Below are 60,948 nucleotides of genomic sequence, written 5' to 3'. Positions count from 1 at the left end.
TTATATATATAAAGTTGATATATAACAATATATCTTTGACACTATGTATCAGACAAAGGAAATCACAGCAAACCACAAGAACAATAATTACTTCTCAGCAACTACCTGAATTGTAGTTTAACTATATTAAGTGAAGTGTGTAATGTCAATACGAATTACAAAATATAACTAGAGAGTTAAGTGTCAGATAGACTCTCAAAATATAGAGGTCAATGCCTTTGAGTGTGCTGAGGCTTCACAAAGATTCAGTAACCAGTGACCATGTCTGCTCGAGACTTCGAAGCCCTATCATGATCCAATCTCAGTACTACGCATGTCTGAGGCTTCAGAGCTCCGTCATGATGCAATCTTAGTACGCATGTCTGCTCAGTGCTTCTAACCAAGCTTGATGATTCCAGTGTGCATGTCTGCTTGGTACTCCAGTTTGAAGTACATATGGCATCAACAGAGTTCAAAAACTCGACAGAATTCCCATTGAAATGAATGTTTGTGGATGATCCATACATGTTAAATGATTTGTGCCCGATAATACTTTGTGGTAAAAAATAAAATTATAAATTATACATCATACAAATCTGCAGTGGGTTGGCACCCTGTCCAGGATTGGTTCCTGCCTTGTGCCCTGTGTTGGCTGGGATTGGCTCCAGCAGACCCCCGTGACCCTGTGTTCGGATTCAGCGGGTTGGAAAATGGATGGATGGATATCATTGTTTTTGTCTTCATTACATACATACATACATACAAAACATGCATTATATACATCCACTCTGCTGAAAAAAGTGGTGCAGCGGTAGAGTTGCCACTCCATAATAAGGCTTGTGTGGGTTCGGGTCTGACGTCCATCCATTGTGAATTGTGACCCTAAAGAACTTGTTTTTCTTTTTTTTTTCCATTTAACAGCAAATCCCACCGTGGACCGAGAGCGAGTAAGGCGAGAACACTAGTAAAGATCTATAAAATGGAAATGGGCATCTTGTTTTATGTCTATAACAAAAAAAAAATATTTGAGTGATGATTTCAACTGTTATTGTAGTTGTTGATGGCGGGTTTAGCAGTTTAAAATTTTAAATATTAAATTAATAAGGTGGAATGTGTTCTTACTTTGAGTGTTGGGGGGGGGGGGGGGGGGGAGAGCTACACGATAAATGTGTTAGTAACTGGGATTGCGCCTCTATAACTGGAAGATTGCTTAGGAATGATACAGACTGGACAACTATATGTTTTAGGAAATGTTTTATTATTGCACTGTGCTGTGACTAAGACAACTTTTTCCTGATCGCCTGTCCGGACCTTGAAGATGTGTTTACGAAGGAGGGATGCTGTTGTTAAAGCAAATGCTTTTTCGGCAGCAGGTCCAGATGTGTTTATCCCGCTGCTTTTTGTTGTTGCCTCAGCACTCAAGAGGATCTTTAATGCCGACCTTGATCCATGCACTGCTCACCTAGGAGTGTCCCGTGTGTGTCTGTGTGTCGGTGACTGATCTGCGCCGTGTCTCTCAGCCTCTCTGATGAGCTCCGGATTGACACCTTTGAATGTTTGGTGCAGCAGAGCAAATTCAATAGAAGATGAATTAACGTAAATACGTGAGCTGCCTTACGCAATTAGTCATCGCATTTTGATGGCGATTCTAAGTGGGGATGATTCACGAACAGATCTCTTATGCGATCCTTCCACAGTATCTTTCAAAATTATTTAGTTCAAATTGGTTATAAAGACTTCACTCGAGATTATTTTTTTTAATTATGACGAGTCTTTAGTTCGGATCGAGCTCGGGTTAGCACTACGCTCAGAATGTGAAATGCAACCACCTTAGTTAATTGAGCCACTGACGGCGTCTTTTCTCGTAGCGAACTCGTTACTTTTGAGCTCCAAAAAATATTGTAAAGTATTAATAAATGAAATAGTTTAATACTTGATCGAATAATAACATCTGTGATTTAAGGATTTCACATTTTCGTTCTCAAATGTGCTTACCTATATCATGGCAAAGTACAGGGATAAACCTTTATTTTCTGTCTACTCCGTTTTAATTAAGTCAGACCAAAGAAAACATTTAAGGCTATTAAATGTGATCTCAAGAAAAGATCAGGGTTAATTATAATACTAATAACAAGAGCGATTATAATGATACAGTGCAAAAGTAAATACTAATTGAAATCCATGGGAATCCGGGAATCCATGAGGTGAGGCGTCTTTTTTTGTTTATCTCTTGCTATCGTATAGTGCATTCTGCCTGTCGGCGTTAGTTATACAGCATTTATATTTTTTAGACATCAGACACTAGAAGCTGCTGACGATCCCTTCTCTTCGTTGTCAGTCTGTAGCTGCGAAAAAATAAAAACAATAAGAGTTTTAACAGACGTCATTGAAGTGCATCATAAGTTTCTGTAACGTTAATGAAAATGGCCAGGAGGTGTCACTAGAGAGGTGAGTGTCAAATGCTTCGAAGCTTCGATACGATTTCCAGCACAATTGCTTCAAACGTGTTGATGCTTCGTGAGGCTTCACTCCGCCCATCACTACTCACCAGCTCTTCTCCACGCCGGTGTTTCTCTCCCTTTCCCCATCACTTTTCTTCTTTACCCAATAGAGGCTGCGCGGCAGTGAGCGGCTAGGTCGCGCGTTGATGACGTACAGTTGCGTCACGACTTCATTTCCCTTCTCTGAGAGCTTCTCTTCCGCCGCACGTGTTCAGACCTCAGGCCGCAACAACGAGGAAAAGTGCAGAAGGTGAGACAAAGTCGGACTCGGGGGGTTGACTGCGCGGGTGGGAATACCCCGGCAATGAAATACAAGGCGACACGCTAAAAGGGCCTCCCGATTTTAGGAGGTGCCTGACGCCGCACCCTTTATGGCAGTCTCCGCTTGGGTTTTTCCGACTCGGTGTTGTGGTGTTCTGTAGAGGTCGGTGTCTCGTGCTCAGGGTCGCTGCGATTTGCGCAGACATTAATCTGTCATTGGTATTGGTGTCTTGTTGCTCGTGCACCTCCACGCGTATTTCCTCCTGCTGATTTAACGCTGTCATATCTGTCAGCCACAGGCACGCGCAGCTGCTCACGCACCCCGTGTAGTCCACACTCGGGCGTGTTTTTGGCCTTTTAACGGGGTGTTTTGAGACAATTGGTGCTGCGTGGAATTAAGAATTCTTTCTGATTTAGCTGGGGCGCATTACGGTGTGGTTATTCTTCATGCAGTAATAAGGAGTGTATTACATTTATATCTATTTGTTTAGCAGACGCTTCTATCCAAAGCGACTTATAAAAGAGGTAGACAATCGAGTAACATTAGAGCTGGACCTGTTTGTTCAGCAGGTGTAATAACATAAGTGGATTGCCACATGTGAAAATGCAATAACTCAGACATTTGCAATCAAAGATTAAAATCAGTAAAGCAATTAAACTTTACCAAATATCCAAGACTATAAAGTATTGTACACTGTAAACCCGAACAAATTAGCAAACTAAAAAAAAAACGAGACAATAAGTTGCCAAAAAAAAAAAAATAGTTAATTAACTTAAAATGTTCATTTTTTCAAACCTATTTTTTTTTTTTGAGTAAGTGACTTGTAATATTTAACTCAGGTTCAATTAAATTACTGCATATTTATACTCAAATATTTTAGTAATATATAATGATGTTATTCTCAGATCAAATTAAGAAAGTGTAACTTAAAAATTTTAAGTTAAAAGCATTGCCTATTTCGAGTTATCTAAAGATAAAAAATTTATTAGCTGTAATTACACCTTTAATTAAATAAAACTCAGGCGTGTACTGTTGTCATTCAAAAGTTTTATTTGAACATTATTTACTGCAACGTTAATAAAATGCTATAATAAAAATACAAAACATACACAGACATAGTGCATCAGGTTACATAAAATAACATAACCTTCTTTAAATTTGAACCCTTATGGCTACCTCTACATCAGTGTCAGGTCAGATGCTCTGGATTACAGGATTTTAGTGTTCCCAATTGTGCCATCATGCTACAGATTCTAACAATTTTCAGACTGAAGGACAATTTAATACGTGAACATCTTAGACTTCCTCTCATCTCATTAAGAATATTGGGTTTGAAATTGTCTTTTCAAGTTAAGGAACTGTAAAATGACATCCACAAAGGACGAGTCTACAGGCAGCCATGAAGTACTGCATGTTATTTGTAAAGCTTAATAGAAATTGCTACATTACATATTAAATGAACATATTAAATTCTTCCAAGCTGAACAAAAAAGTGAGCTCAGTACACTGGTTCAAACTCGGCATTTGTGTAGAGACCAAGAGAAACAGGCAACATTTAACAAAAACTACTGTGACTCTGTATATTACATATCAAACTAAGTGCCAAAAGTGCAATTTTTCAATATAATTCTCTAAAGGCTAGACATCACTTTCTCAGATCAGTTTCTAGTTATATACCATCAAATCATTCTTGAGAGTCTGCAGACTGGGTGACAATTTGCCATCTTCCAAACTAAGCAAAATCTTTGGGATAACTAAGATGTAGAGCATATAGGAGACTGAACATTACCACAATGCATCCCCAAACCTGGGAAGGGCGATTACAACATCACTTTACAATACAATACAATTTATTTTTGTATAGCCCAAAATCACACAAGAAGTGCTGCAATGGGCTTTAACAGGCTCCGCCTCTTGACAGCCCCCCCAGCCTCGACCCTCTGAGAAGACAAGAAAACCCTTGTAGGTAAAAAATGGAAGAAACCTCAGGAAAGGCAAATCAAAGAGAGAGACCCCTATCCAGGTAGGTTGGGCGTGCAGTGGGTGTCAAAAAGAAGGGGGTCAATACAATACAATACAGAGAACAGAACAAATCCTCAATACAGTATAAAAATAAAAATTTTAGTAGTACAGAGTAGAATTTAACAGTAGATGATATCCCATAATATGATTTGGATTTGTTCAGAGTCCTGGAGACCTCATTCATCAAGCTGCCTCCCTCATTTGGCCATTCCACAGCTGAAATAGCGCTACTCTGACATAAGGTCCCCTCTTTCCCACGATTCCTGCGATCCTCCATCAGGGACGACTTTACCTTAGGCAGGCAAAACAACTTGGCAGGTGGGCCGTGGGCACCAAATGCCACATTTGAGTACCGAGAAGAGAAACAGAATAGGTGAGGGTTAGTAACAAATTATAACTATCGTGTTACTTATGTTTAAGTGCTAATGACTAACAACAGAGATGCAGTCTGTACAGTTAATCAGCAGCTCTAGTCAGGGTGTGCTAAACTGAAGTAGTGAGCCATCAGCCTGAGAGTGAAGGGGCATCTCTTATAGTAGCAGGCAGACCACTCCACAGTTTAGGGGGGTCCTGTAACTCAAAGCTCGACCTCCCACTGTTATTTTATTAATCCTTGGAATCATAAGCAGACCGGCATCTTGAGATCTTAATGCGCGCTCAGTTTTGTAAGTCATGATAAGTTCAGACAAGTAAGCCGGACCTCGGCCATTTAATGCTTTATATGTTAAAAGGAGGATTTTGAAATCTGCTCTAAACTTAACCAGGAGCCAGTGTAAGGATTTAAGAACTGGAGTGATGTGTTCGTACTTTTTTGTTCTTGTAATAATTCTTGCAGCCGCATTTTGGATTAACTGGTGGCTGAACAGTTTGAACATCCAGTGAACACCGCATTGCAGTAGTCAATCCTACTAGAGATAAATGCAGTAATCGATTTCTCAGACTCCTGCTTATTGAGAAAGCACCTTAATTTCCTAACATTTTTGAGATGGAAGAAACCTGATTTGGACAACTTTGTAATGTGCGCTTTAAATGACCTGCTGGAGTCAAAGGTAACTCCTCGATTGCGGGCTGATTCAGTAAAATTAATTGGGATTCCAACTGAGTTAAATGATAACAAAATGTTGTTGTGATCAGCGTCATTCCCTCCAACAATTCACATCTCTGTTTTATCTGTAGTTCTCATCCATCCACTCCTTTAATTCACTAACACAACTAATTAAAGTTGTTACTTTCAATAACGACCAAGAATGTTCCAGATTGGTAGTGAACTGGACGGCTGTTGTTGTCCCTGTTCACTGTAATCAGGGCCCTAGGCGCATTCACAAGCTCTGCCTCATCAATATCCTGAAAGAAATGGAAACACAGCTCTTTCACAATCAATAACTCAAAAGAATACACAATCAGAAGTAGGAAAGTTTTTAAAGTCAAAAATGTGTGATACAAGTTTATAACCAACCTTGCGTGTCCTCAAACATCCAGACCAGTCCTTTTGCAGAAACACAGGAAGGGCATGGAGGACAGTGGTACGTTTTGTGTGTTTATCATGTAATTCCTAAGGAGAACAGAATTGTAGACAGAATTGCATTTTATTGTATAAATTTAGTTCATAAAATAAGCACCAGCGAAGACTGTCTAAAGTGAAAGCATAAACTAAACTGAACTGAACTAAATAAGAATTAGGCTGTCTTCATTTTTCATTCAAACTGTGTCCAACATAATATTGGTGACTAAACCAAACATCAAACTCGGCATTGTGATCCAGACAATGTTACCCCCTTAGCAGCAGCAAATAAAGGTGTGGTCAATGTCCTAACCCCGAAATATCCTAAACATTACGTGGGCCATGAAATACACATGGAGTGACATTCTGTACAAAGACAAGTAGCCAATGACTTAGCACTTTACTCAAAATAAGATCCATCCCAGAACAGTACCTAATAACACACATACAAGTTTGCTCATTAAAAAGCTCATATTTCACTTCTGTAACTTTGAAATGGGCAGCGTAGTACCTGTTCATCATGGACTTTCAAAATGCCAGCTAAAGAATTGGCAATCTTTCCAGTTTTGGATGCCTTCTGCCTAAACAAGGTCATCAAGCGTGGGATGCGACAATCAAGCTGTGCAGAGAATATGTTGTGCAGGTTCTGGTTTGTGATCCGCTGGAATTCTGCACACACCTAAGTGAACAGTCATAGAACATCAGTACATATCAATTCAATAGAAATATTATTTACATAGAATGGGACATGCAAGCACTGGAGCATCATTGAAACAATAGATAAACCACTTTACCTCTGACTCTATGCGCAGAGCAGCTCAGAGGTCCAGGATCTCGTTTTCTCTGGTGGGCTGGATTGGATGATGGTCTGTTATCTCGGGGCAAATGTGGTCGGCATCATCCTTCCAGTCAGAGGAAGATTTCTCTCAGTCTTCTTTAGCTCTTCAACAATCTGTTCCGTCAAGCACTCAAGAGATATGGAATTTTCTCCCTTGGGAAAGTTGGGCAGAAAGTTTGAATTGGGTTCGATCAGTTGGGCTTTGTCTCCATATCAAGTAGACTTGCACTTCCAAATCTGCCGAGATGTTCAATTCTTCTCCTTCTGGCTGCTCCCGTCAGTGGATCATCTTTTTATTGTGGTACGTGTATTGATCTTGCAAAATTTTACACTGGATGCTAGTGCTGGGCGGTATGACCAAAATTCTATATCACGGTATTTTTCAAGATTGTACCGGTTTCACGGTATTCGACGGTATTTTTTTTCCCATGCATGAGTTAATCACATTTTCCACTGCAATTACTGCAGTAGACTGGCTAAGAATAACCTATTCCACTGTAATGAGAATTGTACATTGTACAAAAAAACATTTTAATGTGCACACAAGTATTAATACAGGTTTGCATGGCTCCATAAAGTGATAAAGTGGTAAATGGGGTACTAATAAAGTATCTATCTATCTATCTATCTATCTATCTATCTATCTATCTATCTATCTATCTATCTATCTATCTATCTATCTATCTATCTAATGATGAGAAGGAATCACACTGCATGACAGTTGCTGTCAAAATATAGAACCTTCTTATTGAACAAATTTTGCAAACCGCTTAAACTAAAACTTTGACAATAAATTGTCAACCATCCAAAGAGGCATTTAGTTGTACTGCACTGAACACGTCTTAGAAAAGGAATAAATGGCAAATATTTTTTGTAAACCAACTACACTTTGTTAATGTTAACAATCTCTGTCCACTGACATGTTAAAGTGACTTTTTAAACAACTTTACCATCATTAAACTGCATAATATATAAACTAATAAATAACAGTAAAATAAATAGGTTAGGTTAGGTTAGGTTTCTTTATTTAGTCATGTTTACACAGGAAAACATGAAATTTGCCTTCTCGGTTGCATCTAATAACAGGTAACAGACAGAATGAAATAAAGCAGACAAATAGAAATAAGAAAGGTTAAGGTAAGGCAGTTGGTATAAAACATATTTATACCAACAAAAAAGGTTTCAGGATATATATAAAAACCTTAAACATTATCTCCGATAATTCTTATTGAAAAGTCGTATGGCACTAGGAAGAAAGGAGTTTCTGGAGCGATTTGTGTGGGTTTTCAAAGCAACTATCCTTCCTGATTTACTGAAGTTTAGTTCTACATGTAATGGATGTCTGTCATCAGTTGAGATGATTTCCAGTTTCTTTAGCATTGCCCTCTGACACACACACACAGTAGTCAAATCATCAACATCAGCCCCGATAACTTTAGCTGCATACTTCGTAATCTGCTGGAGCTTTTTTGAGTTTTGGTTTGTTAGACTATTAAACCAGGCAGTGAAACTGAAAGTGATCATGGACTGGATCAGACTGCGATAGAAGGACAACATGAGGTCCTTGTCTACTTTAAATAGTTTGAGTTTATGGAGGAGAAATAAGCGCTGGTTGCATTTAGAAAATATTTTTTTTGTATTTGTATTCCAGTTAAGATTGTTATCTAGGTAAATTCCTAAGTATTTATATTCATTCACTATTTCTACCTCCTCTTCCAGAACTACAACAGGTGAACATACAGATTTCTGTCTCTTAAAATCAAATATCATTTCTTTGGTCTTTTTTACATTCAGAGTGAGAGAGTTTTTATTGCACCAGTTTACCATCCAGTCCACTTGATTTAGATAGTGGCTTTCATCCTCCCCAGATATGCATCCTATGATCATGGTGTCATCCGCATACTTAATAATGGAGCAGTGGTCATTGTTCTGTCTCAGGTCACTTGTCTACACAGTAAACAGTAATGGTGATAAGACACACACCCCTGTGGACTTCCTGTGTTTGAATGAAGAGCTTTTGAAAAAGTGTCCTGAACTTTAACTGTCTGTGAACCATTTAAAAGAAAGTTCTGAATCCATAGTATGATAAATGGGTTTGCATTCATACTGTTTAATTTCCCAATCAGTATATGAGGCTGTATAGTATTGAACGCTGAAGAAAAATAGTGCTCTGACATATAAACCAGGCTGATCAAGAAAGGTATAGATTTGATGTAAGATAACAAGCAGAGCATCTTCCACACTTCTGTTTGCACAATGAGCAAATTGATTGTTGTCTTGAAAAGACGTTGTCATTAAAATGTTTTTCACCAAGTGTTCAAAGCATTTCATTGGAATAGATGTAAGTGCCACTGGTCTGTAATCATTTAAACAGCTTGGCCTAGAAACCTTAGATACAGGGGTGATGATTGATTGTTTCCATAGATTTGGTACAATACCACAGGTCAGAGACCAGTTAAAAAGTAAATGAAAAACTGGGGAGAGCTGCTTAGAGCAAGAGCCGACCTGATATGCCGTCTGGTCCCAATGCACTGTTTGTTTTGGCCTGCCGCAAGCCTTTTTCCACTTCAGTTAAACTGAACCCAATCACAGCAGAATACCTGGTGTTTTTATAAAGCGTTTCCTTTATTTCTGTATTTTGGGTGCTAAAATCACTTGTTTCAAATCTGGCATAAAAGTTATTCAGTTCATCAGCTAAAAGCTTGTGGTCTTTGTCAGCTGGAAAATCCACATTCTTTTTAGGGCCCAGTCCTGTAATTGTTTTTAGTCCCTTCCAGACCTGCTTTGGATTGTTATCATTGAACCACCTCTTGATTTTTTCCCCTTACATCTTTTTATTTTGTTTAATAATATAAAATTTTGTTGCATAATATATAAACTAATAAATAATAACAATAAAATAAATAATAGTGCAACTTCCAGTAATAATACTATTACATCAAAACTTCAAGCCCAGGTACATTACACAGTATTCACCGAACTAAAATAAAACAAGTGCAACTTGGAGATGACATCTTTACCAACTGAACTGTCATTAAGGCAAATTGCATTATATATATATATAGATAATTATATATATAATAAAAATGCAACTTGCATTTAATAAATAAGAAAACTGCAACTTGCATTTATAATACTATTTGTTGTTTAGTGGGTCAAAAAAAACAAAAAAAAAATGGTCCGTTTTTAAGTCCAGTTCGCCGTGTCTGTCTTCGTGGGCGCGGTTGCTCGACCGCAGGGATTTGATGAGGTGTTTGGGGCGAGTCGCATCTGATCATTCTCAATTGCTTCGTCGGCTTAGTGTGGCGTGTGAATAAGGCGCTGAGCCCACGGACGGAGACGTATATTTATGGGCCGGCATGATGGGGGAAGGAAAAAAGAAAAGATAGAACACAAGGAGGTTAAAGAAGGGAAAAGGCAGTCATGGGAGACGATCCAGACACCAGGAAGGAGAAGGCAGCACGAGCTGGGGCTCCGTGAGGGAGTGCAGGCTTAGGTGATCTAGGGGCTGGTTCACCCCACTGAGTAAGCGTGTGGAGCGAAATGTAAGACCTCCAAATGGATCAGAGGAGTGACTGAGTGAGCACGAAGGAAGACGGGAGGTGTGCCGACCTCGGACAGTCTGGCTGCGCAGTGTGGCGGCAGCCAAAACAGGGGTTGGCAGAAAGCTGTTTGTGCTGCAAAGGCTCCGTCAGCAACGCCAGTGAAGGGTGAGCCGTGGAGACAGAAGGTGGTGTGCTGCGATCGGGCGAGGAGAGAGACTGCATTTTAACGGATATATTTATTATGGATTTTATCCCCACATTTCACTGGCTTTATGGATTTGCTATTTATTTGGGTACTGTATTTTTCTGAACACTGTCCAACGGACACTTTTGGTTTTACTTTGACTGTTTTTAACAAAAGCACTTGAGCACTTTCCGACATCCCCTGGCTTCAATGAGATTTCTCAGCTCATCTCGGTCATAACTATCGACGGTGTTGGTTCAACAGACTCCCATGTGGGAAGAGGGAGTCTGTAGGGGACCGGCACCGTCACAGTATTACACAGTAACCAGATACATTATAAAATAAAACAAGTACAACTTGGCTTGCAGTATTATCCAGTAGTATAGAAACAGTATTCATACATTTGAACATAATGCTCCACATCCGACCTTTTAAAACCAAAGTATCTACAGATAACAGACACGGCACCTTTTCTCGTCAAAAGTTCTTCTGTGTTATCATGTTCAACTTTATCGTCTGCTACAGCTTCAGTTTCAGAATGTTCCCTGTCCATTTTCACCGCTCAATACCTCCACTAACACATGTACTCTGTTGGATGCGTATTTTGTGGTGCACCAGTGAAAAAGGTCCCCCTTAAACAGTTTCCCGCTGCGCCACGTTCCGAATGTTGTTTAGGTTATTTAAATCCATTTCATAACAAAAATAAAAAATGGTTTTTGGTATGAACCGGTATACCGCCCAGCACTACTGGATGCCCTTCCTGACGTAACCGTCCCCATTTCAAATCCATTCATCCATCCATTTTCCAACCCGCTATATCCTAACTACAGGGTCATGGGGGTCTGCTGGAGCCAATCCCAGCTAACACAGGGTGCAAGGCAGGAAACAAACCCTGGGCAGGACGCCAGCCCACCAGAGAGCACACAACCACACAATTTAGAATCGCCAATGCACCTCACCTGCATGTCTTTGGACTGTGGGAGGAAACTCACGCAGACACGGGGAGAACATGCAAACTCCACGCAGGGAGGACCTGGGAAGCAAACCCAAGACTCCTAACTGCGAGGCAGCAGTGCCACCCTGCCGCCCTCATTTAAAATCTTACTTAGTAATTATTTTGCATTTGGTAAAACCTGGATGTTAACCCTGAAATGTGTTGAAGTTATTTGAATTCTTACCCGTGTTGTTTTTTATTTCTTTATGTATGTATTTATTTTCACAGATATACAAAAGGACCCTCCTCTCCCCTCGGTGGTGGTCTTCAGGTTCTGGGCTGTCCATGTGAAAAGGGGAATCTTAGAAGAGGCCAAAAGGAGAGAAGAGTTTCACATGGAAAGTGAAACCTCGGCCAAAAGAGGGTGACATGGCTCAGGGAGTGGTGCACATTAAACAAGAGGACTGTGAGTGGGTTGCAGCAGAGGGTTGGTGTGTGAAGGTGGAGGAATGTGAAGGAGGAGTTTCACTTTTTAAAGAGGAGGAGGAGGAGGAAGAGGAGCCCATGGGGGAGGTTATTAACATTAAAGTCGAGGAGTGCGAAGATTTATCAATTGGTCTTGCACTGCAACACGATGACACGGGGAGCCGTTTCAAGCAAGAGATTGGTGACGAGTTTCATTCCAGGTTACAGCCCTGGTTCACTAATATGGGACCACTGGCTACCCAGCAGAACCTCGTAGAGCTGAAATCGGAGCCTGAAGAGGAGATCAATGAAGGAAAGTGGAGGAGAGACGTGGAAGAGCAGCAGTCATCTAGGAGTGTGGCGAGAAGTAAGTAGCGTGATTCAACGCAAAGGCAAGTGAAATGGAGAACATTCTGTGGTTGTCCTGCTGTTTTAGTAGATACAAATGAGACAAAGGTAACGTGTACGATTGATTTGGGATGGGACCAGCTGCGCAGGGGGAATCGTTGACCTCCTATTTTACATTTAAATTTATTTACTTGGCAAGCACTTTCATCCAAAGTGTTACACAGGAGCGTTAACATTCTTGAGCAACATCAGTCTGGGGACTTGCCTTAAACAAGAGGAGCAGGACAGGTTCCGAAAACATCACCTCAAGTAAAAGAGCTATAAAGCTAGCATAACAAAGTATATGATATTCTTAGGTCTGAGTTTGATTATTCTGATTATTTGGGTGGTCACCTACCAGGCAACGCTTGTGGTTGGTCAATAACAGCAAAACATATCCTATTAGGTTACCTAAGGCATTGTCACCAGAGGGGTGCCATTTATGCAACTGAAAAGCAGTGCATGATCTGGACTGCAAGATTTATTTTCTTCCTCTGTGGGCGCACGTCTTCCCCGTGTCCCACAGACAATACACAGTCTCAAGCACAGTACACAAAGTAACACAAAGCAAAACACTCTTTCTCTTCCTCCACCACTCGTCCTCATCCAGCCAACTCTGGCCACTGAGTGGTGGTCACTGGCTCCTTTTATAGTCCACCCAGAAGTGCTCCAGGTGCTTGATCGCCGAGTTCCAGCTGCATTTCCGGGTGTGACGAATACACTGCCCATATGGGCTCAGGAGTCCCAGTTACAGCACCCCCTGGCGGTGCCTGTGGGACCCAACAGAGCTGCACCCAACTCCAATTCACCTGGAACCCTGCGGGAAACCGAGGTACCTCTACAACACAGTGGGGTGGCCATCTAGCGTCTAAGGGGAGGTATTGCACCCTCCAGGGATGCTCCCCCTGAATATACAGTGAAGGGGCGTCCCGGCTGGGCATGGACCCCAGCTGTCCGCTACAATATATATATATATATAATATAATATAATATATATATATATATATATATATATATATATATATATATATAATATAATATAATATAATATATATATATATATATATATATATATATAATATATGTGTATATACAGTAGGTAGAGAAAAGAATCCCCCCCTTTGAAATATCCCCATTTTTTTGCTTTACAGCCTTAAATGTAAACACACACACTAATATTTCTCCAGCTTTACTTACTCAATGCAATACATAATATCCAAGTGACAGATATCACAGCTACAGTTCAGAAGAATTATAACATCAAAAACAAGACCTAATGAGATGAATAAAGGACCACCCCCCAAAGTCAATGTCATTTTGTTGACCCCCCCCTTTAGCTTTAATGCCAGCCTTGAGTCTCTTGTGATTCTTCTCTATCAGCTTTGCACACCTAGATTGAGCCCACTTAATATTTGCCCCCCTCTCTTCTTTACAGTTGAACTGTTCAAGTTCACTCACATTGGATGGTGATGTTGGTGGTCTGCTATCTTCAGATCTCTCCACAGATTTTCACTGTGATTGAGGTCTGGGCTCTGATTGGCCACACCAGGACATTCACTTTTGTCTCCTTCAGCCACTGTGTGGTCCATTTTGCTGTGTGCTTCGGGTCGTTGTCGTGTTGAAAGGTGAACATTCTGCCCGTCTTCAACTTTCTGGCAGAAGGTAGCAGGTTTCCCTCAAGTATTTGATGGTGTTTTGCCCCATCCATTTTTCCTTCTACCCTAACGAGAGCCCCAGGCCCCCTACAACAGGATGCTTCCCCCTCCATGCTTTACTGTAGGTATGGTGTGTTGTGGATGGTGGACCGTTTGGTGTTGAGGCCAAGTAGTTTGATTTTGGTCTCCTAAGACCATAAGACCTTTTTCCACTTGGTATCAGAATCTTCAAGGTGGATTCTGGGAAAGCTCAAATGAGCCTTCATGTGGCCTTTCTTGAGAAGTGTGACCCTCCTGAACAAGCCACAATGGTGGAGCGCTTGTCAAATTGTTGTCACCTGCACACCATTAATGACCACTCTGTGCCATCAAATCCTGTCACTCCTTCACAGTGGCCATTGACCTCTCGGTAGCCTCTCTTACCAGTGTCCTCCTTGCTCTTCCATCCAGTTTGGAGGGTCCTAGTAGTACCAAACACTTGTTTATGATGGACTTTACTGAGCTCCTTGGGATTGATAAAGCCTTTGAGATGTTTTGGTCTCCTTCTCCTGTCTTATGTCTGTCCATAACTCTATCCTGAGATCTTCTGAAAGTGGCTGGCCACTCATAGTCAGGTGTTTGCTGTCAGTTGCTTTACCAAGGAAGGGAATGAATGGACCAGGAACAGCTTCACTAATCACACTCATTACAATTGAGCACAGCCAGTAACTGCAATGGGAATGGGGGGCACTGACACCTGATTGAGTTTGGGGGGGGGGGGGGTCCTTTATTCATCTCAGTAGGTCTTGTTTTTGTTTTTTATAATTCTTCTGAAGTGTAGCTGTGATATCTGTCACTTGGATGTTAGAGGGTGTGTTTAGTAAGTAAAGATGGAAAAAATATTAGTGTGTGTGTGTTTACATTTAAGGCTGTAAAGCAAAGAAAATGGGAATTTTACGAAGGGGGGTTTCTTTTCTATACCCACAGTATATTCACACACACACAAACACAAATAAATTACCAATATGACATATTAGCGATACAAAAACTTTAATTAACAATTTGACAGATTTTCACATAACACTTGGTTTTTCAATCGCTTCTTAACACGTATTAAGGGAGCCAGCAGGTCACTCCACCATCTGCTAGCTGCAAATGGCAAGAGTCTGCATTGAGAGTTTATCCACAACAGAGGTGGCATCACCAGACCTCACAAATTAAGAACTAAAAAAGGTTTAACTGAACGTGAACAGAAGGGCTCAGAATGTTACTTTCTGCCTGTAGGGCTGTGTTTTTTTTATCCATAAAGCATTGTAAGCCAAAATTGTATTAGATTTAACAAAATGAAAGCAGTATACCTCGTCAAAAAAACGAGTATTTCCTCATTGTTGCTGAAGCTATGGAAGAAATTTGCACAAAGAAAAAGACAAGATCTGTGTAGTTGCATCCCCTACAGAGATTTTAGTCAAAATCGCAGACCTATGTCTTGTTCTAATGTTGTGTTAAATTGAATTCAAATGGAGTGATCTAACATTTAGGGGTGTTGTTACAGTGCATCCGGAAAGTATTCCCAGCGTATCACTTTTTCCACATTTTGTTATGTTACAGCCTTATTCCAAAATGGATTCAATTCATTTTTTTCCTCAGAATTCTACACACAACACCCCATAATGACAACGTGAAAAAGGTTTACTTGAGGTTTTTACAAATTTATTAAAAATAAACAAACTGAGAAATCCCATGTCCATAAGTATTCACAGCCTTTGCTCAATACTTTGTCGATGCACCTTTGGCAGCAATTCCAGCCTCAAGTCTTGTTGAATATGATGCCACAAGCTTGGCACACCTATCCTTGGCCAGTTTCGCCCATTCCTCTTTGCAGCACCTCTCAAGCTCCATCAGGTTGGATGGGAAGCGTTGGTGCACAGCCATTTTAAGATCTCTCCAGAGATGTTCAATCGGATTCAAGTCTGGGCTCTGGCTGGGCCACTCAAGGACATTCACAGAGTTGTCCTGAAGCCACTCATTTGATATCTTGGCTGTGTGCTTAGGGTCGTTGTCCTGCTGAAAGATGAACCGTCGCCCCAGTCTGAGGTCAAGAGCGCTCTGGAGCAGGTTTTCATCCAGGATGTCTCTGTACATTGCTGCAGTCATCTTTCCCTTTATCCTGACTAGTCTCCCAGTCCCTGCCGCTGAAAAACATCCCCACAGCATAATGCTGCCACTACCATGCTTCACTGTAGGGATGGTATTGGCCTGGTGATGAGCGGTGCCTGGTTTCCTCCAAACGTGACACCTGGCATTCACACCAAAGAATTCAATCTTTGTCTCATCAGACCAGAGAATTTTCTTTCTCATGGTCTGAGAGTCCTTCAGGTGCCTTTTGGCAAACTCCAGGCGGGCTGCCATGTGCCTTTTACTAAGGAGTGGCTTCCGTCTGGCCACTCTACCATACAGGCCTGATTGGTGGATTGCTGCAGAGATGGTTGTCCTTCTGGAAGGTTCTCCTCTCTCCACAGAGGACCTCTGGAGCTCTGACAGAGTGACCATCGGGTTCTTGGTCACCTCCCTGACTAAGGCCCTTCTCCCCCGATCACTCAGTTTAGATGGCCGGCCAGCTCTAAGAAGAGTCCTGGTGGTTTTGAACTTCTTCCACTTATGGATGATGGAGGCCACTGTGCTCATTGGGACCTTCAAAGCAGCAGAAATTTTTCTGTAACCTTCCCCAGATTTGTGCCTCGAGACAATCCTGTCTCGGAGGTCTCCAGACAATTCCTTTGACTTCATGCTTGGTTTGTGCTCTGACATGAACTGTCAACTGTGGGACCTTCTATAGACAGGTGTGTGCCTTTCCAAATCATGTCCAGTCAACTGAATTTACCACAGGTGGACTCCAATGAAGCTGCAGAAACATCTCAAGGATGATCAGGGGAAACAGGATGGACCTGAGCTCAATTTGAGCTTCATGGCAAAGGTTGTGAATACTTATGTACATGGGATTTCTCAGTTTTTTTTATTTTTAATAAATTTGCAAAAACCTCAAGTAAACCTTTTTCATGTTGTCATTATGGGGTGTTGTGTGTAGAATTCTGAGGAAAAAAATGAATTTAATCCATTTTGGAATAAGGCTGTAACATAACAAAATGTGGAAAAAGTGACGCGCTGTGAATACTTTCTGGATGTACTGTATGTCCATAGTCTTGCGTCTTCACACACAGATGTATTATTATTATTTTTTTAATTTTAAATCTATCTCTCCAAGCGTTTCCCACCTCACAGCACTGTTCTTTCATTGATTATCATGTAATATTCATTTACAGGATTTGTGGGGAAAGTTCAGTGATTCAGTACACACATAGGACTGTGGGATCCATGAAACAGACCATCATTTTATCAAACATTCTTAATCCAATTAAAAGTTAAAGAAGTAATGGGTCAGGGTCTTTCCCTGCAGCATCAGACACCCCTGCAGTGTAGGGGGTTGCCAGTCATTTCACACCCCTTCACCCACACACACCCATTCGGCCAGTTCAGAGTTATCAGCCCACCTAAACTGCAAGTCTACAGAGATCGGAAAGAAAATCTAGCGTCTGCAAAGGAAACTCCACGCAGTTGTGTCAAAATGGATAATGAATGGGTACGCACTTTGACCCCCAGGACTCTGGAATGGTGAGACAGCAGTGCTAATTCCTACACCTTCATTCCGCTCTCATTTAATTGCATGTATTTATATGTTTTATTTTTATAAATATAATCTCAGCTCAAATAATAAACCACTTCACCCAACACACCCATTACTCTTCAGTGCATCGTGGAGGAATGTGACAAAGCTCTAAGGCTGAGTCTACTATTGAAGATGGCACATCCAAGGCAGGGTCCTGTTAAAGATAAGGAGGATTGAAATGAGGATGACTATGGGCAGTGGAAAGAGTGACGGGGCAATAGTGACCACTGGACATGAAGTTGCTTCAATTTGAGTTTGTAGAATCCTTATGCCAGACACACTTTATCGGCTCCAATTCATCCATTTTCTTTACCTGGGACCATGGGGAGCTTTTGAAGTAAGTCAGACCCCAACCTGATAACAGGTGCATGTTCACTGCAGGGCACGCTGGCGCACACGTCCACACCGAGTCACACCGGATGCTGGTTACCACAGCAGACACGTCTCTGGGGTGTAATGGGAAGATGTATGTATTGAACAGACCACAGGAGAACATGAAGGTTTGCCCACACACAGTGGACAGAGCAGGAATGGAAAAGCAGTGCCACAGACATCTTTTGTATAATTATTTACTTAAAATTAACTTTTTTCTATTATTGCAGATTCCCAGGAGAACTGTAGCTTCTCCATGTCTTCACTTGCTCAGCCGTCTTTTCAGTGCAGACTGCAACACCAACAAAACAATGGAAAGAAGAAGAACTCAAAAAGAGGATCGGAGAATTTGACGGCACCCTCTTTGCCATGCAGTTCTATTTCTGCTGACACACACACAGAGAGAGGCTCCATCAGCACCGATCAACAAGCAGTGCATAATACCAATCAGCTGGCTTTGTACTCCAGCCGAGAGTGTGGACAAACGTTTAAAAATGAATCTGAATGCAATGATGGATCAATTTGTACGAATCAGAAACCGTATGCCTGTTCTGAGTGTGGTAAACTATTTTCATACAGAAACAGTCTTCAAACACATAAAATGATTCACATTGGAGATAAGCCCTACAGCTGTGCAGAGTGTGACAAACGATACTCCAGTAACAGTGCTCTTCAGCGGCACACCCGCATTCATACCGGAGAGAAGCCATACAGCTGCGACAAATGTGGCAAAAGATTTTTTCATAACAGCAGTCTTTACAATCATTCAAAAGTTCACATGGAAGAGAAGCCCTACTGCTGTTCCGAATGTGGTAAAAGATTCTCACTTGTAGGTAATTTGTATGACCACTTAAGAATTCACAGTGGAGAGAAGCCTTATTGCTGTAGCGAATGTGGGAAACAGTTCACACGAGTAAGCAGCCTACGGAGTCACATCAGAATTCACACTGGAGAGAAACCTCACTCATGTTCAGAATGTGGCAAGCGATTCTCACGAACAAGCAGTCTTCACTTCCACTCAAGAGTTCACACGGGAGAGAAACCTCACTCTTGTTCAGAATGCGGCAAACGATTCTCGCGAACAAGCAGTCTTCAGACTCACACAAGAATTCACACTGGAGAAAGGCCATATTGGTGTTCAGAATGTGGCAAACGATTCTCTAACAGTAGCCATCTTCAGATGCACATGCGAATTCACACGGGCGAGAAACCGTATTGCTGTTTGGTATGTGGCAAACTCTTTGCACAACTGGGCAATCTTCATAACCACAAAAAGGTTCACATTGGAGAAAAGCCATATTGAATTCACTGATTGTGGTGCTCTTCAGAGCTACACAAGACTGGAGAAAAGAAAGCAAAGGGAAGTCCTATTGGGGACACACAGCTTTATGTACTGGCAGCAAAGCTAAGAGAATAACGACAGCAGAAGTGTACAAATCACTCTGGACCTGAAAGTAAGCAAATTTAACCATTGCTGAGAAATTAACCCCAAGAAAAAAAAAAAAACATATTACTGTTATGAATGTGGCAAACAATTCTCAGACTGTGGTTCTCTTTGGCAGCATACAGTAATCCACACTGGAGAACAATCTCAAAGACTAATACAGTGTACCAAATAACGATAAATCATGGATCATTCGAATTCAATTTCCACGTGATTACTCCATAAGCATGATTAAAATACAAGCAATAACAAAGTACCAATAAATGCAATCTTGTATAAGCCGGATCTGTAATAAATGTGTTACTATTGTAACTGGGATGCTGGGATCAACAGGCCTTATCAGAAAACATGTCCAGGTCCATCTAGATGACCCTACCAATCACCATCACTCCATCAAAATTACAGAAGGGAGCCCTATGAGGGACAATGCCAGCACTATGCTAAGCCCTGGTAAAGCAAATCTAAGGGAATAACAACAGTAAAAGTGCAAAGTCACTCTAAATAAATAAATGACTAACACTTCATGCCTGAAGAGTGACCTTCTCTCCTGCTCTGAAAGCAAGCAAAGCAAACCATTGTTCAGAAAATAAAACCCAAGGGAAGCTGCATTGCTGTTCTGATTGTGGGAAACAATTTTCTCACCGTGTATGTTTTCTGGAAGCACACACCAATTCGTATGGGAGAGAAGCCATATGTCTGTTCTAACGGTGGTAAGCGATTTTCACAAAGAAGCAGCCTTTGCTGCCACTCAGAAATTCACATGGGATAGAGGTTTGAAAATGAGACCAACTGAAACTGTACCGAGGTGCTGAAATCAGCAGGTCTCATCAATTCTTATTTTTGGCCATTTGCCATTTATCAGTACCTTTTTTGGATTTTCCTGGTGGTCGCATATTAGATGTGGCTTGTATCTGTTTCCCACACTCACAGCCCTGATTGTTGGACCTCTCTGAGCTGCAAAAAGAAGAACAGCAGCCCTTAGCTGAACGTTTACAGGAATGACAGTTAATGGCAGTGCAACGGAAATGTCCCGCCTAAAACGTGACGGCTAGCACTCCAAACCCATTTGGAGGAATCCGCATGGGTGTTCCGGATGCAGGGGAAAAGTTTCTTACAAAAAGGTTAACCCCTTAAAATTCAGACTGGACGGACTGTGTGTTCAGAAGATCTGTAGAATTATTTTCTTTTTCTTTTCTCAATAGTTCAACAATTACTTAATGGACAGATATTGTTAGGTTCCATTTAGCTTGGTCAGCTTCAAACTGTGTTATGTTCCTGTCTGTTTAAACAAATCTGTGTTGTCGTAAATAAAAGGTATCAATTACAGGCAAAAACGTGTCTCTATGATGCACCATTTAAACACTTGGATCGGTGAACATTCAAGCCATAACGCGATGACTGGCAACCCCTTTTTGTGACAAACATTTGCAACCGAAAAGGTGAGGTTATGTGAAACCAACAGCATAAACGTCAACTCCCTTCCTTTGTACAACATTGCAAACACCAGGGGGGTATTTTTCATACATGGATTACTTGTTTAGCCAGATGTAATTGTTGACGATTTGGCCTGATCCTGGATCTGTCGGATTTTCGAAATTCTTGCTGGAAGTGTTGTCATAGCAGCACATCCTAATCATCAAACCTGCTGTTCTACGTAAACAAGGATTAGTTTACACACTTAATCAGTGACGGTCCGTGGAAATCATCCAGTCATGGCTTCGCCGTTCATGAATGAGCGACCAATTGATATCAGTGCGCAAATTATACAAAGAGAATTTCATTTGCGCAATCAGCAAGATCCTTTATTGCTCCCGGAGGAAATTCTGTACGAAAGATACCGCTTTAGCCGAGGGGGAATATTGTACCTGAAAGATTTATTAGCTCCTTATATTCGAAGTCAAACTCGGCGAAGTCGGGCTCTCACAACCACACAGACAGTAGGCATTGCTTTGAGGTTTTTTTACAAGCGGCACTTTTTTATATACTGTAGGCGATGCGGAGAATCTAACTAAAAGTGCAGTTTGCCAGGCAATTCGTAAAGTCTGTTTGGCTCTGAAATATTTCCTTCGGGTTTTCATTATGTTTCCTGGACACCTGCGTGTGCAGACAATAAAAGAGGCATTTCATGCCATTGCAGGTAGGTAATACACAGGCTAAAACACCCACAGTTCCACGAAGAATCCCACAATCAGCCTAACATTCTCATTACCAGGATTTCCAAATGTGATTGGGGCACATGGGACTGATCAGAGTGGAGTTTGATCAAACATTATTTGGAAAATGTACATCTCCTCCTGATGAATAATCAGACACAGTGTCTTCATCAGATATTTGACCTTCGTTAATATCTCGTTGGTCAGACACAAGTTCAAAGGAATATGACATTCCCTGCAACTGACCAAACAAAAAAGAGGGCTATATGGAACATACCTGTGGCACACATGGAGGACAAATATATGCAATGACCATCCTTTACCTGAAATGAAGTGACCACTGCATCCTGCCACTGGTCCTGAGGAGGAGCTTCCCCCTGGAATGCCATCAGAAACAGGGCGATGGGCATTTTACTGGAGAGCCAACTCTTCTGCAGGGGTTAGGTCTGGACCGCGTGGACCTCCACCTGTTTTTTGCTTGTCTGCCTTCTTATTAGCTTTAAAATTAATGTTTTTTTATATTATATATGATTATTTATGTCAACAATTCTTTAAATAGTTATATACCAATATTTACCAGTTTGAAGTATATTCTTGTACTTCACTTTAACCTGTTCCCGTGTTCTCTTTGTGCTCACATTTGATCTGGAATTATGACATATTAAATAATAATTAATCTGACACATAGGAAATGAAACGCTAATTTCAGTAAGTACAATGCACACTACTTAGCGTTTAATTTGTCGGACACTTTTTGCCAGCCGTCTTTTCTGGTTTGGGCTGCTTTTGCAGTGTTACCCATTGTGGATATTAAATCTTGAAATTACAATACAATACAGTTTATTTTTGTATAGCCCAAAATCACACAGGAAGTGCCACAATGGGCTTTAACAGACCCTGCCTCTTGACAGCCCCCCAGCCTTGACTCTCTAAGAAGACAAGGAAAAACTCCCAAAAAAACCTTGTAGGGAAAAATAGAAGAAACCTTGGGAAAGGCAGTTCAAAGAGAGACCCCTTTCCAGGTAGGCTGGGCATGCAGTGGATGTCAAAAGAAGGGGGTCAATACAATACAATACAATACACAGAACAGAACAATTTCTCAATATAGTAAGAAATAAAAAATATAAATATTAGAAGTACAGAGCAGAATTTAACAGTAGATGATATATCCCATAATAAGATTTGGATTTGTGTAGAGTCCTGGAGACCTCATCCTTCAAGCTGCCTCCCCCATTTGGCCATTCCACGGCTGAAACAGTGCTGGGCCAGCCAATCCGATGAAAGGACCCCTCTTTCCCACGATTCCTGCGATCCTCCATCAGAGATGACTTTTTCTTAGGCAGGCAAAACAACTTGGCAGGTGGGCCGTGGCAAATTCTTCATGTCCTTCGAATAAAAGGTCTTGCGCCACGTGTGTTAAAAAAAAAAAATGCGCCCGTTCTTTCGTCATTTTGTTCCAGCCTATCAAAGACTTGCTGATCATGTTTTCTAGACTCGATATATATGGGCTTTTCACTCAGCGCGGGCGCACGCATTCATCTCGGATGATTAGATCCAGCTACACTAATCTACTTCACCGCTACGTTTGAAAAACCGACTTATCTGGATGAGTTTCACCGACATTAACTCATCCAAAATGAGGCATCTGATGTCGGATGATTTAAGCGACGTACAGAAAATACCCCCCTGGTCACGTGGCAGCATGTTGTGTGTCTCATTATTGTTTGGCAGCTAATTAAAGAAAAAGAAACAACTAAGGGGCTTGAGTCAAGTTAATTCAAACAAAGGCAAAAGAAGGTAATTAATAGCAAAATCTAATGAAGAAGATGGTTAGAATGAAAACCTGCAGCCATCAAGGACCGGAGTTTGACACCCGTGCTCAAGATAACAGCAATATCAGGAAATTGCTAGAACGTTAAAACTACAAAGTATTTACTCAACTTAAATAAGTAAATTATTCTTAATATACTGTATATACAAATTATTCATGAGAAAATTGTAATACTGTACTGTAATTCTATAACAAACAATAGGAGTGATAGCGTCTGTTCAACTATGCTTTAGCTTCCTCAAAACGTGTATCTTTTAGAAACTGTACTGAAATATTATACATATTGATATTACAAACTTAAACACAAACAATATACTTCAAGAACAAAAACCTAAATTCTATGTATTATATTTATAATTACGCAAACTTTCATATTTAAGAAACAAAGCTCCTGCTCTACTGTTAAGACGCCACCAAACTAATCTATCAGGTTCAAATTGAAGCACTCTGGTTGGCCAAGTTCCAACTCAGCACAGGCCAATCACGCTGACTAATAAATTCATGGTGGACGACAACTTAATTAAAGAGAAACAACACCTAAATACTGTATTGTAGTGATGGGATAATGAAGCGTCGTGAAGTTTTGAGGCTTTCTTTCTATTTGTGCCGAAAAAGATTCGAAGCTTTGAAGCCTCAACCGCAGTATGAACAGCGACATCTGCTGGTTAACTGAGGTCAAGGCAAGAAATCAGGAGCGCAAATGAAGCGGCACTCGCTGTTTCAGCCTCACGTCACCAGTAAAAAGTCAGAAACTTCATTTTATTCTGCTAAGGTCCTTTTCTATTTATACAGGTGCTTGTCATAAAATTAGAATATCATGACAAAGTTGATTTATTTCAGTAATTCCATTCAAAAAGTGAAACTTGTATATTAGATTCATTCATTACACACAGACTGATGTATTTCAAATGTCTATTTCTTTTAATGTTGATGATTATAACTGACAACTAATGAAAGTCCCAAACTCAGTATCTCGGAAAATTAGAATATTATGAAAAGGTTCAATATTGAAGACACCTGGTGCCACACTCTAATCAGCTAATTAACTCAAAAGCCTTTAAATGGTCTCTCAGTCGAGTTCTGTAGGCTACACAATCACGGGGAAGACTGCTGACTTGACGGTTGTCCAAAAGATGACCATTGACACCTTGCACAAGGAGGGCAAGACACAAAACGTCATTGCTAAAGAGGCTGGCTGTTCACAGAGCTCTGTGTCCAAGCACATTAATAGAGAGGCGAAGGGAAGGACAAGATGTGGTAGAAAAAAGTGGACAAGCAATAGGGATAACCGCACCCTGGAGAGGATTGGGAAACAAAACCCATTCAAAAATGTGGGGGAGATTCACAAAGAGTGGACTGCAGCTGGAGTCAGTGCTTCAAGAACCACCACACACAGACGTATGTAGGACATGGGTTTCAGCTGTCGCATTCCTTGTGTCAAGCCACTCTCGAACATGAGACAGCGTCAGAAGCGTCTCGCCTTTGGACTGCTGCTGAGTGGTCCAAAGTGATGTTCTCTGATGAAACTAAATTTTGCATTTCCTTTGGAAATCAAGGTCCCAGAGTCTGGAGGAAGAGAGGAGAGGCACAGAATCCACATTGTGTGAGGTCCAGTGTAAAGTTTCCACAGTCAGTGATGGTTTGGGGTGCCATGTCATCTGCTGGTGTTGGTCCATTGTGTTTTCTAACGTCCAAGGTCAACGCAGCCGTCTACCAGGAAGTTTTAGAGCACTTCATGCTTCCTGCTGCTGACGAACTTTGTGGAGATGAAGATTTCATTTTCCAACAGGACCTGGCACCTGCACACAGTGCCAAAGCTACCAGTACCTGGTTTAAGGACCATGGTATCCCTGTTCTAGATTGGCCAGCAAACTCGCCTGACCTTAACCCCATAGAAAATCTATGGGGTATTGTGAAGAGGAAGATGCAATATGCCAGACCTAATAATTCAGAAGAGCTGAAGGCCACTATCAGAGCAACATGGGCTCTCATAACACCTGAGCAGTGCCACAGACTGATGGACTCCATGCCACGCCGCATTGCTGCAGTAATCCAGGCCAAAGGAGCCCCAACTAAATATTGAGTGCTGTACCTGCTCATACTTTTCATGTTCATACCTTTCAGTTGGCCAACATTTCTAAAAATCCTTTTTTTGCATTGGTCTTAATTGATATTCTAATTTTCCAAGATACTGAATTTGGGACTTTCATTAGTTGTCAGTTCTAATCATCAACATTTAAAGAAATAAACATTTGAAATACATCAGTGTGAGTGTAATGAATGAATCTAATATACAAGTTTCACTTTTTGAATGGAATTACTGAAATAAATCAACTTTGTCATGATATTCTAGTTTTATGACCAGCACCTGTATGTTGTTAAACTGCCAACCTGAAGTCTCGGATTTTTGTGAATTCTCACGCGCAGCACTCACGGGCTGAATGACAATCGCGGGACGGGTTGGGCGAGCGGCTTACACGCCAACGTGAACGTAAACGGGAGAGTGAAACGGAGTGAGCCCACCACTAAAATCGAGGGATTGCTGCAGATCTCCGCGACTCTCATCGTTATTCTCCCTCTTTCTTCTTACACATGCATCTCTCCAGATTCGCCGTTCCCACGCTGCCGTTGCCTTTCCGTCTCCCTGACTTTCCTGCCCATGTCCTGTCCTCTCTATCCCTCCCTCCCAGTCCTCATCGACACTCTAGCCTCCTCCTGACCGCCTTTTCTCTTCCGTTCGTCTTTTCTTTTGTCTCCTTCTCGCTCACCCGTATTTGCCTGCCGTTGAAGTCAGAGCCGATTCGAGCTGCAACGTCTAGCAGGACCACGCCCATCCCGTCGCATGTTAATGACGTTTCATTGTTGTTTTTCTCTCTCTCTCTCTCTCTCTCTCTCTCTCTCTCTCTGTGCGCGCATCTCACTCTCTTTATCGGCCCTCAAGTTCAGATTTCTTTCAGGCCACAAGAACAAGTATAAGAAGAGGGGAAGGTGAGATAAAGTCGGACGCGAGCGTCGAGTACGGGTGGAAGTCAAGACAGTGAGACATGGTGCCGATTTCAGGAAGTGCATTTATTAATAATTGCAGTCGTTGCTCAATTCCAGTTGCCGTTTGAATGTTTCGAATCGGGATTGAGATGTTCTGCAGATGTCGGTGTCTCGTGGTCTAGGGTCCCAGTGATTCACGCAGGCATTAAGCTATCATTGTTATTGGCCTCATCTTGCTCGTACGCTGTTGTCGCCGTCTGTCCTGCTAATTTAACTCCGTTACACCCGTCAGTGTCGTTTGCGTGCGCACAGCTGTTAGCTGTTCTGATCGCTCAGTCGCCGCCGTGAAGTCCGTACTCTGATTTTGTGGTATGAAGACATCGGTGCTACGTGGAATTGACACCAGAGGGTAATGTGGCCCTGTCTGTTACCTGCAAAATGAACACTGATATGTGCACAGATTCTTTAATATGATTGTTTGATCACTCGCACTTCTCAATCTAATAAAAGCCAAGAGATGACTTGAAAGCCTTCCCGTGCCGGACCTACGTGGGGCCCTACTCGAATCGCTTCTGAAAGAACTCGACCTGAGCAAACACAGCTTTAATATTAAACACTCGTCACTCGTTGCTAAACGACGAGACGACTTCATTGAAGTTATAGCCCACATTTTTTTTTCCTAATCATGACTTATACAGTGCCTTCCATAAGGTTTGGGACAAGGACACATTTTTTCTTTGATTTACCAACCCCCCGGTTTAAAATTACAAATCAAAACCATTCCGACGTGATTAAAGCGCACACTGCAGACTTTTATTGAAGGGGAGCTGCAGACATTTCGGTCACACCACCTAGAAACGTCTAAACTGAAAACTGGGAGAGTGCGCTGCGGGACGCATGTGCCGAGCATCCAGCAGATGGCGGGAGGCTGAGTGGCTCAGTGGCTGGCGGCCTTGTATGGGAGTTGGAGTTCCTCCAATTAGCCGGTGAAGGGGCCTGTTTTTTTTTTTTTTTTATTTATTTAAAAAAGAATATAGTCACCAGAGCCATAACTCTGTAATTTTTTTAACACTAGAATTACCAGAGCCTACGAAAAAACTCGTATATCCGGCCCACCTTAAATCGCTTCTTAAAACCTTTCTCACCTCTCCGCCAGCGTCTTTTGTCATCTAAATGTACTGATAAAGACAAGCTGCCAGCAGCCGGCTATTCCATCCCCCCAACGACTTAGAACGTAAACAGGCTTTTCCCAGCTCTTGCCTTGATTGATTACCTGGGAGTGAAGTGGAGTTTTAGAGTCGAAATAATAAGATTGTTATTTGAAACACACGCATTTCATATGTGTTGCATTTCTACAGTAATCTGTGTAAACACATTGTTAAAACAGAAACGTGTTATATATTCTAGTAGCAATTGACAAAATGTAGGCATAAACTATATAATGTATGAAGCCTGAAGTCCAAATATCAAAGAAACACTTTCACAAAAGGTACAAAAAAAAGCCACCGCCAAAAAAACCCGCCTTAGTGTGAGACATTGATATGAATTAACTATCACTGCATCCGTGGCGCAACAGTATCAGTCGCTGACTGGGAATCAGAAGCTCATGCGTTCGATCCTGCACAACTCCCATTTGAGAAGTGTTCTTATTTTCACTATTTTAGAATAAAAAGATACATTTGATTTCAGTCTGTAACAGCTGGTGTAATTTATGATATTTGTAAAGGTTAGCTTTATTTTTTTTAAATTCACTTTTCATTGTCTCAGTCGCGTTCAGGATCCATCCCTACAGCCCCCCACCTGACACTGCTGTTTTTACATAAAGACGCCCTATAGTTCTGCAGTGTATCACGATACATACGACCGCGTGTTTTTTTTCCCCCAGTATTGCCAGTCCCCACATGTTGCTGTATGCTGTTTCTTTTGTACTCCAGGACATGCAGAGGAAAGCATAGTAAAGAGCAGTAACTTCAGTGCTATATGCAATCATCAGACACTCCCCATCTGATACTACTGTTTCCACATAAAGACGCGCTAAAGCCTTGCAGTGTACTTGTGACTGCATTGTCGTACCAATGCTTGCGAACTGAAGTGTCTGCGTGTACTTTCCGTGGCATTATACGTGTATTTTTTGAGCATGGCCATGTAGCTCAAACACAGGAACATATGTTGATGTAAAAGTATAACAAAACAAGTGCACTTTTATTCAAGACTATAACCGAAGAAAAAAGAAAGCAAGTTACAGTATGGCGGTTGATATGACAGCTTGCATGGTGGAATGCTAAGAACTGCTGATTTCCATTCTGTGCTATATAACTTAACATTTGAATCTGATGATTCCATATAGCGCTGTCTTGTTTAGTGTGCGCAAGAACATGCAGGTGGCCAGTTGCTGAGTGCTACAACGCACATTTTAAAAAAAAGAAAGAGACAAATATATGTGACGTTTTGAAGAAATCATTTTATGACGCGAATAGTACCAATCAGAAAACATCGTCGAAGTAATGCAATATTATTTGAAAACGAACAGCGTCAGGTTGGGTGTGAAGTTATACTGGAGCTGTTTGAGTCGGATCAGAAGCTGAATAAGCTGAACAAGCTCATGTTCTGACTCTAAGTAAAAAAGCATGAATTAATAAACAGAAATAACCGCGATCGATATCACCAAGTGTGATCAAGAGTACTGGTTCGATCCCCACTCACTCCTATATTTGCCGTTTTCAGTAGTAAGCTGCTCTTTTGCTAATATTATACAGTACACACATGCACTTGATTTGTGTCTGTACTTGCGCTGTTACTTAGAGAGTCAGATCGGGGGGAGGGGTGATATAGAGCGGGTGAGCTTATTCAGTGCTTTATCTTTCAGTACATGTGCCTTCCCTGTTTATTTGTATATCTCTGCCTGTCTGTCTCTGTATTACGCAGTGCTCTGTCTGTCTGTGTGTTATGGATTTTGAAAAAAAAATAAGTTATAAGGACGGTTTGCTGACTTGGAGCACTACTACCTTACTGTGCCACAGAGACGCGAGTTCGATTCCCAGCTTTGAAGAAAGTGTTTTTTTTTTCCTCAAACGGACATTGAATTTATAAATTGGTATGCACTGTAAATCGTTAACTTTAAAATGTCAATTGCGGTTATTTCTGTTGATTAATTCATGCTTTTTTACTTAGAGTCAGAACAGGAGCTTGTTCAGCTTATTCAGCTTCTGATCTGACTCAAACAGCGCCAGTATAACTTCACACCCAACCTGACGCTGTTCGTTTTCAAATAATATTGCATTACTTCGACGATGTTTTCTGATTGGTACTATTCGCGTCATAAAATGATTTCTTCAAAACGTCACATATATTTGTCTCTTTTTTTGTTAAATGTGCGTTGTAGCCCTCAGCAACTGGCCACCTGCATGTTCTTGCGCACACTAAATAAGCGCTATATGCAATCATCAGATTCAAATGTTAACAGTTATATAGCACAGAATGGAAATCAGCAGTTCTTAGCATTCCACCTACTGTAACTTGCTTTCTTTTTTCTTCGGTTATAGTCTTGAATAAAAGTGCACTTGTTTTGTTATACTTTTACATCAACATATGTTCCTGTGTTTGAGCTACATGGGCATGCTCAAAAAATACACGTATAATGCCACGAAAAGTGCATGCAGACACTTCAGTTCGCAAGCATTGGTACGACAATGCAGCCACAAGTACACTGCAGAGCTTTAGCGCGTCTTTATGTGAAAACAGCATCAGATGGGGAGTGTCTGATGATTGCATATAGCGCTGAAGTTATCTGCTCTTTACTATGCTTTCCTCTGCATGTCCTGGAGTACAAAAGAAACAGCATACAGCAACATGTGGGGACTGGCAATACTGGGGGAAAAAACATGCGGTCGTATGTATCGTGATACACTGCAGAACTATAGCACGTCTTTATGTAAAAACAGCAGTGTCAGGTGGGGGGCGGTAGGGATGGATCCTGAACGCGACTGAGACAATGAAAAGTGAATTTTAAAAAAATAAAGCTAACCTTTACAAATATCATAAATTACACCAGCTGTTACAGACTGAAATCAAATGTATCTTTTTATTCTAAAATAGTGAAAATAAGAATACTTCTTAAATGGGAGTTGTTCAGGATCGAACTCATGACCTTCTGATTCCCAGTCAGCGACTGATACTGTTGCGCCACGGATGCAGTGATAGTTAATTCATATCAATGTCTCACACTAAGGCGGGTTTTTTTGGCGGTGGCTTTTTTTTGTACCTTTTGTGAAAGTGTTTCTTTGATATTTGGACTTCAGGCTTCATACATTATATAGTTTATGCCTACATTTTGTCAATTGCTACTAGAATATATAACACGTTTCTGTTTTAACAATGTGTTTACACAGATTACTGTAGAAATGCAACACATATGAAATGCGTGTGTTTCAAATAACAATCTTATTATTTCGACTCTAAAACTCCACTTCACTCCCAGGTAATCAATCAAGGCATGAGCTGGGAAAAGCTTGTTTACGTTCTAAGTCGTTGGGGGGGATGGAATAGCCAGCTGCTGGCAGCATGTCTTTATCAGTACATTTAGATGACAAAAGACGCTGGCGGAGAGGTGAGAACAGTTTTAAGAAGAGATTTAAGGTGGGCCGGATATACGAGTTTTTTTGTAGGCTCTGGTAATTCTAGTGTTAAGGTAGCGTTTTATATATTTTCTGTAGGGTAGAGCCTTATTTTAGTTTGTTTTTCTTTTCTCACTTGTGATCTTTGTACATAACACTATTGCACTGTGGGCGGCACAGTGGCTGCGTTCGCTTCCCGGGTCCTCCCTGCATGGAGTTTGCATGTTCTCCCCGTGTCTGCTTGGGTTTCCTCCCACAGTCCAAAACATGGAGGTTAGGTGCATTGCAGATCCTAAATTGTCCCTAGTGTGTGCTTGGTCTGTGTGTGCCCTGTGGTGGGCTGGCACCCTGCCTGGGATTTGTTCCTGCCCTTGCACCCTGTGCTGGCTGTGATTGTCACGGTGGGTCTGCTGGAGCCAATGCGTTTGGATATAGTGGGTTGGAAAATGACTAACTGACTATTGCACTGTGGGCAGCACGGTGGCGCAGTGGTAGGACTCGCCGTAAGGAGACCTGGGTTCTGCTTGGAGTTTGCATGTTCTCCTCATGTCTGCATAGGTTTCCTCCCACAGTCCAAAGACATGCAGGTTAGCTGCATTGGCGATCCTAAATTATCTCGAGTATGTGCTTGGTGTGTGGGTGTGTTGGCGCTGTGCATGGGGATTTGTCCCTGCCTTGCGCCCTGTGTTGGCTCCAGGAGATCCCCGTGACCCTGTGTTAGGATATAGCATGTTGGAAAATGGATGGATAAATGGACTATTGCACTGTTTATTTCATAGATTATTTTTACCTTTTTGTGTGCTCTGTATATATTTTTGCACTAGAACTGATTTATGCATTTTATATGACTGTTATAAATAAATATCTTTGGCTTTTTAACATCCAACTGCCTTATTTTTAACTCTTTGTCACCCCTGATCCCAGCCGATCCCAAACTACAAGCAGGGCACCTGCTGCCACAGTTGGCTTCTGACATACCCCAAAATGCTTCCATCCATCCATTTTCCAACCCTCTGAATCCGAACACAGGGTCACGGGGGTCTGCTGGAGCCAATCCCAGTCAACACAGGACACAAGGCAGGAACCAATCCCGGGCAGGGTGCCAACCCACCGCAGATGCTTCAACGTGACATTATAAAATATATAAAAATATAAATGTATAAATAATATAAAATATATACATATAAAAAAGCAGATTTGTCGATCTATTTTTATATATATATATATATATATATATATATATATATATATATATAATATTGTCATTAATAACGTTGTGCCAAGTGACCTACTTTAACACGCTGCGTTCCAGAGCTGACAAGCAGTCAATCACGCGGAGAAATGCGGCCGCCGATTTATGCAAATGAACACCGACAGACGAGCATCACTACTGACCAATGGGGGTGGAGGAGCGTGTGAAGACGGGGGCGTGTCCTGCACAGCAAGAACACACTTGTTGGTGTTGTCTATGGGGAAAAAAAATCTTAAAAAACTGTTTTAGAAATTTAGTGACATTATAGAAAAAAAAAGATAATTAGGTGAAACCTTTGTTATTGCTACAGTGGGTCCCCAACAGCCAAGTTTGGGAGCCACTGCACTAGTATCATCATCATCATCATCAATCAATTTAGTTTTATAGCCCCCCCCCCCCCCTTTTTTTTGAGTCACACAAACATCCAAAAAACTTTAGCAAAGGTGCAAAACAACAGAGGCACTGTGAGGAGCTACACAGTTAAGCCTAAAAAAGGGGTGGAAATGGCCATGAGAAGGGAAGTTAGCATGGTGAGTTTTCACAAAGTATGGTCAGCCACCACCCTGTAGGTACCAAATTAATTGGCTATCATAATGGAGGAATGGCTGGCCGTTGATTGTTAATACAGAACAATGAACGGCCAGCCATTCCTCCATTATGATAGCCAATCAATTCGGTTGGCGGTCACGGTGCACACAGACAGGAAGCAGCGTTGTAGCGGGTGACAGTCCAGCGCAAGACACACTCGGCTCTCATGGGTCAGTTTAGAGCTGCTGGACACAGGTGGGGTTTGGGCTGCAGAGGGAGAACTGGAGGAGCAAACGGAAAAACAAAAAGAAAACCTCAGAATGTTAGTGACCAGCACAGAATTAGAAATGGACCTTCTAAAGGGGTTGAGGAAAATAAAAGAGTGCGAAGCAAAGACTTGTGGGAATGTCAGGTGGATTTTACGTGAACAAGCCATCAGGTGCAGGCAGTGGGAGTTCAACCCAGAAACAGTGAAGTGAATTGGAGGTTGGGTTAGAAGTGACACATTTTGTGGGGTGGTGTGACGATGCAGGTTCTCTCCATGCTCCCCTCATCTGTCCGGGAGCCCTGAACCCAACACCGTCGATAACGTCACCGAGATGAGCTGACAAATGGGGACAAATCTCTCATGAAGCCAGGGGACATTTCCAAAAGTGAAAAAGGACTTTTATTAAAACAATCAAAAACAAAGTGCAGTGTCCAAAGTTCAATAAATAAATCCGTAAAACAAGTGTCCAGTGGGGATAAAAACCAACAATAAATCAATCCATAAAACACAAGGTTAACATGTGCAGCAGTTAAAAACGCAGTCTCTCCTTCTCTCTTTATTCTCCAGCCCACCTCCGTCTCTTTCTCCCCGGCTCACCCATTGCTCCTTCAGCCGGTGGAGAACCAACAACCATGAACTCCTTCGGCTAACCTCCGTCTTGGCCTCCATCAGGATGTCACTGCCAGACCGCCGAGGTCAGCTCTCCTGACTCGATCCTTCGCGCACCCGCAGTCGCTCCTCAGATCCCTCGGGAGGGAACCCCACTCACTCATACATTCAGTGGGTCAAACTAGCCCCCAGAGTGCATCAGCATAACGGGGGGCACCAGCTCATGGTGTCTCCACCTTCCAGGTGGCCAGATCATCACCTCTCGACTGCTATTTTTCATCCTTAGATTGCATCCTCTTTTCATCTCTCCATCAACCTTTTTCTTTCCCTTTCATCCTCCATGATTTATCTCTCAAAATGTTTCTATCCCCCTGGTGTACCTCTCTATGTACAGTGCATTCAGAAAGTATTCAAAGCGCGTCACTTTTTCCACATTTTGTTATGTTACAGCCTTATTCCAAAATAGATTAAATTCATTTTTTCCTTAGAATTCTACACACAACACCCCATAATGACAACGTGAAAAAAGTTTACTTGAGGTTTTTGCAAATTTATTAAAAATAAAAAAAAATTGAGAAATCCCATGTCCATAAGTATTCACAGCCTTTGCCATGAAGCTCCAAATTGAGCTCAGGTGCCTCCTGTTTTCCATGATCATCCTTGAGATGTTTCTGCAGCTTCATTGGAGTCCACCTGTGGTAAATTCAGTTGACTGGACATGATTTGGAAAGGCACACACCTGTCTATAGAAGGTCCCACAGTTGACAGTTCATGTCAGAGCACAAACCAAGCATGAAGTCAAAGGAATTGTCAGTAGACCTCCGAGACAGGATTTTCTCAAGGTACATATCTGGAAAAGGTTACAGAAACATTTCTGCTGCTTTAAAGGTCCCAATGAGCACAGTGGCCTCCATCATCCGTAAGTGGAAGAAGTTCAAAACCACCAGGACTCTTCCTAGAGCTGGCCGGCCATCTAAACTGAGCGATCAGGGGAGAAGGGCCTTAGTCAGGGAGGTGACCAAGAACCCGATGGTCACTCTGTCAGAGCTCCAGAGGTCCTCTGGGGAGAGAGGAGAACCTTCCAGAAGGACAACCATCTCTGCAGCAATCCACCAATCAGGCCTGTATGGTAGAGTGGCCAGACGGAAGCCACTCCTTAGTAAAAGGCACATGGCAGCCCACCTGGAGTTTGCCAAAAGGCACCTGAAGGTCTCTCAGACCATAAGAAAGAAAATTCTCTGGTCTGATGAGACAAAGATTGGACTCTTTGGTGTGAATGCCAGGCGTCACATTTGGAGGAAACCAGGCACCGCTCACCACCAGGCCAATACCATCCCTACAGTGAAGCATGGTGGTGGCAGCATCATGCTGTGGGAATGGGAGACTAGTCAGGATAAAGGGAAAGATGACTGCAGCAATGTACAGAGACATCCTGGATGAAAACCTGCTCCAGAGCGCTCTTGACCTCAGACTGGGGCGACGGTTCATCTTTCAGCAGGACAACGACCCTAAGCACACAGCCAAAATATCAAAGGAGTGGCTTCAGGACAACTCTGTGAATGTCCTTGAGTGGCCCAGCCAGAGCCCAGACTTGAATCTGATTGAACATCTCTGGAGAGATCTTAAAATGGCTGTGCACCGACGCTTCCCATCCAACCTGATGGAGCTTGAGAGGTGCTGCAAAGAGGAATGGGCGAAACTGGCCAAGGATAGGTGTGCCAAGCTTGTGGCATCATATTCAACAAGACTTGAGGCTGGAATTGCTGTCAAAGGTGCATCGACAAAGTATTGAGCAAAGGCTGTGAATACTTATGGACATGGGATTTCTCAGTTTTTTTATTTTTAATAAATTTGCAAAAACCTCAAGAAAAGTTTTTCACGTTGTCATTATGGGGTGTTGTGTGCAGAATTCTGAGGAAAAAATGAATTTAATCCATTTTGGAATAAGGCTGTAACATAAGAAAATGTGGAAAAAGTGATGCGCTGTGAATACTTTCTGGATGCACTGTATATATACACACACGCACGGGTGCCTCCTTGGGTGCAGTGCCTTAATTACACACCGCAGGAAGCCAATGAGGCAAACAAGAACGACCACGCCCACACGTGCAGGTGCGACTCTCTCCAATCACCTCATTAACTCCCCACAGTTGTGCAATCATGCTAATGGAGAATGGCACAACTATACGGATTTAAAAAACCCGACCTTTTTTTCAGAAGCCACGGACCCGCTATACCACAGGTGGTGTTCAGGATATTTTGTGGCAGATCCCCAAGGCAGAAACATAAACAGTTAGGGGAAAGAGAGAAAAATAAAAAAGAGGAGTGAGAAGAGGAGCTACTTTGAGTCTGGAGCAGCAAGCAGGTAGAAGAGCCGCCTCTCATAACAGGCTGTCCGATTGAAGCTGTCAGTTGGCTTCTTAATATTTGTTACTGACTATCAAATGTGACTCAATATGATTTGTGCTCCACATGGTTCTTGCTGTAATTCAGGTGGGGCATATGAATACATCAAAAGCTGAGTCTTTTTAAAATGGTGGTCTTAGCTTTGGTCCGATCCAGACAGTGGATCTGCCCCTGTTACAGTTGGACTAGACTTGAGTAGATCTCTGCTGTCAATACGAAATGATTCAGAATGAAAAAAGCTTGAATTTTTGCACTTTCCTGCTCTTTGCTTTATCTCGGCAACTTTGACTTCTTCTACACGTCAATCAACTGCAGATCTGCTAAGAGAGCTTCTTAGACTAACATGGAGGGTGCACAGCATTTCGGATCTCTCATAAAGGCTTAGCTGGTAGTTTTCTGTGTTTGTTTAAAATGGGAAGCTAAACGTCTATCTGTTTAAGATGTCCATCCATTTATCCATTTTCCAATCCGCTGAATCCAAACACAGGGTCACGGGGGTCTGTTGGAGCCAATCCCAGCCAACACAGGGCACAAGGCAGGAACCAATCCCGGGCAGGGTGCCAACCCACCGCAGGACACACACAAACACACCCACACACCAAGCACAATTTAGAATCGCCAATCCACCTAACCTGCATGTCTTTGGACTGTGGGAGGAAACCGGAGCGCCCGGAGGAAACCCACGCAGACACGAGGAGAACATGCAAACACCACGCAGGGAGGACCCGGGAAGCGAACCCAGGTCTCCCAACTGCGAAGCAGCAGCACTACCCACTGCGCCACCGTGCTGCCCCTGTTTAAGATGTGCTCACCTTATTTCTGGCAACTCTATGAAGTAATTCGATTACTTTTTTTTTTTTTTTTGGACAGATAAAAAGGAGTCTCCTTCCCGGGTCACATGGCCATGCAATGAGCTCTCTAGTGGCCTCCTGGCTGTCCATGCGAGAAGAGAAATCTTAGAAGAGGAGAGCAGACGCTTTGGGGGAGAGAGAAAAAAGTGTTTTACAGGGAGCATGGCCTGCGCCAAAGAGGGCACTGGCACAGGTGAAAGACTGGCCTGTGTTAAACAAGAGGAGCATGAGTGGGGCACACCCACAGGTTTGGATGTGAAGGCAGAGGGCTGTGAAGGAACAATTTCAGGGTTTAAAGAGGAGGAGGGCAAGGAGGAGAGTGTCGATGTGAAAGTTGAGAATTTGGACGGATTCTCCGTGGGTCTTGAACTGCAAAACCCCAAAACTGGGCAAATGTTCAAACAAGAGATTTGTGAAGAATCTCCTTCCACTTTACAGAGCCGGACCGCTAATATGGGACAACTGGCTACCTGGCAGAATTCTGTGGAACTGAAATCTGAGTTATCAGACTTGGATGAAAAAGTCCATGAAGGAGAAGAAGACCAGCAGTTATCATCTAGGAGTGTTGGGAAAAGTAAGTGATGTGATTCATCCTAAAAGAAAGCGAACCTGAGAACGTGAACAGATTTATTTTTTTTTCCCCCTGCATTCTTCTTGGCATTTTTAGTTGGTGGAAATGAGAGAGGCTGTCAGAAAGAGCAACTGCTCGAGTACCTACTGACTATCAGTAATAAACTGTACAGGCTTATGCAAACACAAATGAAGTTCACATACCGTATATTCCATCAAATCCAGCTAAATCTATTGAGGTGATTTTGATCCAAAGGCTTCTGTCATTTTCTAATGCTGTGTCGAGTGTCATTGAGCGTTCAGGGGCAACTGGGTGACAGACAACTGGCAGAAAAGGACAACTCAGCGACATCCTTTACCAGTTAGGTAATAGTTAGGTTGTTCCCTGGAGAGGCTTGAGCTCTCTGGAAATGTGTTCTTTTTTAATTGCGGCGTTTTAATAACCTGAATTTAAATAAAAAGGTATTATCCCTCCCATGCATGCAATATGACGGTTAAAAGATTACACAAGAACAAAAGGATCATTTAGCTCTTTACTGGCGGTTTCACGTGGTATTACAAACAGGAAGCTTATGTCAGACATATGAAGCATGCGGGAGACTTGATCCTGTGCAGTCCGTCATCTGTCGTCGCCACGCTGAAAGGATTTTAGCCGGATAGAAGACATAATCTTCTGCCCAGCCTCGGACGGAAGACATACTCAAAGTGTTGGCCGTAGGTGTCCATTCTTATATAGTGGTACTCCATGTGCAGGCTCTTGGCTCCGGGTCCAAACAAGGGCAGGAAAGTACTCAAACCCCACCTTCAAACATTCAGGAATAGCACAATGCCCACATACAGTCCCCATTCTCCCAACAAGGAAATATGCTGACAGAAGACAGAAATATACTAGTCTGTCTTTAGGCTGATCATTCAATTCTTCAGTTGTCTGTGTCTCTCTTGCCCTGTGCTTGGCTCGGCAATTCTAAATGCTGCTGCTGTGCTCCTGTGTACCATATTTGGTCTGCCTGTATGAATGAATCCATAACAATGGGCACAGAACAGTGACATTAAACTTAATAAAGTTTAACATAGGTTCAAAGAGATTTCATCCATCCATCCATTATCCAACCCACTACATCCTAACTAAAGGGTCACGGGGGTCCGCTGGAGCCAATCCCAGCCAACACAGGGCACAAAGGTAGGAAACAAACCCCGGGCAGGGAGTCAAAAGAGATTTTTTTAATGATATTTAAATGACAACCTAGGGCGCCGGAAAATCCACAGAATCACCTGCTTTATGAGAGTCCCCAATACGTTGAGAGTAAAGATATTCCTTAAGCCGTACTCGCAGGCTACCTTTTGCATTCTAAATAATGTTATCATACAATTACAATCAATACAATTTATGTAAAGAATTAACAATTATGGTTGCAGAAGATAATGTAAGATTGAGTTTGTTCCATCTGCAGAATAAAGTTTGTTCGTCAATTATATAAATTGATTTTCAACATTTTAAATCACATTGTCATTTAAATATAATTAAAAGATCTCTTTGAACCTAACTATTACCTAACTGGTAAAGGATGTTGCCGACTTGTCTGTTCGCCGACTTGTCTGTTCGCAGTCTTGTCTTTCCAGCCGAGTTGACTGTCGCCCAGTTGCCACCGAACCATCGTTCAGATGGAGTGATTTGTTTGTAGTGATTGCGTCCACAGACTCACATCCTCAAACAGTGGGTTCCTACATCTTGTAAATCTGTACATCAGGCCACAGCAGTTGTGATATTTGCCCGGACACCACCAGTCGGAGACCACATCTTTATCAATCTGCTTCTTTTTTTTCTTCCAGTTAACACAACACAGAGTCTCGCACAACAACACAGTGCCTCTAGCCCCAGTCTCCCTTCTGGGCCTTCTATCTCCTTGTCCCTGGGCCACCTGCACTCTCTCTCTTGAGGAGTTTCATCCTGCTCCTGCTCCCGACTCCAGCTCCTTGATTGGAGGGAGGCAGCCCATCTTATCCTCACCCGGATGAGCTCCAGCTGCTCTACATGACGTCACGTCCTGGTGTGGTGGAAGCGTCAAGAGAGCACCTGGAAGCACTCCGGGTGACCCTGGAAGGATCGTCCTCCATGGTTGTGGCGGAAGTAAATAAGTCCCGTGCTCCATGAGGCTCGGGGTGCCCCCTGGCAGTGACCAGAGGACCCAACGGTCTTGAGCCTCCATGCTCCCCTTCCGTGGGCCTCTTCTACTCCAGGGTGGTTGCCCCCTTGTGGTCCGGAGGACAAATATGCTATGATCCAGTCCTTCCAGGAGTCCCGGCTGGGTCTGACCCCCAACCATGTACTACACAGTCTGATTGTTATTTGATATTCACCTACAGAATATGTGAGGAAAGTTCAGTGATTCATTATGAACTTAGGAGTTTAAAACGTGTGCCAAAATGTTCTCGACACAGTTAATTAACTCTTTTAGGGCGGATGTCGACTTTTGTCGACAGGAGGGGTTGAAGGCGAATGTCGACAAAAGTCGACATCCAGGGATAAAGGGCGACAATCAGCTGTTAATGGCGACAAATCTCACTGTCACGTCACAGGCATTCCCTCTGTGCTTGGAGGAATGCTAGACTCGTTGACTCGGCAAATAAACCTTGCGTGTGCGTGAGTTGCGAAATGTAAACAAAGGCAAGATGGCACCGACATGTGAAAAGGCAGCGAAGGAAGTGCAGAAAAGAAAACACTTGGCAGACGTTGTTTTGCGCATTACCGTGGAGTCAGACTCTTGATTTTTCAGAATTGGACTTTATTGGCAGTGATCAGGAGATTGAGCAAGAGAGTTAGAAGCAGGCATCAGCTGATCAGACACCAGCCGATGCCACGCGAGCGGATCTGCTGCCAGTTGAGTGCCTTCGCGCAGCCGATGCATCTACGGCAAGGTTCGCATGGGATAAATACACAGACATTGATCCGTTGAGAGCCGATCTGGCTACCGGAGTTTACAAGACGGCATGGCTTGCTGTTGGACACGACAGATCACCAGCTGCTGTACTTCAGGCTGCTCTCTCCTGATGCTGCTTTTCAGCTACTGTCAGACAAGACAAACAGGTAGGCAGAGATTTTTTTTGAATCGCGGGCTGCGTTTGCATCGCATTCTCGTTTTTCAAAGTGGAAACCCACAACGAAAGACGAGATGAAGCGCGCTGTGGCATTACAAATAGAGATGGGACAGAACTAGTGATATAACTTCAGGGAGCATTGGTCCAAACGTGTTTTGTCCCCTGGTGGCTTAGGTACGTGCTGCTGCAAAGTTTTATTCACTTCTGTAATAAACAGAAGCAAATCCAATGGGGTGAGCCAGGCTATAACGCCATACATAAAGTTCATAAAGTTTCAGAAGATGAAAAGAGGTGACAATACGGTTTTCATGCAGGCAGAAATCTTGGTGGCAGTGGCATGGCACGATGGCAAATGGGTGACTTGTCTCTCTACAGTACACACTAACAATATATGTGAGAAAGTGCAGCAACAGACAATTGAAAAATAGGCACCAAAGCAACACGTATTGTAAGGAGTGCAATGTGGCAATGACTGAAATTGGCTGCTTTGAGCGAGATCAGACTTTGCTGTGTAAAATGTATGTGATATGTATGTGAAATCATAGAGTATGCAGGCTCATACAACATGCAAGACAGTAACATTTGTCAAAAGGAAATATTTTTTTGTTGATTTGATATGTTAAACAATTGCTTTGTGTTCTTTTTTAAAAAATGTTAGTTTTTGGAAAAATATTCAGCCCTGGGAGAAAAGAAACAAAAAAATTAGCTCTAAAAGAGTTAAATTCTGGGTCACACATGGAGCAGGAACAGCAACACATCAACAGCATCCCCAAAACTGTAGGCCATTTGCTCACCCAGTCTTACTGTGGTAACTCCATTCGAATGGAGGTGAAGGTCAGTAGAATAAGACAAAGCTTTAGTGTCCAAAATTGCAAAAAAAAAACAAAAAAAAAAAAAACAAACACATTCTACGCAGCATTCTGTTCAAGATTAGGAGGAGAGAAATGAGGAGCAGCAACAATTAAATGAGAATTAGTGAAATAACAAATAGTGAGTGATGTAACAAAGGCACTATATAGGCAACTGACCCGACACAGATGGACACAGAGGCACGTATAAACAAACAAGACTTTTATTTATCTTTGCCCGTGGGCGCACGTCTTCTCCATGTCCCACTGGCAATACACAGTCCCTTAAGCACTCAACACACCAACAATCCTCTCTCCTTTACCACCACTCCTCCTCAGGCTTCATCTCCTTCCTCCCAACTCTGGCTCCCGAGTGGTGGTGGCTGGCCCTTTTTATATCCCACCCGGAAGCATTCCAGGTGCTTGACCACCTGGTCCTAATTGCCCTTCCGGGTGGAGCTGAAGATACGTCCAGCTGGGCTTCTGACTCCATGTAGCTCCCCCTAGCGGCCATCCAAGCTCCCAACCAGGCTGTGGAGGACTCCATCTCCCATGGAGCCATGCGACAGGTTGGGGGATCACTGTCCGCCAGGGAGGCTGCCACCAAGCATCCCGGGGGAGGTATTGAGCTGCCCATGGTTGCTCCCCCGGAAGAGATGCAGAAGGAGCGTCCCTGCCCGGCATGGGACCCAGCTGTCCGCCACAGTGGCTAGTGAGCCTTAGATGTATAGGGGCTTGATCTTGAGTTGGGCTGAATCGACACGACGATCGCACTTCATCAGGTCTACTTGTCAGATCTCTTCCATCAATTTTCTTCACTTGAGGTCACTGGCAACTTTTATAGAAAGTCAGACTTTAACCCTAAAATGGACGGGAGTCCACTGTGGGAAACATTGACACAGACTTCCACATGTGTACAAACCAGAGAAACATATGGTTGTGTGAGAGGACGATGGAGAAACTGCACAGACACCAAGAGAACATGCAAAGCCCACACACAATAGACAGAGCAAGAATGGAACTGCAGGGTGAGGCAATAACACCATTCAGTGTAATAGATACATTTTTTAATAATGACAAAGAAAACACCTTTTTTTGTGTTATTGCAGATTTCCAGGCGAATGGAAGCTACTCTGTGTCTTCATTTACTCAGAAATCTCTTCAGTGCAGCCTTCAAAACAAACAAGATACGAAGAAATCAACAAGAGGATTAAAGAATTTTACAACAGCCTCTTTACAGAGCAGTTCTCTTAATGCCGTGAAACTAATAAAGATGGAAACCATCACCACTGATCAACAAGAAATGTGTAATACAGACCAGGAGGCTTTAAATGCCAAACAACAATGTGGAGAAAACTTTAAAAACAAATCTTACATTAAAGATAAGTCAATTCATACAATTCAGAAGCCACATGCCTGTCCAGAATGTGGCAAACTGTTTCCACACAGAGACAGTCTATACAGGCATAAAAGAATTCACACTGGAGAAAAACCTTACTGCTGTCCAGAGTGTGGCAAACGATTCCTCAATAAGAGTGCTCTTCAGCGGCACAAACGCATTCACACTGGAGAGAAGCCACACAGCTGTGTCGAATGCGGCAAACAATTTTCCCATAAAAGCAGTCTTCAGAATCATTCAAAAATTCACACTGGAGAAAAACCTTATTCCTGTTCAGAATGTGGTAAAGGATTCTCACTTTTATGTAATTTTTATAGCCACTTAAGAATTCACAGTGGCGAGAAGCCATTTTGCTGTAGTGAATGTGGGAAACGGTTCGTACAAGGAAGCAGCCTACACAATCATATCAGAATTCACTCTGGAGAGAAACCTCATTGTTGTTCTGAATGTGGCAAACGGTTTTCACAAGTAAGCAGTCTTCTGACCCACACAAGAATCCACACTGGAGAAAGACCCTATAGCTGTTCACAATGTGGCAAACAATTCTCTAACAGTAGCCATCTTCAGAAGCACACACGAATTCACACTGGAGAGAAGCCATTTTGTTGTTCTGAATGTGGCAAACGATTCTCTCAGAATGTCAGTCTTCTGAAACATGCACGCAATCATAAAGGAGAGAAGCCATATTGTTGTTCAGAATGTGGAAAACGATTTTCTAATCGTAGCGGTCTCCAAGGGCACATATTAGGTCATACTGGAGAAAGGCCATATTCTTGTTCTGAATGTGGAAAACAATTCTTTTATCAAAACAGTCTTCGGCGACACACAAGAATTCATTCTGCAGAGAAACCTTATTGCTGTGCTGAATGTGGTAAAGGATTCTCACAAAATGGCAGTCTTTTGACACATGTACAAATTCATACTGGAGAAAAAACATATTGCTGTTCTGAATGTGGCAAGAAATTCTTTACCAACAGAGGTCTTCGGCAACATGCACGTATTCATACTGGAGAGAAGCCATTTTGCTGTTCTGAATGTGGCAAACGATTCTTGGACAGTAGCTCTCTTCGTCAGCATACAAGAATTCATACTGGAGAGAAACCATATTGCTGTTCTGAATGTGGTAAACGATTTTCACAAAGAGGCAGCCTTAAGTACCACTCAAACATTCACGCTAGAGAGAAAAGAATCGCAACTGAGCCAGCTGTGGAAAAAAACAACTGAAACTGTGCCAAGGTGCTTAGGTCTGCAGGTCTCATTTAGACTCTCTCATCTTACGATCAATCTGTGTGAACTGAAGACAAGTTGTGGTGCTACAGTAAATTTACAGGAATAATACCAGTATGACAAAAATGTCTTGACTAAAACATGACTGATAGTGCACAAATGCCATGGGAGAATTTCACCCTGCGAGAATCCTCATTGGTTTTCTGAATGTGAGGAAAAGATTCTTACAAAAACGTAAATTTCTGCAACATGTCAGAATTCATACGGGAGAGAACCTGGGTTTACAACGGCTACTGCGCCAGCCAAGAAAATGTGCGGTAAAACCTCAGGCTGCAATATTTGATGTGCAGGCATTACAAGCTTAGCTAACAAAAATGACCAGAAGGTGGCACTCATGAGCCCTCATTTGTTCTTAATTCGTTTAATCTTGCACTGTGCATGTTTAAATCTGTTTAACAGGAAATTTTAAACCTTCTCCTGTTTGTCACTTGCTATTTTGGAAAGCTTTTTGAAGTGTACAGTATGTTTTGACTATATTGACTTTATATGCTTTAAAGAACGTTTTCCTGTTTAACATTTTCTGTGAACACTTGTGTTTGTCAGCAGTGTCGATGTCACTATCAAAGATGAAGGCCTAGTAGAGTCCAAAAACACATCGGCCTGATGGGCAACAATATACATATTCATTGTTAAAGTTCAAATCCTGGATATTATGGCTTCGTTGACCCTCTGGACTGCGGTGGGCTGCCACCCTGCCCGGAGTTTGTTTCCTGCCTTGCGCCCTGTGTTGGCTGGGATTGGCTCCAGCAGACCCCTGTGACCCTGTATTAGGATATAGCGGGTTGGATAATGGATGGATGGATGGATGACCCTCTGGACTGTGCTGCCTATAATTCAAGGTGGTTTACCTGACCTTTTACATTTTTATAAAAGTGTTCACATACAAATTATACATTGTAACCAGAAGGGGGAGCCACTGAGTCACAAACTACAGACACAGTACTGCCCAAGCACAATTCTGGGTTCAAGTATAAGGTTTTATTTTTATTACAAACACCAGCCACCATGCACAATGATACCTTATTTCCTTCCACCTCTGACTCCAATACGTGAGGGTACGACTCTCTTTTGAACCCGACTTCCCCTGTCATCCGGAGCACTTCTGGGTTGTGTGGAAATCAGGGTGGTCCTCCTCTGGCGGTACCCAAAAACTCCAAAATGTCTGCAAACTCTCATACCACACTATAGGTGTCCTAATCAGGTTCAGCCTTGAGGAACACTGCCACCTGTCTTATGGGGGAAGGATCTGCTCCCAGTTTACCCGTTCACCCAGTCCATCCATTATGGCCTCTTGTTCAGGCAAGAATCCATCTTTTATCCTGGATAGGATGACTATTCTTTCTTTGTGGCAACCTACACCATGCAGTACAATGTGTAGTGAAACACTTAGCTGCTTACCTGCAATGACTGATAGGGACAGCATCAATATCACATGACTTTATAAATATCAAAAGTCATTAACAGAATTGTAAGTATGTGATAGTTATCAATAATAACTAAATAAGTAATAATGTAAATAACTTATTGTGAGAGAGTTAACAATAGGGCATCATGTATTTCTAGGTAAGATGGAGATGGACTGTGGACAGAAGTTCCTCCTCAGTCTCGCTGACTGGACTTTCAGCAGCCATAGCATTCACCTGACCGCACCATGGAGGAGATGGTGAGATGGCTGGGGTCACAGATAACGATCTTTGTCCAGTTTAAGAAGGTTGAGAGCGCACACCAAGAGTGTGCCAGAGCCTTGTGGTCCTGCTGTGTGCCGTTCCTAAACTTGACAGTTTTACTTCCTGTCACAATGCTTTTAAGTCCTTTAACATCTGGGAGGGCAGCCTGAAGCCCATGAGATGTCTGAGGTGGCGGAGATGTTGCTGCGCCTTCTTAACCAAGGTGTTAGTGTGATTGGACCCGGCTCGGACCTCCATGATGTGGACACCGAGGTGGTATCTGAGACTGCCTGCCCTTTCCACCTGAGTGCTGTTAATGCAGAGGGGCTGGTTGTGCTTGTGCTCTTCTCTCTCAAAGGTGTCCATCGGCTCCTTTGTCTTGCTGATGTTCAGGAGTAGACTGTTGTCCTGTCACCAGTGTGATGGGCTCTACGCTCCATCCTGTTAAACCTGCTCATTGTTGTTAGATATCACAGCTGTGTCATCAGTAACATTGACTCTGATGTTAGTTGTGTGCAGCCGTGCAGTTGTAGGTGTAGAGGGTGTCCAGCAGTGGACTCTGGGTGAGGGATGATGAGGTGTGCCCAGCCACTCAGAACACCTGGGGTCTGCCTGTTAGAGAGGTAAAGATCCAGCTAAAGTGCTCAAGACGCAGGTCAGTCTGCTTGGTGATGAGCTTAGAAGGCCTTATTGTGCTAATGGCAGAATTATAATCTATAAATTGCATTCACACAGAACCCCCTCTCCTGGGGCATCATGTATAAACAGTACGTACGCACAGAAATGTTGCCTAAGAACGTTTCCACGCTCAAATCGCGATGTATAAAACCTAAACTTGGCATAAAGCCACACACTTTTCCATGGTACCTCATACCCTGTCGTATGCAAGTTGTCCGCTCTGTTTTATAGACTGGCGGCACCCAGCGTCAAAGCAGTGCTACTGTTCCTGTGTGGTTTCCCATTCTTTTTTAGATCCACATTCCTGACATGGCTTTATAAATACACTGAAACTAACTGCATATTGTTAATTAGTTTCATGAATCTGATTGTAATTAACCTGTAACAATATAATGGTCCACAGAATGGTCAAACTATTCTAAATACCATAACTGATTTAGCATTGTTACTCTCACTGCACCTTCTTCTTCTTCTTCTTCTTCTTCTTTCAGCTGCTGCTGTTAGGTGTTGCCACAGTGGATCATCTTTTTCCATATTACTCTCACTGCACCACTCGGAGTATTTATATCACTGTATCTGAGTGTGAATCACAGCAGCAGCTGATCGAAAAGAGAATTATCAGTACACAGCATCAAGCAAATGCTGCCTCAGCCATGCTGCCTCTCATGTGGCAAACGCTTCAGAGCCTTTCCTGTTCGGATCTCACGGTTCACAAACAGTTTCATCCCAAGAACTCTAAACAAACTCAATCAGTCCATCAAGTGCTCCTTGTAGAACTGTTGGTACTTATAAGTACAATCACCTCACTGTAAACTTACGCTACAGTTATAATATTACACAACCTGTGCCACTTTATAAAGCACGTATTTACATATGATGACGATATCATTATTAAGATGAAATGCAGCAAAATATGTTAATTATATTATACAGATAAAAGTTTAACTACACGGTGCCGCAGCGCTAGCGAGCTTGAGCTCCTTTCCCGGTTTTTTCCTGCCTTGCGTTGTATTCATGCTGTGGCTGACGCGACACTGGAAGGATAGATGGATAGAATAATTAAACATGTGCTACGAAGATATTTCAATGTTCCTTAACAGTTTTGAAGAATCGGCGTTCTAAGCTTACAGATGGCTTCACGTCTATCACAGAGCTGATTGTGTGGTGATTGGGTATTTGGAGAAAGAAAAGTATGGACAGGAATTGAAGGTTAGTACGTTTGAAAGAGACAGTGCTGCTGTAATAAAGCATTTCATCGAAGGTTGTGCATGGCTCAGCAAGCATCTTGCTGTAATACATGAACAATCACTGCGCCACCGTGTTCCCATGTTTGATAACATGCTTTAACTCCTATCATCATGAAAATGATATCACGTATACATCTCAGTATTTTAATTATTCAGAGAGCTGTAATATCACAAATGTAATGGATTCTGTGTCCTGTCAGAGAAAGAGCACGTAGTGATTCACGCACATAGAGCACATAGAAGATCAAATACACAACAAAGCATTTAATGTGCTACTTTAGTTACAATGGGATTTGAGAAACTAGTAAATTAAACGATTTTAAGATGAAGTTTATGATGTTCTACTTTAATGACAAAATAAACTACGTGATTAAAGTGAAAATTTCAAGATTAAAGTTGACATTTAGTGCTTTTTCACACTGTGTGCCTATTTTTTTTTTCTCTGTACCCTAATAATCTTTCATATGACACTCAGACGGTGGGCTACGAGTCGCTTTTTCACGCCGACTTTGATAAGTGACAACTTCTTTTTTATTTCTGGCACTGTGCGGCTTTGTGAACTTGAGCTTTCGAGTTTGTCCGACACGCTATGTCACTTGATCAACTTCCTTTTGTTGCGTATATATCTGTTTAAACCAACAAATAGAACGTTTTTCTTTGCCTCCATTTGGTATTTGCTGAAATCCTATTTTCCCTCGTGCTTTTCCCATTATCCTTTCACAGAACACTGAGCTTAAGGGCTATTTATATTGAGTTGCATATTCAAAGAGGTGTAATTCTGGGAGGAGTTGGGGCGGGACAGCAGGCACGTGCACGTGCGTTACTGTTCATGCTGACCGGGATTTATGTAGCAGAAGAACGTGGAAATTGGCGAACGCACGGATTTATGCATCTGGATTTTTCTGTGCGTACGCACATTTCTACTTTTGTACTTACATCATGTTATAGTGCGAATTCTATGCATGGTGTTATGCATGAGGCCCCTGATGTCTGGGGGTCTGCAGTTCTATATGAAAGACGAAGGTGATGGCATCCTCTGTGGATCAACTGGAACAATATGAAAAATGGAAATGGATCCGGTTCTTTTGGAAGAGGACAGCATGTTGCAATTCCGGAGTATTGTGGTCCTTTCACCTTGTAGAGGACACTCATTTCTATAGCTGGGCTTGTCCTGTGGAAATCTCTTTCCCTATAAGGGACAGTCAAAGGGCTCTGGTGATGGTAACATCCAGCCGCTCCAGGGACTGGTGCTCTGTGTTCTGACATCTCCTCTCTAACTCCCTCTAAAGATTGGAATACTGATGGTGTTATATATGGCCGGCCATTGTTCCCGGCCAATACCCCCATGCCACCAGATGGAGCCCTTCCTGCAGTATGGAGGTGCCCTGAATGCCAGCAGGGAATCATGGACAATGGAGTCTTTATTCACAGCCCTGCTGGATACCATGGGCGCCGCCAGAGGACAACGCAGAGAGGCTCAAGGAATATTTTTCGCTACAGTCCAGAAGTACATCCTAATCACGAGGACAGAAGAAATGACGTACTTCCAGGTTGAAGAAAAAGGAGTTTTCACCCGACCCGGAAGTGTTACAAAGTCACATGGACAGAAGGAGAGAAACACGTCCGGGTCAAGGACTTTAAATGGACGATGGGAAACCCCAGCAGATTGAGCCAAGCTGGGAGGAAGGGTGACTGAGCTGCTGGGAGGTGTGGAGGATTATTGATTTATTATTGAGAATTGATTGTTTATTGAAGTATATTGGAGGTGGAGGTGCTTTGTGCACTGTATTATTATAATAAAATAATTCATTGGACTTTTACCTGGTGTCTGGCGTCTGGTCTGAGGGTTCAAGGGAGCGATAGCACCCCCTATCTGTCACAATGGCTAGATCACCACTGATGTCACATCCGCTGTCCACCAATCTGGATCTGCCTCTTCCTGCCAGTAAGATCCGTTAATTCATAATTAGACCCGAGTCTTAGGAGACCCTCACACGATGGTTATAAAATCGAGCGTTTCTTTTTTTTTTTTAATTATATGGGGTTTGTCATTTTGTACCGCAAGTAATTATGATGTTATTATGTAATTTATAAGTCTCTCCCTCTCTCTCTCTATTATATAGCACCTTTAAATGTAGTTCTATCTATCTATCTATCTATCTATCTATCTATCTATCTATCTATCTATCTATCTATCTATCTATCTATCATATAGTGCCTTTCATCTATCTATCTATCTATCTATCTATCTATCTATCTATCTATCTATCTATCTATCTATCTATCTATCTATCTATCTATCTATCTATCTATCTACAGTATCTCACAAAGGCGAATACACCCCTCACATTTTTGTAAATATTTTATTCTATCAACACTGAAGATCTGACACTTTGCTCCAATGTCCAGTAGTCCGTGTCCAGCTTGTATCACAGTTTAAATTTGCTGTCCCCTCAAAATAACTCGACATACAGCCATTAATGTCTAACAACAAAAGTGAGGACACCCCTAAGTGATAAATGCCCAAAGTGTACCCAATCAGCCATTTTCCCTCCGCGGTGTCATGTGACTCGTTGGTGTTACCAGGTGTGTTACATTTGCTGTTATCGCTCTCACACTCTCTCTCTCATACTGGTCACTGGAACTTCAACATGTCACCTCATGGCAAAGAACTCTCTGAGGATCTGAATACAAGAATTGTTGCTCCACATAAAGATGACCGAGGTGATAAGAAGATTGGCAACACCCTGAAACTGAGCCGCAGCACGGTGGCCAGGACCACACAGTGACAGGTTTAACAGGACAGGTTCCACTCAGAACAGGCCTCGCCACGGTCGACCAAAGAAGTTGAGTGCCCGTGCTCAGCGTCATATCCAGAGGTGGTCTTTTGAAAACAGACGTATGAGTGCTGCCAGCATTGCTGCAGAGGGGGGTCAGCCTGGCAGTGCTCAGACCATACACTCACCACACACGGCATCACATTGGTCTGCATGGCTGTCGTCCCAGAAGGAAGTCTCTTCTAAAGATGATGCACAAGAACGACAAGCAGACTAAGGACATGGACTACTGGAACATGTGCTGTGGTCTGATGGGACCAAGATAAACTTCTTTGGTTCAGATGGTGTAAAGCGTGTGTGAGGAGTACAAAGACAAGTGTGTGTCTTTGGTGGTGGGTGTGTTGTGGTTTGGGGCTGTATGAGTGCACTGGGGAGCTACAGTTCATTGAGGGCACCAGGAATGCCAACATGACCTGTGACCTACTGAAGCACAGCATGACCCCCTCCCTACGCAAACATGATAACGACCCCAAACACACCTCTGAGACCACCACTGCCTTGATAAAGAAACTGAGGGTAAAGGTGCTGGACTGGCCAAGCATGTCTCCAGACCTAAACCCTACTGAGCATCTGTGGGGAAGGTGGAAGAGCACAAGGTCTCTAACATCCACCAGCTCTGTGATGTTGTCATGGAGGAGTGGAAGAGGATTCCAGTGGCAACCTGTGATGCTCATGTGAACTCCATGGCCAAGAGAGTTAAGGCAGTGCTGGAAAATAATGGTGGGCACACAAAATATGGACACTGTGGGCACAATTTGGACATTTTTCACTTAAGAGTGTACTCACTTTTGTGAGATTCTGTATCTAATCCTGTCTATTATACTTAAATTAAATTCTATCTATCTATCTATCTATCTATCTATCTATCTATCTATCTATCTATCTATCTATCTATCTATCTATCTATCTATCTATCTATCTATCTATCTATTATATAGTGCCTTTCACCTACCTATCTATCTATTATACTGTATAGTGCCTTTCACTATCTATCTATTGTGGCAAGAGGCTGGGGGTGGTACCCAGCCAGGATGCCCAGAAGGACTGGAGGAGAGATTATGCCTTCTCCAGACCACGAGGGGGTGACTGCCCTGGTGGCTTTGGGGACCATGTGAACAGAGCTTAGAAACTCAACGGTTTAGGTGCCTGTGGTCAACGACAGGGGGCGCCCTGATACCTGAGCAGCCCTGGCCCTCAGCACTTCTGCCACACCCAGAAGTGCTGTGGGGAAGAAGAAAAGGGACACCCAGAGTGCTTCCGGGTGCACAGCCGGCACTTCCGCCACACCCGGGGAGTGCCGGCAGGCATTTATTGGGAGGCACCTGGAGCACATCTGGGTGGGGATTAAAGGGGCCGCCTCCCTTCATTTGATGGCTGGAGTCGGGTGGAAGAGAAGAGAAGAGAAGAGAAGAGAAGAGAAGAGAAGAGAAGAGAAGAGAAGAGGAGAGGAGAGGAGAGGAAAGGAAAGGAGAGTGCTGTGCCGTGCAAGTTGTATATAATAGTTGTAAATAAACTTGTGTGGTGAATCAAATGATGTCTGCCTGTCTGTGTCCGGGCTGTTCCCCACACTATCTATCTATCTATCTATCTATCTATCTATCTATCTATCTATCTATCTATCTATCTGTCTGTCTGTCTGTCTGTCTGTCTTTTTTTTTTTTTTAGAAATGATACATCTTTTCTGAAGAAGGGGCCTGAGTTGCCTTGAAAGCTTGCATATTGTAATCTTTTTAGTTAGCCAATAAAAGGTGTCATTTTGCTTGGCTTTCCTATAGAAATGATACAAAAGAAGAATTCTTCTCTCCGTCCAGTAGATGGCAGTGTTTACACGGCGGGTATCATTTTTGTCCATCGTGTCGCTCGTGAATGACTCGTTTTGTTTCTCTGTCTGACGGCTTTGACTGTTGAAAGAGACTCGTGTCTGCACTTCAGAGATTAAAGCGACCATCAGAAGTGAAGAAACATAGAAAGTGAAACGACGACGAGGAGACGTTGTCGGTAAGTTACGGGAGCATTCAGCCGGGGAGGGAATCGTGGGTGGGAGACGGGAGGAAAATAGAGTAGGACGGGGCTGGAATTTTAGAAGGATGGAAAAGAGATAACGAAGACGGCGTGTGGGCGAGAGATGGAGAGAAAGGCAAAGAAGGGTGGAAGGAGAATGAAAGAGCACAAGAGTGTCGCGGCGGTCTTCGCAAGTCCTATTTGGCAGTGACATGGCCCGCCGCCGCGCACTTCCACCCTCCCGGCCGTCCGTGTCTCCAGGCTGCCGTGTAAGCCGCTCGCTCCTCATCCAGCCCGAGTTTATTGCGCGAAACGTTTCACAAATGTCCGAGACACTCTCACGAGAACTTTCTCCCAAGTAGCGTGCGATGTGACAGAAAAGTATCCGGACACATTCTAGGCATTGTAATTAACGTCCAGGTGCTTAAAAAAAAACAACATAATAGCCTTTTCATTTTATTGAAAACAATAGAGCTGTCTGGAACGTACGGAAGCGTATTAGGGACACATTGAAAAAAAAAAAAAAAGAAAACTAAAAATCGAGGTTAAAGTCGACATATTGACTTTATTCTCGTAGTTTGTCATTAAAGTAGAACAGTGTACACTAAAGTTCATCTTAAAATGAATATTTAATTTAGTAGATCTTCCCAAACCCTGTCATAAATTATGTAGCGCATGAAATGCTTTGTGTTAAGCGTTCCCCGAGCCATATTAATCACTACGTGCTTCTTAAACTGATTTCCTCTGCACAAAGAGGAGGCGCAAGCAGCGATCACCACACAGAATACACTGATTTTATGATATCCCTGCTCCCTGAACATTTATAATGCTAAGATAAATACTTGATATAATCTTCATGATGAAATGCATTAAAGCATGTACTAATCGTGTGGGGGCACGGTGGCGTAGAGGTTGTACTGCTGCCTGGCAGCAGAGAGGTTCACGGGTGTTCCCTGCCTTGAGTTCGCATGTTTTCCTGCCAGGTTTACTCGGCGTGCTTCAGTTTCCTTTCAAAGTCATGTAGGCAGTGGGGTTTTGTTCTGCTATATTGACGCTGGGGTATGAGTGCGCTCGTATTCACCATGCAATGAGCTGGAGTCCCGTTCAGGATTTGTTCCTGCCTGGCACACGATGCTTGCTGGGATTGGCGCAACCCTGAATGGATGGCATATTTAAAAATGTTTAACGAAGATTTTTTTCAAGTTCTGAACACTCCGTGGTCTGTTTTTATAACTAGGTTTACTTTCACAAAGACATTTGTCGTGTGGTGATTGGTTATGTGGAGAAAGAAAAAGAAAGGATAGGAACTGAGGGGTTTGTTACGTCAAAGACAGCACGCATGCAATAATGAAAGTCCGCTCAGAAGAACATCCATTGAATTCCTTGTTTGTGTCTTCAACCACCAGATCACAAACCCAACATCTATCTATATATTTCAGCATGTCTGTCTGTTGGTTGGTTGGTTGGTATGTTTACATCAGTGTTTTGATTGGCTGAACGAAGCACTGGGAAGCGAGTGACCAATCGGATTAAAAGAAAAGCTGAAGGAAGTCACTCGACTGAAGAAGACGAAAATGCAAAAAGAAATAAGATTTTGGATATTTCAAGTGCTCAAACTACACCTCAAGAATTGCCAAAAACGAAGAAACCAAAAAGAATTTTTACTGAAGAACAAAAACTGTGGAATAAACGTGCAGTACGACAAGCAGCAAAGAGTGTTCAAATCTCGCAGCAGAGACAAAATGAACGCCAACCAGTTGCAGCTTACAGAAGCAACCGCACGGAAGAACAAACACAATTGGTTCACGAAATTGAGCATCTGCGATTACAACAAAAACGTTCTACTGCCACTGAAATTGAAGTTGCTGAAACACGTGAACGTGAACGGCAATGACGACAAGAAAGTCGGTCAAACGCAACTCAAGTTGAAATTGTTGAGAGAAAAGAACAAGAACGCGGATGCCGGAACAAAGTTCGGACCTAACACCACCTACTGTCCGCCTGGGTTCGAATCCCGATTCATCGTGTGGCACAAATAACAAAAAACATTTTATTACTAAATTTAATCATGGTACAAATAATTTTGCACTTAATGACTTTTACCCTGCAACACTGATAAAAGTCGCCCGCAGCCCGTCCTTGACCGGCACGACTACCTAGTTTACACAATATTTCAGTTAAACTTGTGCGATAGCCATTCATACATCCAGTTTTTTGGAGCCTCGTCACACCTGCCATAAACTTCTCTACACTGAACGTACACCAGAGTGCATGTTTAATACCTGCTTTAATACATCTCATCATGAAAATGAAATCAAGTATTTATCTTAGCACTGTAAGTGTTCAGAGAGCAGGAATATCATGAAGTGAATGGATTCTATGTGGTGATCGCTGCCTGCGCCTTGAGAACGCAAAAAAACATTATTAACTGTAATGTTTATAAGTATCCATCTATCCATCCATTATCCAACCTGCTATATCCTAACTGCAGGGTTGCGGGGGTCTGCTGGAGCCAATCCTAGCCAACACAGGGTGCAAGGCAGGAAGCAGACCCCGGGCAGACAGCCAGCCCACCGCAGATGATTATAAGTATTTACAGTGGTGTGAAAAACTATTTGCCCCCTTCCTGATTTCTTATTCTTTTGCATGTTTGTCACACAAAATGTTTCTGATCATCAAACACATTTAACCATTAGTCAAATATAACACAAGTAAACACAAAATGCAGTTTTTAAATGATGGTTTTTATTATTTAGGGAGAAAAAAAATCCAAACCTACATGGCCCTGTGTGAAAAAGTAATTGCCCCCTTGTTAAAAAATAACCTAACTGTGGTGTATCACACCTGAGTTCAATTTCCGTAGCCACCCCCAGGCCTGATTACTGCCACACCTGTTTCAATCAAGAAATCACTGAAATAGGAGCTGCCTGACACAGAGAAGTAGACCAAAAGCACCTCAAAAGCTAGACATCATGCCAAGATCCAAAGAAATTCAGGAACAAATGAGAACAGAAGTAATTGAGATCTATCAGTCTGGTAAAGGTTATAAAGCCATTTCTAAAGCTTTGGGACTCCAGCGAACCACAGTGAGAGCCATTATCCACAAATGGCAAAAACATGGAACAGTGGTGAACCTTCCCAGGAGTGGCCAGCCGACCAAAATTACCCCAAGAGCGCAGAGACGACTCATCCGAGAGGTCACAAAAGACCCCAGGACAACGTCTAAAGAACTGCAGGCCTCACTTGCCTCAATTAAGGTCAGTGTTCACGACTCCACCATAAGAAAGAGACTGGGCAAAAACGGCCTGCATGGCAGATTTCCAAGACGCAAACCACTGTTAAGCAAAAAGAACATTAGGGCTCGTCTCAATTTTGCTAAGAAACATCTCAATGATTGCCAAGACTTTTGGGAAAATACCTTGTGGACTGATGAGTCAAAAGTTGAACTTTTTGGAAGGCAAATGTCCCGTTACATTTGGCGTAAAAGGAACACAGCATTTCAGAAAAAGAACATCATACCAACAGTAAAATATGGTGGTGGTAGTGTGATGGTCTGGGGTTGTTTTGCTGCTTCAGGACCTGGAAGGCTTGCTGTGATAGATGGAACCATGAATTCTACTGTCTACCAAAAAAATCCTGAAGGAGAATGTCCGGCCATCTGTTCATCAACTCAAGCTGAAGCGATCTTGGGTGCTGCAACAGGACAATGACCCAAAACACACCAGCAAATCCACCTCTGAATGGCTGAAGAAAAACAAAATGAAGACTTTGGAGTGGCCTAGTCAAAGTCCTGACCTGAATCCAATTGAGATGCTATGGCATGACCTTAAAAAGGGCGGTTCATGCTAGAAAACCCTCAAATAAAGCTGAATTACAACAATTTTGCAAAGATGAGTGGGCCAAAATTCCTCCAGAGCGCTGTAAAAGACTCATTGCAAGTTATCACAAACGCTTGATTGCAGTTATTGCTGCTAAGGGTGGCCCAACCAGTTATTAGGTTCAGGGGGGCAATTACTTTTTCACACAGGGCCATGTAGGTTTGGATTTTTTTTTCTCCCTAAATAATAAAAACCACCATTTACAAACTGCATTTTGTGTTTACTTGTGTTATATTTGACTAATGGTTAAATGTGTTTGATGATCAGAAACATTTTGTGTGACAAACATGCAAAAGAATAAGAAATCAGGAAGGGGGCAAATAGTTTTTCACACCACTGTAACTCACAAATTACCAATGACTGAATTTTGTATTAATCATGCTACAGAGAACTATATGATTTTATAATTCTATATGATTTTATCTGCATTTAGGTAGGAAATGAATTAGGTTTATACACAGAATATGAGACTGATTTAATTTTTTCTATGTGAAAGTGCTAACCTCTTGATATTAACAGAACACCCTGTGATATTATAATTCAATGTGATCTTTCTTTACTCTTGTTTAATATTATAAGAAAACAAGTTACTTACGAATTAATAAATGAGAATTATTAATCTAATCAAACAAATATAATCTAATGAAGATATTAAAATTAAAAGAATGTAATCTCTTTATAACTAATGCAATGAACTTTAAGAAAACTGCTTAAAATGGGTTTGTACTGAGACGGGCACATTCTTTAGATAATGTAGTGCCTGGTACTGCTGTTTGTTATTCTGTACTCCTATGTCATAACTTTAAGATGTCCCCTAATCTATGGATGACCTCAAAATGAACTGTTATGTTTTTTTTCTGTTCTCTCTTTAGCTAAATGAACAAGCTAAAAGGTGATAAAAGGGAAAACACTTTTTTCTTTTGCAGTCTGCCCGCATTCTCCAACAGGGCAGTCTCAGTTTTTTACTCACCAAGAATTAAAGAATAAAGAAATTGTTTTTTTATTAAAAATTGGTTTTAGACTCCCGTTGTTGATTTCGACTTCAGCGCTCACAGCCTCCACTCAGTGCAATCACGTAGTGATTAATAACTGGGTCGGGGAACACTTAACACAAAGCATTTAATTTGCTACATAACTTATGACGGGGTTTGAGAAAATGTAGGAAATTAAATATTTATTTTAAGATGAAGTTTAAGTTACGACATTCTACTTTAATGACAAAATAAAGTCGGCATTTCCACCTTATTCTCGTAATCTCGACATTTAGTTTTTCATTTTTTTGTTTTCCACCGTGGCCGTAATACGCTTCTGTAGGAACATGTATGCTGACTCGGTGGATCTCAAAGTGCGGGCGTTCATGGCTGAGGCTCCTTCTAAGTTTTGTAATTTATTTCCAATCCCTTTCATTTAAAAGACACAGTACTGAACTGTAAAAGCGGACGGAGTGGCGGCTCTGGTGCCTGGCACTTCAACAGCGCTATTCGGCCATTTTTGCCCCGAGAGCAGTGCTCGTTATGGACGATCATTCCTTCACATTCGCGCCATAATCCTTTTATGTTATGACCTGAAAGCTGATAGACTATGAAGGAACATAACGGGACAGAGAGCACCGGAATGGATGGACACTCGTCTTGGGAGACGATTCGACAGGAGGAGGTTTGTAGAAAAAGGATGGTGGGAGTGAGGAGCCGGGAGACGAAATGTTTGTAAGATGGAGTGGCAGATGACAAAGTGACAGGTAAGGAGAGCTTTCCTTTATTGTGCAGGCCGTTTAACCCTTTTCTGGGACAAGACACCCAAGACTAGTACACTTGTGAAATTCCGGGCGCTCAGAGCTGTGTTGACTCATTACTCACTCCGCTACAAATGTTAAAGATAGGAACGTGGCTCGCGTTAAACAAGCAGAAAGCTTAAGAAGGTGGTCACATGTCATCTGTACGTGGCAAATCTAACAGATCGGTTGTATCGTTTTGTGTTGATAGACGTAAGGCAAAGGGCAAACGCTTACCAGAAAAGTGCAATCCGACGAGTCTGGCGGGGTGAAAAGTCTGCACTCCTGTTGTGATGTGAGATTTTGCATATAACTTGATAAATATTTTGTTTGTCTTTGTTTGTAAGTTAGGCAAAGCTATGCAATATTGCTGTTACATTAGTGAGAAGCATTCGTGTTTACAACCCCGTGCCCCCTCCTAAGCGTCTCTTTGAATTTTACGGCAGGATTTGAGGGAAGTGCCTGAAACAAGTTTGGCTAATGTTTCTCTGAAGTCTCTCAACTCCTCACACAAAGCCTAACTGCCAAGCTTTACCTTAACACAGTGGTCCTCAATCTGTGGGGCGGGGGGCGCGAAGATGTAAAGAAAAGAAATCAAGAATCAAACATATGAAAAATACATCTATTGAAACCAAAACAAATGAACTTAAACTACATTCTGATACTAGAAAAATAGTTAGATAAATGTCGATAAGAGTTAAGTAGGTATAATAAAATATGCATCTATGATATGTCATTAATTAAAAAAGAACAAATCGGTATTAGTGGGCTCCTTTCAAAAAACGTTGGGGGGGGGGGCGATTAAGACTGTTATGAAAACTCGGGTCGCAAATACTTAAAAGGTTGAGAAACGCTGCCTTAACATCTGGTTTTGGGGGTGGCAGGTGTGAAGGTATTCTGTGCCCCCACTGGCTGTTTGGAGCTGTCTTGTTATCAGAAGCCTTTGAGTACCATGACGTCCTATTGGCTGTAGGATTTGGACAGAACATCTATAAATTTACTTGCTTAACCTCACACTCTCTCTCTTACTAACATCTGATGAAGGAGCATCACACACACACACACACACACACCATGAACTGAAGAGGACAACACAATGAAGAGCACAGCTGTAACGGCCGACCCCTTACCCAGCCAGCAGCTACACCTCCAAGACCTGTGGCCTGGATAATTTACTGAGTTTGAATCTAACTATCAAACCATACCTCTAACAAATTTAAGTTTTCCCCCCACATTGGATGGTGTAAATTTAAGCACAACAGAAAAGCAGGTATGTAAAATTTAAACTGATTAATTGTATTAAATGAAACAACAAGACAAATGCAAAATAGAAATATATACATATATAAATATCCCTCCACCACAGAAGCAACGAGACACCACCATATATATATATTGTGAATTTCCCATTGGGATTAATAAAGTATCTATCTATCTATCTATCTATCTATCTATCTATCTATCTATCTATCTATCTATCTATCTATCTATCTATCTATCTATCTATCTATCTATCTATCTATCTATCTATCTATCTATCTATCTATCTATCTATCTATCTATCTATCTATCTATCTATCTATCTATCTATCTATCTATCTATCTATCTATCTATCTATCTATCTATCTATCTATCTATCTATCTATCTATGCCCCTGTAACATATAACAACAACGAATGATATCTGGAATGTCTGATCTTGAATTAGAGTCCGGTTGTAAAAACAGTCCTGAGTACGGATGACGGAAGTAGAGATAAGAGAGTTGTTTGAGTTTCCCGGCAATTGGAGCAACCTCACCGTGATTCGTCGGCACGTGGTGGATGATGATCCCACCCCGGGGTCTCTGCAGATGAGGGATGGAAGACAGTCCAGCGGAATGAAAAACAAACTACAGTGGAACGTCAGTTCACGAGTGTTTTGCAAGACGAGCAAAAAGTTTTAATAAATGTTGACTTGATAAACAAGCGAGGTCTTGCAATATGAGTAGTTTGTAAACGCTTTGTCTGCTGAGTGTCATGTGATCACAACTGAGCTAATGGTTCTTCTCTTTCTCTCTCGCTGCGGGATTGTGGGCAATCATCTCCTATTCTCCGTCTGAGTCGGCATGCCTCACTCATAGTCAACATCCGTACGAGCGTATAGTGTTTACTACAGCATTAGCATTGTGACTGTGTGTGCGCGCGCGCTTGTGTGTATGTGTGTGTGTGTGTGTGCTGTGACGTGCGAGTCGCCGTCTTGCACACTAAAACACAAAGCTGAGTCTCAGTACTTTAGCAACAGCAGCTTTATTCAGCTTGAAACAGACACAGCAGTCAGGCAGGGCCCTGCACATTTATAATGTTCCTTGTATCACCCATTGACGGCAGGCGCTTATAGCAGG

The 60,948-nt window shown here is 42.3% G+C and overlaps 1 protein-coding gene across 1 annotated transcript; it reads left to right on the top strand.

Moving 5' to 3' along the window:
- The first annotated feature begins 2,550 nt into the window (after nt 1-2,550).
- LOC114641610 (zinc finger protein 418-like) lies at nt 2,551-45,220 on the top strand. Its single transcript, XM_028790648.2, has 6 exons — nt 2,551-2,730; nt 12,055-12,598; nt 18,579-19,648; nt 26,680-26,764; nt 37,308-37,862; nt 42,912-45,220. Exons 2-6 carry the CDS (start codon nt 12,196-12,198, stop codon nt 44,423-44,425), a joined length of 3,627 nt encoding a protein of 1,208 aa, XP_028646481.2. The 5' UTR covers nt 2,551-2,730; nt 12,055-12,195; the 3' UTR covers nt 44,426-45,220.
- Nucleotides 45,221-60,948: the final 15,728 nt, after the last annotated feature.

The sequence above is a fragment of the Erpetoichthys calabaricus genome, chromosome 5 (genome assembly GCF_900747795.2).
Source record: "Erpetoichthys calabaricus chromosome 5, fErpCal1.3, whole genome shotgun sequence".
NCBI lineage: Eukaryota > Metazoa > Chordata > Cladistia > Polypteriformes > Polypteridae > Erpetoichthys > Erpetoichthys calabaricus.
This window is presented reverse-complemented; position numbering and strand designations above follow the sequence as displayed.

Excerpts from the sequence above, each read along its gene's own strand:
- LOC114641610 (XM_028790648.2), top strand. The coding sequence starts at position 12,196 with ATGGCTCAGGGAGTGGTGCACATTAAACAAGAGGACTGTGAGTGGGTT. Across the intron at positions 19,649-26,679 it reads ACATTGGAGAAAAGCCATAT|TCTGTGCGCGCATCTCACTC; the intron begins TGAATTCACTGA and ends TCTCTCTCTCTC. Across the intron at positions 26,765-37,307 it reads AAGTATAAGAAGAGGGGAAG|ATAAAAAGGAGTCTCCTTCC; the intron begins GTGAGATAAAGT and ends TTTTTTGGACAG.